Here is a 72,089-nt window from a genome sequence, read left to right as displayed (position 1 = left end):
ATAGACAGAGATATTTTTAGTATATCCTATCTTATATTTAATCACTCATTGCCATTGTCTAAGTTTAGGACTGTAAATCTAAACTAACTAATCTTTAATCTCATCATACACAGAGCCACTGGTAGAGATAGTCTTCTGACATCTTTTAATAGCAATTGTTATGCTCGAATTTGGGACCCCCAAAGACCACCAGAGACCCAAGATCGATGTAAACAACAAAGAGGTGTTTATTGCAAGCTAGCTTGGTCCTCCGTGCACACACACAGCAACTGGTGATGCTGAGGGGCCCCGAGCCCAGGGTTTGCAGCAGTTTTATACATTCTTTGGGGAGGGCAGGGACTTCACTTACATCATAGCAAATCATCACACATGACAGGAAAATCAAATAACAACTCTAAAACATGATTATCACATTCACTGGCGGGAACAAGTTGGGTAGGGGTGATTGATCAGTAAAAAAGGGGTATTTATTTGAACTGATTGGTTTGAGCCAAGAGGAGTGTATGTGCTGAATTACATGGTTTTCCAACTTGTTATCAACCACCATAAACCACTGGGAGGGTTATCTGGCATCCCAGGTATTTCCCTGTCTCATGCTGATTGGTGGCTGCTAGGGGGCTGCTATGAATCCCCACCTAGCCTGACTGAGTCAGGGACACCTGGTGCAACAGATCTTTCCTGTTATTTGTAGATAAACAACTTAGCAGGGTGGGAATGTGCTTGGGAGTGCTCTGTGGGTTTTTTCCAAGGACTAAGGTCATGTCCCTTCCTTGGACAGGCTTTGCTCTGAGGTAGAGGCTGGTTTTCCACAACAAACCTGCAGTTGATAATCATCTGGATCTGTTCATTAAAACATTCACTGCCTGCCCATTGCTTAGAGAATAAAATTTAAAGTCTTATCTTATTCTTCAAAGAATCACAGTTTACTTCCAGAATATCTTTCTTTACTTTCTAAAGGACCACAATTTTCTTTGCACTTGACAATTTCCCACTGTTTCTTCTACCTAGATCCTCTCCTGAATGTCTGTCACTGTCTTATCATTTTTCATATCTTCTAAATACGGCTTTAACCACTACATTTAGGCAAATTATCTGTGAGCTCACCATCAGAAAGTAGTTGCTACTATTTAAATTCTGTAAATTCTATATATTTAATAAAAACAATTATTTTTATAATGCCTTTCCCATTAAGCTCTGAGTCTTTTAAGTCCTTTAGTTCATCTTATTAGTTTTTGGGTCTCCCATGTCCCTCATATATTAATTTGCTATTAAGTGATCAAAATATGTGTTAAATTGAACTTTTTTATAATTAGGAGAACAAAAGTGAACACTGTTAAAAAGACTTACAGAAACTTAGGCTTGGCATTATCCAGTGCTTCCAAGAATAGAAACTGGGGCTCACCCATGATTGCAATCTGGCGATTTTACCATTAGAGAATGTTCATCCCCAGTTAACCTAATTATTTTTTGACAGTAGGCAATGCTCTGCAACTGTAGTACAAAAAAATAAAAACTTAATAGCAAAGCTATGTGAGACTTGTTTATTGAGATAATGTCTTTAACTTTAGTTTTTATATATATTACCTAATAAAGTAAAAGGTAAACATTGATAGTTTACCATGGAAGTTTTTGATTCAGTAACTTAATCATACATTCTTCTTGGAGTATGAATTCAGACAATCTTTTGGGTTGTAGAGATTCAAAATAGTTGAATATATTATATAATATTTATTTTTGATTGCTATTTCAGAGTCTATATCACACCATGAGTTTGGCTTTACTAATTATTCTTTTTGAAACCATGATACAATGATTAAGAAAATGTCCATCTTTGTCATATTAAATGCTTGCTAAAAAAAATAAAACTGTACATAGAGAATTTTAAAACCATTTGACAGTAATGACAATTTCTATGAGGTTGCCAAGAATGTATGAGAACAAAATTTAGATGAATACTCTGACCTCCATCTCTATATTCATGTGTCAATAAGCAAGAAGATAAACTTCTATGTGTCTAATCACTAAAAAAGGGGATAGTGATTATTTTCTTCAGAGGGAAGTGATTAAAAATCATTATTATGTATAAAGTACTTTAAATTTGAAAAATATATTTTGGACATGTATAAAGATTTTGGACATGTATAAAAGTATTCCATAACTAACAATAATTTATAATTTTATCATATAGTAGTTAATAAGAACCTCAGAGATGCTATATCTACAAAGAACAATCATTCTTTTCCTTTAATGAAAAAATATCACCATAGTTTAAACTTACAATTATTATGAAGCTAGTCATACTTAAAATTCTTTCTCCACTCAGTATTACTATTTCAATAATGTTTGTTGGTTTATTTTTACCACATTATGGTATTTCAATCAAAAATTCTAAAGTATAAATCACCTACTATGACTGTTGAGCCTCAATCAAGACACTCATTGAATACAGAATAAGAAAAAAGCCATAATTTTGTCAGAAAGATAACACTTGTAAATTCAGGTATTATCTATAGTTAATGGCTTGGTTAGGTATCTAATAGTTACTATCTATAGAAATAAATCAGTTGAACAAAAGTGTCAGGCAATTAATACCTGAGTAAAATAGTGCTTTTGTTTATATAGTAATACTAAGTGTATGTATCTTTGTTTTCTACCAAGCTGAACATAGTATCAAAACCCCAATCTCTTAACATACAGAAAGTTAACCAAGACTTTTTACTGAACAACCAATTTTTTTCAGTTAAATGAGCTTAGTGATTGCTGTCTGAGCCAAAATTTTTTTTCTCTGCATGCAAATCTGGGTCAGCTTCATCTAACATAAGGTCAAATGAATATAGGAATCCTCAACGTTCATCACTGCAGAGAAACAGCATGAATAATTTTCCTTCAAAAATGTTAAAAACTGATGTTACTGAAAAACCCAGCCTCTAACTTAGAGCAAAGACTGTCCAAGGAAGGGACATGACCTTAGTCCTTGGAAAGACCCACAGAGCACTCCTAAGCACATTCCCACCCTGCTGAGTTGTTTATCTACAAATAACAGGAAAGATCTGCTGCTCCAGGTGTCCTTGACTCAGTCAGGCTAGGTGGGGATCCATATCAGGCCCCTAGCAGCCACCAATCAGCATGAGACAGGGAAATACCTGGGATGCCAGTGTTTTATGGTAGTTGATAACAAGTTGGGAAACCATGTAGTTCAGCACATACACCCCTCTTGGCTCAAACCAATCAGTTCATACAAATACCCCTTTTGTACTGACCAATCACTCCTACCCTACTTGTTCCCGCCAGTGAATGTGCTAATCATGTTTTAGAGTTGTTATTTGATTTTCCCATGGTGTGTGAAGATTTTTTTTTAATCTTTATTTTGTATATTTATTTGTTTATTTATTTTTAGTGTTACTTTTTTTTATTGGTGGTTCAAAACATTACAAAGCTCATGACATATCATCTTTCATACATTTGATTCAAGTGAGTTATGAACTCCCATTTTTACCCCAAATACAAATTGCAGAATCACATCAGTTACACATTCACAATTTTTGCATAATGCCATATTAGTGACTGTTTTATTCTGTTGCCTTTCCTATCCCCTACTATCCCCCCTCCCCTTCCCTCCCATCTTCCCTCTCTACCTCATCTGCTGTTGTTCGATTCTCTCCCTTGTTTCCCCTCCTTTCCCCTCACAACCTCTTATATGTAATTTTGTGTAACATTGAGGGTCTCCTACCATTTCCATATTTCCCCTTCTCTCTCCTTTTCTCTCCCCCCACTCGTCTCTGTTTAATGTTAATCTTTTCCTCATGCTCTTCCTCCCTTTTCTGTTCTTAGTTACTCTCTTTATATCAAAGAAGACATTTGGCATTTGATTTTTAAGGATTGGCTAGCTTCACTTAGCATAATCTGTTCTAATGCCATTCATTTTCCTGCAAATTCTATAATTTTGTCATTTTTTAGTGCTGCATAATACTTCATTGGGCATAGGTGCCACATTTTTTTATCCATTCATCTATCTAGGTTGGTTCCACAGTCTAGCTATTGTGAATTGTGCCGCTATGGTCATTGATGTGGCAGTATCCCTATAGTACGCTCTTTTAAGATCCTCAGGGAATAGTCCGAGAAGGGCAATAGCTGGGTCAAATGGTGGATCCATTCCCAGCTTTCCCAGGAATCTCCATAATGCTTTCCAAGATGGCCTCACCAGTTTGCAGTCCCACCAGCAGTGTACAAGTGTACCCTTTTTCCCACATCCTTGCCAACACTTATTGTTGTTTGACTTCATAATGGCTGCCAATCTTACTGGAGTGAGATGGTATCTTAGGGTGGTTTTGATTTGCATTTCTCTGACTGCTAGAGATGGTGAGCATTTTTTCACATACTTGCTGATTGATTGTATGTCCTCCTCTGTGAAGTGTCTGTTCAGGTCCTTGGTCCATTTGTTGATTGGGTTATTTATTATCTTATTGTTTAATTTTTTGAGTTCTTTGTATATTCTGAATATTAGGGTTCTATCTGAAGTGTGAGGGGTAAAAATTTGTTCCCAGGATGTAGGCTCTCTATTTACCTCTCTTATTGTTTCTCTTGCTGAGAAAAATTTTTTAGTTTAAGTAAGTCCTATTTGTTTATTCTTGTTATTAACTCTTGGGCTATGGGCATCCTATTAAGGAATTTGGAGCCCGACCACACAGTATGTAGATCGTAGCCAACTTTTCCTTCTATCAGATGCAGTGTCTCTGATTTGATATCTAACTCCTTGATCCATTTTGAGTTAACTTTTGTGCATGGCGAGAGAAAGGGATTCAGTTTCATTTTGTTGCATATGGATTTCCAATTTTCCCAGCACCATTTGTTGAAGATGCTATCCTTCCTCCATTGCATGCTTTTTAGCCCCTTTATCAAATATAAGATAGTTGTAGTTTTGTGAATTGGTTTCTGTGTCCTCTATTCTGTACCATTGGTCCACCTGCCTGTTTCGGTACCAGTGCCACACTGTTTTTGTTACTATTGCTTTGTAGTACAGTTTGAACTCTGGAATCGCTATACCTCCAGATTCACACTTCCTGCTTAGAATTGCTTTTGCTGGGCTGGGGATGTGGCTCAAGCGGTAGCGCACTCTCCTGGCATGCATGTGGCCTGGGTTTGATCCTCAGGACCACATACAGACGAAGATGTTGTGTCCGCCAAATACTAAAAAATAAATATTAAAATTCTCTCTCCCTCTCTCTCCTCTCTCTCACTCTTTCTTAAAAAAAAAAGAATTGCTTTTGCTATTCTGGGTCTTTTGTTTTTCCATATGAATTTCATGATTGCTTTATTTATTTCTACAAGAAATGCCATTGGGGTTTTGATCGTTGATTTGCTAAGGGATGCTATGATGTATGTGAAGTCCTTGCCTTCTCCAAAGAATGTATAAAACTGCTGCAAACCCTGGGCTGGGGGCCTCTCAGTGTCACCAGTTGCTGTGTGTGTGCATGGAGGACTGAACTAGCTCGCAATAATCACCTCTTTGCTGCTTACATCGATCTTGGGTCTCTGGTGATCTTTGGGGGTCCCGAATTCGAGCATAACAGTTACCAATATACCATTGGATTCATTAAAAAATCACAATGTTTTACCCAGCAGACATCTAATATTCTGCCCCACAACTCACTTTAAAAGGCTTCAGTGTAAATTCATTGCAAAATGTATTTCCATGTAAATAAATAATTTGACCCATGTATGGAATTTTTGGATAGATGCCAATTAAATAGGAGAGAAGAGCTGAAAAAAATAAGTTGTCATTTTAATTTTGAAGTAGTTGATCTTGAGCTATTATCTTTGACAGTAGTTAGAGAGTCGGGCCATTTCTTTATTGAGGGCTCTTAATTTGTGAAAATAACATCATACTATCAGCACAGGAGAAAACATGTTTTGAATTCTCTAAGGCAAAAACTGTATTATATTCTCAAGTTTCTGTGAGTGAATAATTGTGTCAAAAAAGTTTCTACTCTAAAATAGTGCTATTATATAGTCTTGTTCAATTCACTGTTTTCTCAATATTCTGAAAATCATTGCACATTGTTAGCAGTCTTACTTCAAAATTCCTTTCGTGGTATTCCTGAAACATATGAATACTGAGACATTTTACTTCCTACAAGGAAATCCTCTTTCAACATCTTATAATCCTTATGAAGAGTGAAAAGAAGTTGCTTGTTTTTCAAGTTATATATAATTATATATGTTTGTATACAATTATATATAAAATTATTTAAAGTAATACACACACACACACACACACACACACACTCATTACCTACATAAAAATTACTTTAAGAATAATATGTTTAATATACCTGGAGAATTGAACTGCAATGTGGGCTCTTAAAATGAAATCATTTAGCTGGTTGTAATGGTACATACCTGTAACGCCAGAGCCTTGGGAGGTTGAGGCAGGATGATTGTGAGTTCAAAGCCAGCCTCAGCAATTTAGTGAGTCCCTCAGCAACTCAACTCAGTGAGATCCTGTTTCTAAATAAAATACAAAAAAGGGCTGTTGGGCTGGGGATGTGGCTCAAGCGGTAGCGCCCTCGCCTGGCATGCGTGCGACCCGGGTTCGATCCTCAGCACCACGTACAAACAAAGATGTTGCGTCCACCAAAAATTAAAAAAAATAATAAATATTAAAAATTCTGTCTGTCTCTCTCTCTCTCTCTCTCTCTCTCTCTCTCTCTCTCTCTCACCTCTCTTTAAAAAAAAAAGGACTGTGTATGTGGCTCAGTGGTTAAGCATCACTGGGTCCAATCCTTGGTACAAAAAAAAAAAAAGAAATGCAATCCTGCAATCATGTAGGCATGCATAATGCATAAGTACATGGATTCAAGTTTAAAGAAAAATAAACATGGTAAAATTTCACTAAAATCCAATAGTTGGTAAAAAAAATTAAAGAAAATAAGTGTTAAAATACTTACATATTTACTGGAATGCCATGAACTATCATGAATAATGTTGTAAACATTGACAACATGGACATTTAATAAAGTAAAATGTTATCAGAAAAAAATAATTTTTAAACATTACAGTTAACATTATCACTTGCTATATAATAACAGGGAGGCATCATTTAATCCTAATGCCTTCAATCTTTAGGGTCTAAGTTTTAGATGGAAGGAGACCATCACTAGTCTGTGGCTATGTGGGCCTACAGATACCTAACGTGAAAAAATCCACAGAATTTACAGTTAGTGAATGAATTAATTTGGGAGTATTATGACTATGGGTAATTAATTTTTTTATTTTATTTAACTTTTATTTTTTTATAGACTTCACAGGATGTGCTACTTTTGTAATAAGAAAATTCACTTTCAAAAAAAATTTAATACAATTAGAAGTAAATTAAGATTTCGAATGGATTTAGTTTTGAGTTATCAAAAAAAAAAAAAACAACTCTAGCGCTCAGAAGGGAATATAGCACATGGGTTGAAGGTTTGCATATTAGAGTTATGGTTTTCCAAGTCTGAATTCTATCTCTGCCTCTCCTTCTTAACAAGGAAGACAGCTCTCTAGACAATGGTGTTGTAAACCTCAAATACAATAGTTCTTGCAAGGTGCTTGGCACTCATAGTTAATTTCAAAGGATAGGTGCTTTTATTATTACCATAAAATCTACTTTTAATAAAATGGAAAACTTACAAATTATTAGATATTTCACACTTTGTACTCTTTTTGACAATAAAATATTTCTAAACCTTTAACTCATACTTGGACATGGGCAAATACTCACTCAAATTTATATTGTATTTTCCACTTAACATATTTTTCTAGGGTAGTGAAAAAGGCATGGCAACTACAAACATGTCTACCTGGAATTCATCTTTGATACTGGAAACTTGAAGTTACTCATTCCTTTAAATAAGAAACACAACGCTTCATTTGAAATACAAGTTATTTTACATTCACAAACATATTGACAAAAGTGTTAGGGAATAATTGGTTGTGGTTGTTTTTCCTTTTCTGTGGAGTTGAGGATTAAACCCAGGGCCTTACAAATGCTAGGGAAGTGCTCTACTACTGAGGTATACTCCCAGTCCCAAATATATATATATATATATATTGCATACAATCTCTTTAAAAAATCTGTTATGTACATCATTAGTAACAAAATATGCTTATTACTAGATAAATTTTTTCTTAGTTCAATATTTATTTCCAGATAATCATGAATAAATGAATCTATGCTAATTTTATAATATGCAATGTAAATAAATTGAATCATCTTCCAGAAAAATTAAGATAAATTCCCTTTGCATAATAGCAATTTTTACCATCCAAATATCTAAAATAATGGCTTTCTTCATTTTCATAACTCTTAGTTTATAAGTAAGCTCATGTGTTTAAAATAATGCTTAACCTTACTGATTGAATATAAGTCAAGGAAAAGTAGGATCTTTTGATTTGGCAATAGAAGGAAATATTTGAAAGTTAAAGGAAATTAAGCTTTTTAAAGTATTTCTTCAAAATTTACCAAAATCAATATTACATAAGATAAAATTTTTATCTTTCTATTTTCCAAAATCATACTATTTCATCCTTAGTTACATTATGCCCTAAAACAAAATTCTGATTCAATGAAATATGTATTTTTATCTTTAAGAGTTTTAAAATGGTAAGATATTTCTTACTGGAAATATAATAATTATGCTTAAACATTTTTACTTTAGATTCTAGATTATAATATCTTATATTTTTCTAAATTCTCCTAGTAAATTAATTTCTACATTTATCTCAGTTTTAAAATACACATATTATTTAGTAATTCATACTTTAATATGTAGCATGTTATAATGAATTAAATGCTTAAAAATTAGAAGACAATGATAGCGAGGGTATTTTAAATGTTCCCAGTAGTTTATGGTGTTGGTAAACCATGTTGTTCAGCATGAATACCCCTCTTGGCTTAAACCAATCAGTTCAAATGAATATCCCAATCAGTTCAAAGGAATCACGCCTACCCAACACGTTTCCGCCAGTGAATGTGCTAATCATGTTTTAGAGTTGTTATTTGATTTTCCCGAGATGTGTGATGATTTGCTAAAAGATGCTATGATGTATATGGGGGTCCCTGCCTTCTCCAAAGAGTGTATAAAACTGCTGCAATCCCTGGGATCAGGGCCTCTCAGCGTCACCAGTTGCTGTGTGAGCAAAGAGGACTGAGCTAGCTCGAAATAAACACCTCTTTGCTGCTTACATCGATCTTGGGTCTCTGGTGGTCTTTGGGGGTCCCGAATTTGAGCATAACACCCTACATATTCTGGACCCTTTATCCTGTAGTTTTTGTACTTTGGACTTTTCAGATATTTTCTATTCCATTTGATGGTTCAGACGAATGTGAACCTTGTTTGAAATTCAAGGTATTGCATGATTTCTTCTATATAAAATATTTTCTTGAGAAAATTTTACATACCCTTATCAAGTCTGAAACCAAGATTGTAATTTAAAAATGGAAATGAATACTTTATGTAGAATTTATAATCCTACAAAAATAATAATGCATAAATATCATGTTTAAACAAGTGATGGATAAACCTTCTATAAAGGCAAATCTTAATGTGTCTATTCATTAGGAGCATATTCTCTCTCTTATAAGAAATGATAGAGCAAATGCAGAGATTTGCCTATAGAAATTGAGACATGCCTGATTGCACTGTGAGCAAGTCTCAGGAGATGTCTTCCTAAAATATCGTCTGTCAAGAAACTTTAGCTTTAAAGCCTGGAATTTAGCTTTAAAGCCATGAGGAACTGATGTTTACATAGATCTATGCCTGACAGTTGGCTGGGGGTAAGAGCCAGAATTCAAGATAGGCCCAAAGAGGAGCAGATTCATATTTCTGAAATCTCCTCTCTCCTTGACAGAAAAATATTTAACTGTAGCTTGATATCATGTATAATGTCATTTCCATATACCTTTTGAAAAAGACACCACCAGGAAGCAACTAAACATTCTATAATACCATTTCTCTGTTTTTTTGCAACAAGGTGAATTCACTTTCCCATGACTTTCTCAAGATCATAAATAAAAAGCACTGCATGAGAATACACAAAGAAAGCAAAGTAAACTAAGGACAAGATGAATCTCCTGTCTATTTTCTTCATGGTGGTAATTTCTTAAAATATAATAATGGAATTATCTAGTTTCAATTTTAAATATTGAAATTGATGCAAAGATTTTGACAACATATAAAAAATATGTAAGCTAGTATGTGACTAGAGATTGCCATGTAAACTAATGAAATGATTAAATGTAAAAGTGAAAATGTATCAGGACTTTTATAGTTTTTGTGTTTTAACAAATTACAATTTTCATTTTGGGTATATGTGGATATTATTGTACGTGTTCCTTAAAAACACATTTATTTTCTGAGGGCAGACCATTAATTGGGTCCAATTCACTCTTAATATGAATTGTAAACTCTCTATTATTCAATCTGCCCTCAGCCTGATATCTGTAAACCCCAGGTTATCATTTGTATGACTAAGATGCACTGTGCAGTGCTCATTCATCAATTTGCTGCTTTGGTGCTTGAGTTCCTGTGATTCTTGATGCCTGAGGTAGTTTTTTTCTTTTGCCCAGCTTGCATTCCACACTCTTATCAAAGTTTTAGAGATGTATCTCAATGCCACCTAGAAAATATCTATTTTCTTAGTAATGGACCCCAACAACACAGTGAGTAACACGTTCAATTTATAAAACCCTTCAAAGCCTTTAATAAGTCTTTTTAACAAGAACAGGAGATTTGTGCACTCACAGAAATGCAATAATGTATTATTGATTTTTGTTAATGATATGCTCATATTAATTAAAAATTTTATAGTGTTATAATTGAATATGACATGTAGTAACATGACTGTTACTTACAAAATGACAAGTAAATTAGTATTATGTATAACTATGTCTAATTTACATGGCAAGTTTGAGGCTAATTTTATTTGAATTTCCATTTGTCTATCCAATAGATAACCAAATTATTTTTTCAAGCTTTGTGTATATGTTTTTTTTGTGTGTATATATATATATATAGTGTGTGTGTGTGTGTGTGTGTGTGTTATTCAAAATATTTCTATATTCTTTCACACTCTAAATAATATTACATAATATTATTGTGATAATATTTGCTTACTAATGAATAATTAACAACACACATGATTTATATCAGAATATATTTTTGATAATGTTCTGTAAAATATTTTAGCTGGATAATTTAAGTGTATAAACAAAGCTAAAATTTAAAATTTAAATTCCAGGTAAAATTATGATACAGTAATTTAAAAAAATATATACTATGTTAATAAAAAATTATAAAATGGCCAAGGAATTCTTAATGATTTGTGTGCAGACCTTTCTAGTTAACTTCAGAAACACAAATCTGAGCTAGTTGTTTTTAAATAGTAGATGATTATTAACCAACTTAAAAGTCTAATGGAAATTTGTTCATACTTGTCTATTATTTCAAAGCAATGCTGTTTACAGTTTGAATCTGGTGCTACCAGAATTATTACACTAGGGAAAATACTAACAAGAATAAGCTTATTCTAACCTATAGATATTTTATGACATGTTGCTAGTATAAACATGGCCATTACTCATTGCATGAAGATTAGAAAAAATTGGCAAGCACTTTACATTAACTCTTATTATTATTATTTGCAAAAAGTCAAATACATATGTCAATACACACACATATATTCTGTGATAAAATTTCTTTGATCTTACATTTATTTTTCTCTTATTTATAATGACATTTATTTTAACATCTTCTATAAATCAGGAAACTGTAAGAACCACTTACACCCTTGCAAGGATGAAAAAACTTGCCTGTTAATTGCTAAATACCTGGCACTTAGAATGTACATCATTCATTTATTGAGCTCAAAAATAACCTTTGCAAGAAATAACTGGTGGGGCTGGGGTTTTCAGTGATAGGGTTTCAATCCTCAGCACCACATTAAAATAAATAAATAAATATAAGGTATTGTGCACATCTCTAACTAAAAATATTTTTTAAATAACTGATGATTATATTATAACACTACTTTTGAATTTTATTCTGTTCAACAACCTGAGTTAGCATGCCCTTATCAAGCTTCCTGCCTATATCAGTATAGTGTTTCACAGATAAACTTCAACTTATCACATGAAGATCCCTTTCAGAAGGAAAATGCATCCTATTCCCACGTTTCTACACTCATTGACTTTTTTTTCCTTCACTAAATCTAAAATTACTGCCAATATAAGTTTTAGAAAGCCACATGAACCCTGAGAACTGAAATTGTAGCAGCCCTGAACTCAGACAGCATGAAAACCAAAGAAGGTACTGACCTCCTTGTGGACTCTCCAGAAGCACTCAGTCAGGAAAAATGAGCTCTGCTTGACATCACTGCTCATTCAATGTTCCTAGCTAAGTTCTTGAAACCTTCTATTCAATGCCTTTTCCTTCAGTTCTAAAGCAAACATTCAAAACTTGAATAAATTAAAATTTACCTCAGCAAAATGATTCAATGACTTCCATGATATAAAATGTTTTCTTGTTTAACTAAAGTGATCAATATCAGAAAACGGGAGGGAGAGTATAGTGTGCATGACAGAATGAAGAAATATAGAATGAATATGTTCTATCTATATTATATTTGACAGATCTAAGATTTTTTTTCAAAAAATGGTTTTATCATGACAGATCTGTCCTGAAGCTATACAAGCTCACTTTGCCACTAAGATAGCCCTAGTCCACAGAGAAGGAAAACTGTCTAATAATTTAAGGTGCATGTCAGAGATGGGGTATAAATTACTCCATCATTTTCACTTTAAATTCAGGACAAAAGTAATATTTATTTTCTCTGTGTCCCATAGATGCAATACTCTTGCAATTATTAAGTTCCTTAGCTGATTATATAATTCCTCAGAGTCTCATTCCTACATGGGAAGACTAATTATTGCATAAATGTTAAATATTTGAGAATTAAATTTTAAGAATTGTGCAAGATTGGAGAAAATAACAATTGAGAATTTTTTAGGTTTTATTTCTGATTGATATAATAGAATGTTTAAACATTTGTATACATTGTATAATCATAGATTCAGGGTAATCAACAAATCCTTCTTAAATATTTATCATTTCTTAAAGTTAGAACCTTCAGAATTCTCCCTTCAATTCTTTATACATTATTGCTAAGTCACTCTACTTTACAATAATACTCCAGAAATTATTTCTTTTAACTATATAACTATTCCCATTGACAACTTCCCTATCCCTTCTAAACCTTGCCTAACTAGTATTCTACTCTCAACTTTTATGGGATCAACAGGTTTAGAGTTTATTTTTTTTCACTGAGTCTTTTTACTGAAAATAATGCTTTTAAAATTCATTTGAAATAGAGAAAATAGATAATAAATCATGAGGGCTTCTGAATTAGATCATTTAATTAAATAACTAATGTTAAAAACCTAAAAAATGGGCAACAAACAAATTATCTTAGAGAAGATATTACTGTAGATGTGGATACAAATGTGCATGTCCAAGTGTGGACACATGTTCATATACAGAGTAAAAAAAAAAAAAGAATTGCAGGGGCTGGGGTTGTGGCCAGTGGTAGTATGCATGCCTATCACATATGAGGCACTGGGTTCAAACCTCAGAACCACACAAAAATAAATAAAACAAAGGCATTTTGTCCAACTACAACTAAAAATATATTTAAAATAAATACATGAATAAATACATAAATAAATAAAGAGAATTGCAATTCAATACAAAGAAGAGGATTTTTTTCAATGAACAAATCTGCTTCATTTGAAAATCAAATTGGATCTTTATAACATACCATAATTAATCACAGATGGATTCAACTTTTTGGGGGGGTCACCCCACCATCTGTGATTACAAGTGTGTGTCACTACATCTGGCAGGCTCAACACTTAGATGAGAAAATTAGAATCAAAGAAGCGAAATCAAAGAAAAAGATGTGGATGACTAACTTTGGAATAACTAATTTTGCAACTGAGAAGAAGGTTGTAAGACTAGGAGTAGAGGAGAAATTCACAAGTTTATTATATTTGGCAATATAAATAATAAAACATTGAAATCACTGAACATATTCATTTGTAATAAAAGAAATAAAAATTATAGATAATGACATATATATATGAAACATTATCTATAACTTTTTCATATATATATATAAAACCTATAAATAAATAAATATTTTATATGAATAAATAGATACAAGTATGTGTGTGTGTGTGTGCGTGTGTGTGTGTGTGTGTATTATATATGTCTTGCAGAGTTTCTTAGGGCCTTACTAAGTCGCTGAGCCTGGCTTTGAACTTGTGATCATTCTGCTTCAGCCTCCTGAGCCACTGAGTAAAACAAGATTTTGATGCCATTTTCAGCTATCAACTTTCTGTTCTTTATATATGCATATAAATATATGTTTATATGCATACCTATATAACCATCATTAAAGAAAATGAAAATAAAGTTAAACTGACATAAGAATTTTCACTTATTAAACTTTCTGAAAAAAAAATTTGCCAAAATTTTGGAGTATGTTTGTATTTTTATTAAAGTGTATACTTTTGATCTAATAATTCCAATTTCAATCATTCTTGATATTCAGGTTAAATATTTATATAAAAATGTGTTCTATAATTTAAGTTGTATGAATTATAAATAATAATCTATTAGTTAATGTCTTATTCCGTATTACTATGATAGTATACGGCGAAATAGTTTCAAATTATTTTTGAAGATTATTGATCTGGAGAGACATTAGTTTACAAATGCTCAAGTTTAAAAAGTATAAAATATGTTCATTGGGTGTTTGGTCATATATAGACACATAAACATATAAGTTTATATTTACACTATTTTGCATTAAAAAAGAAGTCTTCATAAACACACCTTACTTACAGATTATGATAAAACACTAAAATAAAATCCAGTGTTATACTTAAAATACAGGTGAATTTATTATCATATTTATGGTTTTTGTTTTTCAAAATGCTATTTGAAGGATATTTAAAAACTTCTCCATTTTTTAATAAAATTATTGTTGGAAGACTTATGACAGAGGTTAGCTAAGTAATTCTTTCATGATGAATTGAACACATGGGAGGCTATATATGAAAATGGGTTGTCTCTCTGAACTCAGGAAGGAATTTAATCACAAAAATCTTATGTCAATCGTATTAGAAAAGGTAGAAATTAATTGAACTATGGTGTTTAGAGGTAGGGCCCTTGAAAATGATTAGGTTTGATTACTTCATTAGGATGGAGCCCCTTTGATGGAGTCCTGGTGGTTTTATAAGGAGAAGGAGATAGGATTTAGATTTGAGAGATACACAACATGGCGCCTGCCATGTTGTGAAGCATCCGAGAGGGACTCCTCTCAGAGCCTTAAACCTGTAAAGATCTGAAATATCTCAAAGATGGGATAAATGGCCATGACAAGAATGCTAATAGAAATACGGACAGTAAGGACCATGCTGATGAGGACTCAGATGTAAATGAAGACTATTTTACTGAAAATTGGAATCAACAATTGTCACACCTCTGTTGTGAATGTGGCTGAACTGTGTCCATGCTCTGAAGCTTATGGAGGGCCAAATCTAGAAGTGATGGACTATAATATCTAATGGATAAAATATGTAGTCAAAACAGCATTCAAACTCATTCCTGGTTATTTTCAATTGTATTCTTTTGAAATAGGAACCGATGGGATAATCTAAAACTGAAATGTATAATTTAAAAGCAAAATATGGAGAATTCACAGCCTGGTTAGAGAAAGAGTGAGAAAAAGCACACTTAGGACAGAAGGGTAGAGTGGAAAAACCACTTTCTAAATAACATGTGCTAATTAGTATGATAATTGGGAAAAAGCCTAATTTCATAAATCTTTGTGGCTACCACTACCATCACAGGCTCAGAATTCTGAAAGAGCAGACATGTTTCACAGAAACTGAGGTGCTCTCTGCAGGTTCCTATTTAGGGATTTGTTTCCCTGAATTTGGTCAGCAAAGCACTCAAGAGCTGCAGCCACTGTTTATGTGGACTCAAATATACCACATGAAGGTAGCACACCTTTGTGACATACATATGAGGTTGGTTTTGCAGGGACATAGAATGCAAAACGAGGGGGTAATGGAAATTTCATAGAGACTTCACAAGAAGCCTTGGAAGAGCAGGCAGAAGTGCAGTTCAGGGCTGAGATTCTTGCATGGAGCCTTTGATGGCAGCAATGCCTTGTGGAACTGTCAGAAAGAAACTATAGAGGAGACCCCAGAGAGGAGGCTGAAACAGCACTGGGATACACCCCTCAAGGAGGGCTGCAGGCAGCATGCAGAACAAGCCCCAAAGAGTGGCCATGTGGCTTGTAACAAGCAAAGCCAGCAGGGCCAGACTTCCACCCTCTATGGACTGCTGGGTTTCAGTCTTATTTTGGCTCAATTACTCTTTTCTAATTACTCATTCCTTCCTTTTAAAACAGAAATGTATACCCAACACCTGTTCTACCACTGGGTTTTTTTTTTCTATTAGGGCATTACATTTATACATAGTATTTGTGTTCCTTTCGACAGAAGTATACATATAAGAAATTTGATTTCAATACCCTCCTGCTCCCCTACTCTACTGATCTTCCTTCCATTCCTTTATTTAATCTTAATTGGTACCTTCTATATATACATCAAGGAGATAGATCATCAAAGTTTGTAACTTGTGTTTGGTTTTAGAAGGATTTATAGCTAAAAGTCTATGGTCTCACATAAGAATCTGCCCTTTTGGATTAGTGCTGAGATGAATTAAGCATCTAGGACTTATTGAGCATGGAATAATCCTATGTTGTATAAGAAGACATGAATTTCAGGGCCTAAATGAAAAACAAAATCTTGAATATGGTTTGTTTTCCAGAACTCAGGAAGCATTTTAATCACTAAAGTCTTGTTAATGGTATGAAGAGGTAGAAAACTTTAATTTGACTAAGGAATTTAGAGGTGGAGCCTTCAGTAAGTAATTGAATTCAATTAGATCATTAGGTGAAGATTCACTTAGATTATTAGAGTATTGCACTAATTCAATCCACAATTGAATTACTGATGGCTTTTTAAGGAGAGGTAGAAATACCAGGGAACCCAGAAAGATACATATTTGATGTGGTGAAGCCAAGGGCGGGGACAGAAATTCAGCCATACTCTTTGGACTTGCCTCAAAAACGATTAGCTAAATAAATACTTTTATTTGTCAATTAATCTGCCTTATTTATTAGCTATAGTTGTAAAAAGCTGACTAATACAAAGGATATAAGAAGGAATTTTGTGGCTTAGGGGAAGATATGACCTAAAAACTGCACAGTCTGTAAGAAATTATACATAAACTTGCTCTGAGGAACAAGATGAGACATTTCAAGCAAATGTAGCGTAGGAATATGAAATTGCCTCAGTCCCCACAGATACAATCCAAAGCATAGTGATGGAGTAGGATAATGAGCCCACATGGAGGTTACTCTAACTACAGTCCCTTTTGGCCAGAAATCTTTGCATATGCATATATCCACTGGCCTGGCACACTCATACTTAAGCACAGGCACAGGCAACTGTCAAAAGTAATTAAGAATATGGAAAATAGGTATGAAAGTAGACTAGCATTAAATAATACAAAATAGGAGTAGCCTAGACTGGTATTAAAATCTTGACAGGTGAAGTATTATACAGATAACAGTCACTATGTGATCTGTCCTTAGGGGAAGACAGTAAATAAGAAATAGGACACACATAAATTAAATATTTAAGTCTATAAAAATGTAGATGGTAAAGAACTTGTTAAATATTAAAATTATCAGTAACAAACATTTGAAAATAAAAATTTCAAAACATAATATTTAATAATCTAAAACCTCTTTATACACTCTACTCATTTTTCTTAGTGTTGATTGGGTGTTGCATAAACAAAATTTTAAGTACTAGAAAAACTGGCTTCAATTAATGTGTTCTAACTTATAAACCTGCAACAAGTAAGCCAGTCTGCTTTCTTGAATTCATTTAAAGCATATTAGATTGTAGTACCCTTATGTAGAAAATGAAGAGAAAACAGTTGTTAAGTTTACAGAAAAAAATTAATTAGAATAAAAATTGGTTACTTTTCCAATATTTCCTTTTTTATTACTATGCAAAACAAGAAAGAGATTCTTCCATAGGAAAAATATATTTGCTTCTTTCTAAGCTATCCTTACTAAATCCTATGCTTCCATAAAAAAATACCAACATTCTAATACTATTACTGATACCAAAGTATGCTACTTCAAGCAGTTGAATCCTGTAAGTTAATAATGCATGACATAAAATATTAAACATTACCCAGAAACTATAGGAAGACCCATAGTATCTAAAAATTAGTGTTGAGGTCTGAGAGAGATTTTTATTTCATCTGCCTAAAGGGGTAAATTACAATTTTGTATGTACAAAGCTATTAGTACTTTTAGATATCTCAAGGTAATTCTGATTCCAGGATGGCTGAAATCCACTAGGCTATGAAATCTGTAGGCATTTTCTAGTACCTTAGGCTAGTTCTTAACCTCTCTCAGATGTTTTCCGATATGAAATAGGGATTTATTAGAAACTGATAAAATTATTATTTGGGAGAAATGAAATCCTGTTTGTGAAGAAATTATCCAGGATCTGGTATAGAAAGCAAGTTTTCTCTATTGGGTATGTGTTTATATGCCTTATGAAACACAACTACATAGTAATATAGAACTACCTAGTGTCTAAACTTATTACTTCTATGCAAAAACCTTTTCTGGTAAGATCCAATAGTTTGCCAGTTCTTGTTTCAACCAGATTTGATTGTTTCTCTTTTAAATTTTTTCTTCTGGTTACTCTGATGGCCTTTTCTATGATATTTAATAGTGAGCTTCATTTAAAAGCAGTAGTTTATGTGAAAAGTGGATACTAAGGGAAATAACTATCTGGAACAAATTCATAGTACTCAAAATGTTTCTCTTGATTATATACAGTTTCCTCCCACCATTCTGGGATTGCAATTCATAGAGCTTTCAATGACTTCCATTCCTCAATATATTTCACTATGAGCACATGCAAAAATAATTTTCAACAAATTTATATTAAATAAGTAGCAATTTAGAGAAAACCAGGTATAATTTACACCTGTGAAATTTAAACAATATATGTGGAAGTTTGCCAAAGAATACTTGGCATATTCAAAGAATAAAATGAAGAAGTTTACCAGAATTGTTGCTTTCCTTTATGTGATAGGGCACAGTATATTGTCATGTTGTTTCAAATAGATATTAATATTTTCCTTAAAAAAAATAGTTGTTATTCTTTAACATAAATTTTACTTGATTTTTTTTTAATTTATACCCTTTTATCTTGCACACTGAGAAGGCATTTGCTGGGGTCAGTGAGATACTGATCAATCAATTGTATTTTCAGCTAATGATGTAAAATGCATCTCTGACACATTTGCTTGTTTCATTTTATATAATAGCATCATGAACAATCAGCATGAGAAGAGTTTGCTCATTAATTTTGGTATCAATAGTGGGTTAGGTACATTGAAAAAATGTTGACAAAATTACATCTATAATGGTGGAATCTCCCAATTCTTTGTTTTTATCTTTCCTATGGTGCTTCTGCTCTTGATATTAGTATGTCAACTTTAATTTGCATTGTCCATACAGGTTCTTAAAACATAAGACACTTTGAATTGAGGAAATCACATATAGTAAGTTGATTTCATAAACTAATATAAAACTCAATAAAAGACATTATTAATGAACACTTTATCAAAATTCCATTATATCACAATGGTACATATAGTATTAAAATATTATATAGCTAAAGGTTTTTTAACAATGAATGATAGGCACCCTAAGCAAGTATGTAGTTCCAATTATTCATTTACTGAGCTTCATTCATTCATAATATAATAATTGACAAAAATCACACATCAGAGTGTCTGTTTTTTTAAAAAAATTGTTTGGTGAATTACTAACAATGCAGCATGCAATTTTTATTTATTATTGGTTAGTCATACCCACATCTTACTCACATAGTAAGATTGTTATAATATTCAATAATTTGTAGCTAAAATCATGAAATACCACATACCTTTTGTACAGATTATATAAGTGCTCTTATTATTTCTTCATCCTTTTCACAAATATTTATCAGGCACTTACTATATGCTAATTAGAAATAAGTTCATTATAATTATTTCAGATGTTTTTTTTAAAAAACTGCAAGACCTCATTTGAAAAGAGCAATATAGATTTCAGAAGTAACTGCTATTTCTCTAGTGAATAATGTATAGAAATCTGCTAAGTTCTTGGGGTATGCAAATATATTTGAGATGCACCAGAGAGTACATATGAAAAAATCAGTACTATTTATTATGTTATTTAAATAAAATGAAATATCATACCAAAGGTTAAAAAAATTACTTTTGAGAAATAAAATGCAAAAGGTACACTAGTATTTGAAATAAGGTAATAATATTTTTTACTATAATTAGTTGTTTCTGAGTCTCATTTAACTCTTTACATTAATTATCTATCCATTGTGTTAAGAATCCCTATAGGTGTTAAACTCTATAATATACATATATTGTGGTGTGAGGTGTTATTGGAAAATATTGGCATTCAGTGAATAATCCCATCAATTTTATGTTTTGCAATATTAAAGAACTATTTCAGATTTATTGCAATGGATAGTTTTGTTTAAAGGTAACAGTAGTTTTTCAATGTAGAAATTACTAAGAAAAATTTAGGTGTTCTCAAAAAGTCTTTAACAACCATATTTGTTGAACTTTGTATCATAATGTATAAGAAAAGTTGCTTCCCTAACCCAAACCAGACATCATTGGTATAACCTTGTGTAGTATCAGCACATACAAGTTTAGCTGAGGACTTTTGCATCTTTTCTCCTTTTACTTCCCACCTACAACATGGCTTATTTTTCATAAGCAAATTTCTATGCTTGTTCAACCTCTCACACATCTCAGAATTCACTATGAGGTATCCCTGACAATCTAGAAACATAAATATCTGAGATAGTGTATATATTAATATGTGAAGAAGTTCAAGAAAATATTGATCTGGCCATGAGATGGTGTGGTAACTATATAGAAAGTTAAAAATTAAAATTAAAAGCAATATAATACTCCTGAGAATTACTATGAACCATGTAGTCCTTGGAAGCAGATATTTTAAGTAGGAAGCTCTTGAGACTGATGTCCGCTGCATCTTTTATATGAATATTTGCTCTGGTTTTGAGGGCCACCAGATTATAGCCAGTAAACTTTTGGCTTGATATAGCATAATCAGAAAGTCCAGCATTCTCTTTTTATACCTAGGCATGGTTTACTATACATTCATTGAGTTTTTGCACAGACTTTTCCCTGATTTTAATATACATAGCCCATTAGTCTTGTCACATTCAAATTCATTCATTCTTCAAAATGTAATTTAATTAAATTCCCTATTGTCTTTAAAATAAAATATCAACCTAAAATAATTTCTATACTCTAAAGCATTTTATTGTATTACCTAGAATCTTTATAACTACTAAGAAATGACATTCTATGTTTCATTTTTACCATTTTCTCTCTCGTATTACTTTCATTATGATTTGAGTATGTCCCGCCAAATGCTCATGTGTTTGGAACTTAGTTTCAAAGGGAGAGAGTTGGAAAATAGTGGAATGTTTAAGAAGTGAGATCTGGTAAATTGTGGTTAGATCATTGGGGGAGATGCTCTTGGAAAAGGCTAATGTAACTTTCATGGGGCACAATATAGTTCTTATTAAAGCCGGTTGTTACAAAAGAGCAAGTCTTTTTTTCTGAATTTCTCTGACTTCCTGTATGATTATGTTCTCTCTACCTCTCCATGAACCCTCACCATAATGCCACCTCATGTGTAATGCAGGTGAAGGAGCTGTCACAGAAGCTGAGAAGATTCTGGTACTGTGCACTTAAATCTTAAGAACTAAGTACTCAAAAATATTTTTATTTATTTATAAGTTGCAGTTGGACACAATACCTTTATTTTATTTAATTATTCATTTTTATGTGGTGTTGAGTATTGAACCCAGCTTCTTTCATGTGACAGGTGATCACTCTATTACTGAGCCACAACCCCTGTCTCTCAGAAAATATTTTTATGCATTTATATCTCTTTTTTATACAGTGGCCTGTTTCTGGTATTTTTCTATAACATTATAAAACAGACTAAAACAACCTCTGTGTCTTATTTCTAAAAAAGACAGGTGAGACTTTGCAATATATTATCAAAAAATTCTGTAAAAGCTTTAGAATAAAAACTATTATGCATTCACTGAGTGACCTTTAGTGAGTGATTAAATATCTTTGAGTCTAAGGCATCTTACTATGAGAGTGAGTAGAACATCTAAGTTTACATTTTAAAAGCTCTGGTACATTTTAGATATCTTGTATTTCTTATATTCCTCATGGTGCTTAGGTTAGTGTATTGCCATTTACTTTGGGACTCAAATATGTGGAATTTATTTTGTTTAGTAAAGCAAAAGCAAGTGTGGTTCCTTAGAATATAGCAAGACCCTATAGGAATGTTTTTATTTTTAATGGGAAGAATTGTCTCATTGCTAATGATTATAGAGGAAATTTACATCTTGATGACACCCATTTATCAGAAATGGTCTGAACTGACTAGATCAAAACCATTAGAAAATCATGACTAAAAAAGCAGATTAAAAAAAAAGTTTTTTCTAACACCATTTTGAGTCTCCTATTAAATTACAAATTATAGTATTTTTACCAATGAAAGGACTCAAACACACATTTTAAGCCTCCTGTAACCACACAAATCACCATCAATCGTAATACTATTGTAGGAAAAGAAATGTAGATCTTCACAGGCAGAAAAATCAAATACAAAAAGTGCAATTTGCCTTATGCAAAAAAAATACCTAATTATTTATGTCATACTTATTTTAGTTCCCAGGTAACATATCTTTGAGCTCAAGATATTCAACCAGAAGAAAGTGGATTTGTTTTATGCTAGATGAGTTAAGAACTGATATAATTAGAATGTAGAGTAAACATATTTTGATTTGGGGTTCACTTGTTTCAAGTATGATGGATTGCCCAGGAAAACAATGCAGGAGATTTTGTCCTCCACTTCACCCAAATTATATGGAAAAATCATTATTTTTTTTAAATTAAAAGTGGAAGCCACAGGCAATCTACAGCAGGTATTGAAATTTCATGATGAGACATCAAACTGCAGTTGTTTTTCTCATATTTTTGTATCATTGATTGCTGTGGAATATTTGAAATAAAAACTATATTTAAAAATATACATTAATATTCTTTTGTATTTTAAGGTAATTTTAAGGTTCACAACCTAAGGTCATAATACGCAGTATAATTACCTCATATTTTTCTAATGTAATCCCAAGACAAAGGAGTTGGGATATATTTTTCATGAAAAAAAAATATTTTTACTAAGTTATATTATGTTGTTCCATGTATCATACTTTTCTATGCAGTATATGTTTGGCATTAAAATTAATAGAAGTGAATGCCTTGATGGGGCTGCCAAAAGGTTTATATTATCTTGTCCTGGTGAATATTTTGGTAGAATATATGGAGGATGAACTAGAAGATTTCTGAAATTGTGTGTTTTTGTGGCTGGAAACTGTTGAAAGGTACATCATTGTTATTAACGAGAAAGACTGACTAAAAACAGCAATGTTCTTTAAGCGTACATACGTGAACAAAATCTTTGTTAAGCAAAAATGCCCTGTGAAGCCAGAGATGGCTGAAATACATTATACATAGACTCTGGTAATCTCAGTTCTTTTTTTTAAACTCTAACTAGTAAATTTTTCTAGCTCAATAAATCTCTCTCTATTCCTTTTCTTGCTTTTAAAACCAGAGGAGCAATACTCGTCTTTATTAACTTTCTGGATTGTTTCCCAATTTGACTGCATTAAAATATGCAGAAAACTTTTGGAAAATATTACAAAGCATAAAAATGGAAGTGAATAATCTTTGCTTACTTTGTGACTCTTTTTCTTTCAAATGCTGTTGTAGCTCCAAGTGAGTAACTTATCTTTCTTCAATTACCTTTAACTGATTATATGTCCATTTTTCCCCTAGCATTTGGAAACCACACTTCATTCACTATTGATCTATTGCTTAAGTCTTTACAAGTTTTTATTTCTATATTGTTGTGTGTTGATCCAATTGATTTTTCTTCTCATTTATTGTAGTTTCAGTTATAATTAAATTGGTATAAATATGTCTATATTGGAGAGTGTACAATGTCCCCAGACTTGTTCTTAGGCATATGTTGCTGTAAACTCAGTTCTTCATGAATTCTATGTAATGTTAATAAAATTGTGAATGATATTCAATATGATTTTTGTATGGATTCTGTGTATAAGAAGTTTTACCCTATTGTAGCTGAAAAGCCAACATTTTATGATAAGAAACGTAATCTTTACATACAACCTTCTCAGTTTACCTCTTACTACTTGGTCCTCAGAAAATGGGACTATAAAACATAGCTCATTGATTATTTTGTCATAAGTATAAGGCCTCACTCAACCTTGACTCCACATTTATTTCTCTAATTTCTGCCCTGAAGTAACACTACCTATAGAATAACAAGGATGTCAGAATTTACTAATGTACATGAAAACACTGATCATTGACCTCATTCACAGAAAAATGAAATGTCTCCAATGAGGATGAAGTCTAGAAGGCCATTATGCACACAAGAAAGTTAAAGCTCTTCTCTCCTGAAGAGCTACCTTTAAGTTTGTGGAAATTCAGTCTATTAAAATCACTAGGAAATGTTAAAATGTTAAAATTTTAAAATTTATAAATCAAGATATGAAAATCTGGGGCTTATTTTCCTATATCTATATCGTTCTTGTAATTCTTAATTTCACCGTAAATACAACCAGAAAAAAATAATGATTTGACTATGCAAATTGTATTCCACATTAAGTTTGATTAAAATGTGTAAAAGTATTAACAGATGCTAAAGTATTATTTACTCAACAGTATGTTTTACTGTTACATAGAACATTTAGTCAAGTGGAACACTATTATGTCTGTCATTTAACAACAGGATGCAATACATGAGTGTTAACATATAAACAAATATTCAGTTATAAAGACATATTGCATACATAAGGTAAATATAGGTAAAATAAATGCACTGTAAACCTGGCATGATGGTCCATGCTTGTAATCCAAGCAAATTGGGAAGCTGAGTAGTTTCAGAAGTTTAAATTCATCCTCAGCAACTTAGTGTGGTTTCAAGCAACTTAGCGAGACAGTCTCAAAATATGAAAAAGTGGAGAGAGGGCTTAAGGATAACATAAACTGAAATACAAAAAAAATTAAAGTTTAAAATATTACACTTCAGTGTTAAACATCAAATATAGATTTCATATAATTCTTTTCTCAGTATTCAAAAGTGAAAATAGCAATTTTTGATTTAGAAAAACAATTATATTCTTTCAAAGATGAGGTTTCTTCACTATGCATGTATGATTTTTATGACTGATATTTCTACAAAATAACTTGATAATGCTTAATAAATTTAAGCAAAAGTTAAAGACAACTACTTGTTTTTTAAACTTAAATGAGTTCTGTATTTTACTGATACTCATATACATCAAATTTTAATATATAGATAATAACTTTACTCTCACATTTATTATAAATGTTTCATTGTTATATAAGGCATTTAATTGGACAAAATCCGTTCAATTTTTACTACTAGTATAAGTTTTCAGATGTTCAATGAATTTAAAATTTAAATACATTTGGGATATATTATTTAACTTTTTAGGGTTCCTGGGCACAATGAATTCTCCAAAAATAAGCAGTGTTTAAGAAACATGTAGCTACAATTTCTTTTTCCATTTGTATTTTCTCTAACCAGTATGTATCCACAGGTTCTGAGTATTGGTGAATAAATTTTGGAGGCATTGTCACATTGTCAATTTTCACATTTCAAAACTTTCTCTATACTATGCTATTGTGGTGAGGATTAAATGTTGTCCCTTTCTTAGAGTAATGGTACAATGGTCTCATTTGTAGAGCTTCTCTCCAGTGTGTTTTCTCTGATTTCTAGTAATATATGATATATAATTTAAAATGTTTCTACATTCTCTACATTTATATGTCTTCTTTCCGGAATAAGTAGCCTAGTGGTGAAAATAATTAATTTCTTATTAAAAGCTTTGCTGCATTGTTTCAATTTTTACAGGTTCTTTTCTGTATAAATTTTGTTGTTAATAAGGTTTAGTCTTTCTTTTTTTAATGTTTATTTTTTAGTTGTAGTTTGACACAATACCTTTATTTCACTTATTTATTTTTATGTGGTGCTGAGGATCAAACCCAGGGTCTTACATACATGAGGCTAGCACTCTACCACTGAACCACAGTCCCAGCCCCAAGGTTTAGTCTTTATTTAAAAGTATTATAACTTTATTCACATTTCATATTCACCAGGAAGTCTTTTGCTGTGGTGAATAACATTTTATTTTTTATTAAAAGCTTTTCCACATTATTCACATTTGTAGGGCTATTCTCCAGTGTGAGTTTTATTGTGGCAAATAAGGGCTATTTTATTGCTAAAAGCTTTGGCACATTCCTTATATTTGTAAGGCTTCTCTCCAGTTTAAATTCTGCTGTGGCAAATATGGTGTAATATTTGAGTAAAAACTTTGTCACATACTTTGCATTTGTGAGGCTTCTCTCCAGTGTGACTTCTGTTGTGGCAAATAAGGTGTGATTTTTGACCGAATGCTTTCTACATTCTTTACATTTGTAAGGCTTCTCTCTAGTGTGAGTTTTCTGTGGCAAAAAAGCCTGTTTTTGAGTAAAAGCTTTGCCACATTCTTTACATTTGTAGAGCCTCTCTCCAGTGAGTTCTGCTGTGATGAATAAGGTCTATTTTTGGACCAAATCTTTGCCACAATCTTTACATTTTTAGGGCTTCTCTACAAGGTGATTTCTTCTGTGGAAAATAAGTTTTGATTTGTCATAAAAAGCTTTGCCACATTCTGTACATTTGTAGGGCTTCTCTCCAGTGTGAGTTCTTCTGTGGTAAATAAGGTCTGATTTTCAACCAAAAGCTTTGCCACAATCTTTACATTTGTAAGGCTTCTCTCCAGTGTGAGTTATCCTGTGGCGAATAAGGTTTGATTTTAGACCAAAATCTTTGCCACAATCTTTACAGTTGTAGGGCTTCTCTCCAGTGTGAGTTCTGTTGTGGAAAATAAGGTTTGATTTGAAACCAAAAGCTTTCCCACAATCTTTAAATTTGTAGGGCTTCTCTCCAGTGTGAGTTGTGCTGTGGTGAATAAGGCTTGATTTTAGACCAAAATCTTTGCCACATTCTTTACATTTGTAGGGCTTCTCTCCAGTGTGAGTTCTGCTGTGGTAAATAAGGTCTGATTTTCGACCAAAAGCTTTGCCACAATCTTTACATTTGTAAGGCTTCTCTCCAGTGTGAGTTCTTCTGTGGCAAATAAGGTTTGATTTTTGACCAAAAGTTTTGCCACAATCTTTACGTTTGTAGGGCTTCTCTCCAGTGTGAGTTCTTCTGTGGCGAATAAGGTGTGATTTTTGACCAAAAGCTTTGCCACATTCTTTATATTTGTAGGGCTTTTCTCCACTGTGGTTTCCTCTGTGGTAAATAAGACCTTTTTTTTTTTTTTTTTTTTTACTAAACGCCTTGCAACATTCTTTATATTTGTAGGGCTTCTCGCCAGTATAAATTCTCTGGTGGTGAACAAGGCCTGATTTTTTATATAATTTCTGGTGTTCACTCTCACTTGAAGTTTTCCATATTTTCTTTTGTGGTGAACAGTCAAGATCACAACTTCTATATTTTGCACTTATCACTTTATGAAATATATGTTTTAGGCCCTTTTCTGGTGCATATTCTTGGGTATGATTAGGAATCATGGCTGAAATAAACAAACAAAAAAATACCTATTAGACTGGGATAAATATATTTTGCATACATAACATGAAATTAAGGTAAAATAAGTACATCAGGAGTGTAGCAGATTAGTAAGTCCAAAGTCACCATAAATCCAAAAAAACATATTAGTTGAATAAAAATGTACAGAAAAAATTACCATGAGAATATTACCAAAATTCTTGTAGAGATCACAGTATCCAAGAGGAGTACATCATTAAGAAGAGTAATATAATGAAGTGTAGAAAAGTATCATTAACAGCCGTTTGTCCTTCATAAAATAGTATTGTGTATTTAGGAAATATCTACCAGGTGCCTTCACTGTCAGTAGAATAAGAGAAATGTAAAACATATACAAACATTTCTGGCTTTTTCAAAGAGTGTCCAAAAAATGTTTTTTGTCTACCATGACATAGAGACATGAAAATAACTAGTAGATTTTGAGTGATAACACCATAAATATTCAACAAGTGTAAAGAGGCAATGAACTCTTAAAAAGAAGTATGAACAAAAATATTTACTAAGTAATATACACATATATGTCTATAAAATTTATCATAAAAACATTTTTTAAAAGACTATAAAAACCTTGCATAGCCTATGGCCATAATACTTGGATGAATTCAACACATGACAGTCAAGTATAATAAATTGATTTTTATATTTTTACATTCATGTCATATGAGAATTTCCTTTATTTTCAAATACAATTTCATTTATTTATAAATATATCATGGTATTTTATACTATATATACAAGGTAAAAGGACTAAATAGAATGAATTAACATGATCTTCATTTCATATAATTATCAATTTTGTACTTACACAGTATTGTATTCCTTCTACTAGTATTTATGAAGAACATAATACACTCACCATGTGGTAAAATAAAACTCTTGACCCTATTATGCTCAATAAAATAAAAATATGGAGACTTTTACTATAATATCAATCCTACACAAAACACAGTGCCTGGTGAGCAAAATTTTGCTCACTAAATTTCTGACTTCCACATGTGAATCAAATGCTCCTGCAACTTAATATCTGCCTGCCACCTTTCACTTAATTCAAAGTCCTGCATATATTTCCAATAACACTTTAAGAGACAAAATATTTTGTAACTAAATAATAATAATATATAAGTACATATTTTTACACATTTGACATTGATGGGGACACACTTTGAGTCCCTAGCTTTAATACTGAGAAAAATGTTTGCACTAAAAACAAAAGCATAAATATCTCTTCAATTTTCTGATTTAATTGTTCATGGATACATATTTAGTACTGGCAATTCTGAATCTTTAGGTCATCCAACTTTTAATGTTTCATGTGTAATGCTTGAGATTACCTCAAAAATTCTATATCAAGAACTACAACACAAGTCTTTTTAAAATTGTTTGAGTCATGGTTTTTCTAAATTTCTGTGAATTCTCTCTAATGAAGTACTTTTCCATGGCCTCCCAATTAGCAAATATTACAAGGATGCAGCACTGTTCTTGCCTATTTTTATTTATTTAAACTTTTTATACTTTTTTTCCTGAAAATGGACTATATAATCTACTGATGGCTCCTTTAATGAACCAATAAAAAATAGTACAGAAAATGTAAACAAAGATAAGCATGGCTAAATCCAAGTGACAAAAAAAGAAACAAAAAACATTAAGAAATTAACATAAGGATACTGAGAGTTATGAATTACTCAAAGAACACTAAATAACTATTTTTTAAAAAGTTTAGAGAGTGAAATTGAAAAATATTAACATCAATGAGCACAATGTTGATGTGAATGATTCTTTAAGAATAAATGAGAGGGACATTCCTAGTGTGCAAATCTGAAATTCTACCAATATGGGAGAGGCTTATCAAGCAGTACCAAGTTTAAGACAAGTCTAAGCAACTTGTAAAATACTGTAAAAATTAAAAATCTATATGATATATAAAGAGAAGTGGTATACACACACACACACACACACACACACACACACACTCTGTTTTGTGTAGGGTTGATATTATAGTCAAAGACTCCATATATATTTTCACATTTCCTATATATATAGGAAATGTGAAAATAATCCAAGCATACCACAATAAAAAACAATGATCCAGAAATTAAATCACTAATCAAAATTTTTAAAAATTAAAAAATATAAAAAATTACACAGTAGAAGTATAATGATTTATTCACTTCAAAATATTTATGATTACTAATGCATTATTGCAAAGCACAAAACAAAAGAAAAATATTTACTAACAGAATTGAATCTATAAAAAGAAAATGTCAAGTAAGTTCCAGCAGAGAGCATGGAAAGAAACCAAGCATGATCTGCTCCTAGAGGCACTATTTGTTTAATGATGGATAATGCTCCTGCCTTTACATCTCATCCTTTTGCACAATTTTTAATCAATGAGATATAGTTTTAAACCATGAAATTTCTCATAATTCTTTTGGACAAACTTTTGTTGAGTGAGCAAATTGTATCCTAATACATTCCTTTTAAAACGTTTTATATGGAGATAAGTAATATTATTTATTCAAAAGACCTTTAAAAAGAGGGGAGGAATTAGGTATTCTGACCTTGGAATAGACAGGAAAGTGTGGGAGTGATTGTAAATGGCACCCCGAGTCCCAAAATTGTAATGCCCAGCAGTTTCTCCCTGAAGCTATTAAGACAACTCTACAGGTGCACTATCTAGTTTCTGTCGTAATGTCCTTAGGGAAAAGGGGCTCTATATTTGTATTAACTGTACCTAATCTTGGTTAGCTAGCACTTGGTGTTAAAGAAACTCTGGGTTAGAATGTAGTCATGGTATCAGAAGGTATGTAATTTTGGAGTATTATATGTGTAGCTGTTAAGAGGGGTGGCCAATAATTTTGTTGTTGTTGTTTTTTTCTTTTCACTCTGTGTGTCTCTCTCTCTTCTATTTGCTTCTTTAAAGGTTTTCTCACAAGAATATTTGAAACAGATGATGCTGGCCCTCACAACAAAAGGTAAGTTTTGATGGTTAATCTGAATAAACTGAGACATCACTAAAGAAGAAAACAGAGAATAACAAGGAATTTGAAAATGTGATAAATCTAGGGCAATATGTTTTCAATAATTACAATCAAAATAAATAAACCTAAGCTTCTGAAATTTTCTTCTGCTGGATAACTACTCTTTCAACATTTTTCAGTTTGGTTTTCTCCTTGACATTTGAATTACTCAACCATGTCCCCTGCTATGTGTAGTCTACAATAGTTTACATCACTAAATTATACTAGGTACTACTTATCTAAAGTGAAGGATGTGTACCACAAATCAAGAGACAGATTAAAGAGTATATATATATATATATATATATATATATATATATATATAGAGAGAGAGAGAGAGAGAGAGAGAGAGAGAGAGAGAGAGAAATATCTGTACTAAAAATGCCCTTTTTCTTTGAAACGCAAATCGGAAACTCATTCTTATAGAGAAGTTTCCAGAAGATACTCTGCAACAAAAGTAAATTAAATAATAATTAGTACCTAATAATTTTAAAGGGAAATTAAACTTACCCAGAAAGGCAAAGTTTCTATAATTCTCTAGCATCACATCTCTATATAAATTTTTCTGAGCAGGTTGAAGGCATTCCCACTCCTCTTCAGTGAAATCAATGGCGATATCCATAAATGTTAACAGTTCCAAAAATAAGAATAGGTAAATAAATAACACATTGACCACATGAACATTTGAACAGTCTGTAATGTAATTAAAGTTGAAATGAGAGTTAGTAGACTATCATGTAGGTAGTGTTTTGGAACACAATGATACTATTATCTACTTGTGCAGAAAAAGTGATTGAAGTACAAAAAAGTATACATGCTCCACATTTATGAAACACAATATAAAACTCAGGCATTATCACAAAAAATATATTTTGTAATTTTGTATATCTTGATCTAAATTATACATATCTTTCAGATGAGAAAATTATGGTAATTAAGAAAGGGAATCCTCAAATTTTAATTGTACAATCACTAATCAGAGATTTACTAATGTGTAGAATCTTATGTTATTTCTCTGATAGAGCTGGCTCTTCTGAATGTGTAGTGAGATCTCTAGTAATTCCAACATCAGTGGTATAAGAGGAATTTTGAAATGTAACAAGGTAGACAGACCACTTAAAGGAGATATTTAACAGTTTATTTAAGTTCAAACATTTTATGGTTTTTATGTATGTTATTAATATAAAAAATAGCAACAACAGTCCTGTTTTAATTTTCCTTTTTATAATTTTAACATTTTTAATTATATATATATATATATATATATATATATATATACAAACTTTGATTGATGTTTTTATTGTATGATATTTATAATAGAATATACATATAGCTCTTCAAACAAATATAATTTGTTTTTTTTTAAATTTTGATGGCTCTTTCTAGTTCTACCTGACAGTAAAATTGATTTTTATGGTATTATTCAAGCATGGGATATATTTTATCCTAATTAAAATTCTGTTCTTTTTGGTGGCTATGATGGTAGGATTCACTTACAGATATATATCTTTTATATTTCTATCCTTGTCCCTTTTCCTTATTTATTTATTCATTTATTTATTTTTTGTTTACCATTGTGTAATCTATTGAAATTCTTTTCTTACCCTTCCCCACTTTATGAGCTTTAGATTTTACATATCAGCAATAACTTTCAACTTTTGGTTTTAAAGAAATTGTTTGTTTTACTTAGCATAAAATCTCCAGATTCATCCATTTCCTGGCAAATGTCATAAAGTCATTCTTCTTTATGGCCGATTTATAGTTTATTGTGTACATAAGCAACAGTTTTTTATCCTGTCATCATTGAATGGACCCATTCATCATTGAATGGTTGGTTTTATAGCTTAGCTATTGTGAATTGTGCTGCTATAAACATTAATGTGGCTGTGTCAATGTAGTATGCTGATTTTATGTCGTTTGGGCATATACAGTGCAGTCAAAAAACTGGGTAAAATTGTGGTTCCATTTCTTTAACAATATCCATACAGGTTATTATGTTTCACTTAGACCTCCATATAGCTGGAAAAATTGGAATTCATCTATACCTGAGGTGGAAATAAAACATACAAAAAAATTAGTAAGCCATAAAATGACTAGAATTTGTTATCAAATTATACATCCCAATAAAAAGTAATATTTAAAAACTAAAAGTAAAGAAAGTCTTAAGCAAAAGAGCAAAATTAGAAGCTATTAAAGATAAACATAACACAGAGTTACCAGTATCAATGTTGGTGCTTTTAAAAAGCAAATGAGCCCATTCTAGCGATGGACAACTATGGTTCCAGTGACTGAGGAGAATTAGAAAAAAGGATCATAAATTCTAAGACAATATTATATATATATATATATATATATATATATATATATATATATATATATATATATATAATATTGTCTTATATATTGTATTGAGCAACTTAGTGAGGCATGTAGCAATCTAGCAATACACTGTCTCTAAATAAAATACAAAAAAAGGACTGAAGATGTGGCTTTATTTTTAAGCACCCCTGGGTTCAATCTTCAGTACAAATAAAAAAAGCAGATACAATTGAAAAAGCACTAGCAAATTTGAAAATTCAACAAATAAAAATTATATCAATTATACAGTATGTAACATCAAATATAGGCATATATAATGATTTCTCACTTTATGGAAATACACTCTGGAAAATTTATCCTAAAAATCTTCTGCAATTTTCTAATTCTCTGAGTGCAATGACAGAATCTAGATGGTTTAGTCTAGTACATGGCTAAGATATTTGCTAGATCCACGGTTGTATATAAATTCTACTGCAGACCAAAATACCATGATGCCACATGATTGATGCTATGAAGTAAAATCATTCAGGGTAAACCTCATAATAAAATAAATGGTGGAACTACAGAAAACACCCACAACAAAACTCTTAAAACATGCTAGGATATTGGGAAAAGAGGGTGATAATAAAATGCTATTTTATTCCTTCACTCATAAAACATAACAACATATTTTGACACATTAAATGCTGAATATAAGTTATTAATAAATAATACTGAAATATATAAGAAAGTAGAAAGCTCAAAAGTTTACATACGAAAGATAGGGTTCATATGGTGGTGTACACCTGAAATATCTACTATTCTGGAGTCTAAGGCATGAAGTTCAAAATTTAAGGCCAACTAAAAAATTGGGCAAACTCCATCTGAAAATAAAATTTAAAACAGAGCTGAGAACAAGCTCAGCATCAAGACACTTTGGTTGAATTCCTAATATCACAAAAGAAAAAAAAATAGTGTTTTTTTTTCAAAATTATACAATATAGTAGACTTAAACTTATGAATTACAAAATATTAATACAAAAAAATCTATTCATCAAATGATTACATTAAAAGCTGAAAAACTGACAAGGTAAAAAAAACTCTAATTTCCTCACATATAATCAAATGCTTATAAGAAGAATAAATACAACAGATTACAAAAGAAAAACAAAAAAATTCTTGAACAGTCACTTTAAAAAGGATATATCTAAGTGTTCAATAATCATAAAACTAAAAATCATTAGAAATTAGGTAACATTGGAAAAATCACATAATATAGATGAATTAAATAGTATTGATGAATATGTGAAATAAATGCATTTACAAAAAAAGGAAAATAATAATTTAAGCTTTTATTATCCATTTGTAGAAGCTGTTTTGTACCATATGTATATGATACACCCACAAGGGAAAGATGGACTAAAATTACAGCAACTGTACATGAGAATACAGCCACAATTTTCCAGAGTTGAAACCAAGGAGCATGGCTAAAGAGGAAGAAACAATTATTAAATTTTGTAAAATGTAAATTCTAGGAGCTAGAATTTTTTTTGATGTATTATATCCAGTTTGACAAATACTATAAAATACCATGTATGTTTTATGCTGATGTCACATGAATGTTGCATTTCATATGCAAGTATGTTTACAAAAAGAATATGCAATGTTTGAGAAAATAAAAATACAGAAAAGAACACAAAAGTCTCAAATATTCAACATATTTACAAAGAATAAAACTATTATAAAAATGATCATTTTTCCCAAGGAACTCTTTAATAATAACTGGTCATAATTTTACCATTCTTTACTTTTTGTTAAAGAATAAATCAAAGCAAAAACTACTAAAATTTTCCTGGAAAGTTGAAAGTATATAAAATTAGACAAGAACTCTCTCATATATAAGAGCAAATATACTAGTGATCATTACCTGACACTAATGCATGTTATAATGTTACAACAGTGTAGTAATTTTAAGATAAAGAAATCACAATACAGAAAACTACATAGGACAATTCATATGTATGCAAATATCTTTTTATTGTTAATTATTATAAGTATATAAATCAAAATATATCAATAAAATATTTAATGTGAGTGAATGCTACAATCCAACCTCAAGGTAGATTTAGAATAAAAGACATAGATTGTTAGAGTCTGTAAACATGTCAGGATGGCACCTGGTATTTTGCCAGAGAAATGTTAGAGTCAGTAAAGATGGCGCCTGGCCAAATGCCAGAGGGACTGGTTTGTAAAGTAACAAAAGCGAGCCATTAAGCATGGAGATTCCTGATTGGTTGACTGCTGTATCTAGTTTATGCTAATTAAGATAAGCTGTGCAAAATGTATAAATACCTCTGTTATCCTACACTAAACGGCTCTCATTCCTGCTGCATCAACATACACAAGTCATTCGTCACCCCCCGGTTATTCTGCTGCAGCCGTACTACGGCAATAGTTTACAAAAGTGACTGGTGTGCAGAATGTGTGTGACACTGGAATTATACACAAGCATCCACCAAATAGCAGATATAAAGAGAGATAATTTTAAAAAATAAAATAAAAATAAATAAAAGCAGAATATAAACCTCCCTCCATTTATGGATACACCAAATAAATATGTCGTCCTGTTTTGAGTCCTTCCAAAAACTGTAAAGGAATTAGAGGCACACAAATTAGAAAACTGAAAAATAAATATTGAGCAAGAGATAAGTAGAATGCACTTGAGGATTTTCCTGATTTGAGCAATATGCAAAATTACTGGAACAAAATGCCCAAATCCAGTGTTAATATAAATAAAGGAAGATTGATTTGGCTTTGAAATATATTATTTTACTCTAATTTGCCTGTAGTTCAAATGCTAATTTATCTTTACACACAGAGGAAGGAATAAGATATACATGAGTATTTACTCCAGGGGGGAAAATAAATGGTTTTCTATGGCCATGCAATATCCATGGGCTTTATTCCATTAGACCAGAGTGGAAGAGGTATTAAATCTTAAGGTAACCCCTTAATCCCTTAGAGGGATTTGCCAACATTCTCTAAAAAATGCAAATAGCTGTTGCTGACAGTTGAACTTTTATCTACACATTACCAAAAAATTAACAGGGAAATACAGACCACCACTGAAAGCCAAAGTGGCAATTTAGCATTTCCTGATCTCTCTCACCCAGCTCACTTTACTAATAACAACAGACCTAACCAATTCTTTCTATAAGTAATTTGTCCTGGTATTAACTTTTTCCATTCAATGGTCTACATCTGACACCTCAAAGCATTGAAATCACTGGTCACTGTGCATATGCAAATCTCCCTAGAACAAAAAGGAATGTTTTCACATTGGTGTGCAAACATTGTAATGAGCTAAAATCTCGAATAATAGTGAAGAAAAATGGTTACAATCACAAATCCCTCTTCATTTCTTAAATAGGTGCACATCATTTTTTTTTCCAGTGAGCATAAGGCACAATGGATTTTAAAAAGCTTGCATCAGAATTTTAGTGCACCATCCAACTATAAGATCTTCTGCATGAGCACAGCTGTTAGAATGACTATTCTCAAAAAGTGGAATAGTAAGTAGTACTCCAATTATATGAATATGGAAGAAAGAAACACTGTGCTTGACTATAAAATTAGTGAAGACATTTAAAGAAATGGAAGTTGAGAGTTCTCTCAGTTATTTCTTTGAGAAACTAAGCTCTCTACATTTATACTGCTCTTGAACAAGAAAAGCCCCAAGTACTGGTCTGGACTTATGAGAGGTGTTAGATGTGCCAGCCGTGGGATCCTCATATTACATAGTTTTGAAACACAGTTCCAGGAAAATACAAGAGTGGGGAATGAGAATGTGCTCATATACATTCCACAAAAGGAAATCTGAGCATAAAGACACTCTGACAGGTTGTCTGCCTTTGGAAACACAAAGGAAGTATAGAAACACATGATTTTTCCAAGGTCATGTGATTCTTCTTTACTTTTCAATCCTGTAAAATGCTCATAAACACCAACAACAAAAATTTTGCTTTTGATTTTTTCTATGGTATTGGGGATTTGAAACAGCAGCATATTAATTCTGGGCTACATACCCAGCCATGTTTTAAAATTTTGAGACAGGTTTTTCTAATTTACTACTTAGTCTACCTAAGTTCCTGATGTTTACCTTGAAATTGCATTCTTACTGACATAGCCACTTGAGTCTCTGGAATTAATATGCATGTATCATTGCACCCAGAGAGAAAAAAAATACTTTAAAGTCTCATTCAGTTTTTGGTATAACAATTGAAAATACCATGTTCATTTGAAATATAATATGGGTAAAGTAACTGATAATACTGCAAAAAAATGTAACTGATAATACTGGGAAAGGGGGAAGTTGTCATTGAACAGGAAGCTAAAATTTTTAAATAAATACAACTCACAATACTGGGGCATATATTTAAAATCACACTCAGCAACTGTCTGAAAATAAAAAAAAAAATTAAAAAAGTACCAGATATATAGCTAAGTGGAACAGTACCTCTGGCTCAATCCACAATACCAAAATCTACAAAAAGAAGGAAAATGAATTCAGGAGAAAAGAAAAACTGAGATTCCTATAGAGTATTTCACCCCCCCTCCTGGAGGAAAAAATACATGGAGTTGCGATTATGATGATCTCCTCACTCCAGAATCCTCAACACAATCTGAGAAGATTCGGAAATATTGCCACAAATGTTCTCACATAGAATTTAAGGTAGGGGCTTAAGATGTTCTATAGGATACTATACGACTTTCAGTGTCTACTGTTAATATATGGTCCAGTTGACTGGCCCATGGAAATTCATGGCTGAGCTTTCTCAGAAGAAGACACAGGACTGCAGGAACCAAAGATTACACCAGGGATTCTAGCCAACCATTGCTAGTTCCCACCATAGTTAGTGCAGCCAGTTTCAACCAGACTCACCATCCAATCTCAGGATTTCATTGCACACTCATCATTTACTCTATTTTTAGGAACCACGTGTCCTCTCTAGAAATCAAAAAGTACTTATACAGGAGAAAAAAATCAGGTTCACTGAACATAAGTGAGGAAGCCTAGAAGTGGATACCCACTGGGGCAGACTTCACACCAGATGATCAAAACTTGCTTCTCTTTACTGAATATGTGTAGATTGGACAATGCTTATATGAGGGGTCCTGATTGGACACAACTTGTGTCTTCATATGCTCAATCTGAACCTCAGTGAGTTTTTTGAGAGTCAGGAAATAACCTCAAATCCAAAAATAAATGATGTCACAATTGTAGGGTCTTGTCTGTACGTTTATTAATTTATTTATTTTCTTTTGAGGATCTTGGAATTGAAATCCAGATCCTCAGGCTGCAGCGAATTTAAGGCAAGGTATCCTTGGAGAAGTAAAATCCAGCCAACCCAGAAAAACATTTGCATTTAAACTTGTATATGAGGCCTTTTGAATTTGTAGATTATATATGTTAATATATTATTTATGGATGGAAATAATACAGTGACAATCCTGTAAACTTTCAATTAACTTATCTTGTATGGAAACAGATTGAACATTAAAATTATATGAGGTGGAAAGATAATTATTTTTTTAGAATTTATATAAAAATAGTAAAACTGAATTTTATAGTATAACCCTTAATTTCCACTATGTGAAAATTACCATTATGTATTTAAAATATTACTAATAAAGTATATGTATTTTTGTAACAGCACCCTCAAAACTATGTCAAGACTCCAGAAAATCTAAGTTCACAGAACCATACTTGAGAGTTATGCTTGTCCTGAGTTCAGGAAGATGAAGGACATGATTACTTCTTTTTAAGCTACAGGTGAAAGAGACATTTACTTTTTTAACAATATTTCTCCTGACATATAAAAAACTAGAGGGAAACTGCCCTGAGTCAGGGCAAGGAGATTTAACCAGAAAGTGTATGGTGTGTGTGTGTGTGTGTGTGTGTGTGTGTGTGTGTGTGTGTATGCTTTTCCCCAGATCCAAAGATTTGAGTCTATTATTTAAATTGATTAATGGTATATTCCTTATTTTATGACATGGACTTAGACCCAATGACCTGTCTATAACATTTTCTTTTGCTTCCTAGGATGAAAGCCCCTTAAGAAAGTGGGCTTGAAATAAAGATGAATTGTGGTGCTATCATAATCTCATACACCTGTAATCCCTACCTATCTGTAAATCTGGCTTCATTACCAAGGATATGGCTAAGTAGTACAGTATCCCTGAGTTTACCTAACTTTAACAAAATAATAATAATTTCGAAAGTAAAAATAAAAGAATGTCAAAATGAAAATTAGCTAGCTCAAAAGAAAATTAGATACCAAAATGACAAAATGACAGCTCCTCTCCTGCAGGAAAATGGACCTTGGAGATTTGATTTTGATGATTATCCCACTTGTTAATCTCCAGCCTCTGGTAAGACACTGGGCTGCAGGAACACACCTGCCACATAGTATTTTATGCAGATTCTGAGGATGCCCTTTGAGCTTAAGGAAGGCAGCAAAGAGTCTCAGCCACTGACATGTCCCCCACCTGGTTGGCCACTTAGGACATAGTGGCCCAGTGGAGGACTTAAGCCTGCAGACTCCAGAGACTGCCCAGAGTCCCAATCTGCTAGCTCCCATTTTCAACACAGCCAGTCTTGTTGTTCCAATAGTCTTCCTCCCCCAGCCTCCTTGCTAGGCCAATGCACACTCACCATTGCCTGGTTCTCAGGAGTAGGGCTACTTGGGATCCTCAGTTCCTGCACAGCAGAACAACATATGACTCTGAAGTGTGAGACTAAAGATGGCAAAAATGGAGGACTCAGGAGATAAGAAGTGAAAGCCCACCCTTCTACTCCCTGATGACACACATGATTGGACAGTTCCCAGAAAATGCTCTTGATTAGAAGGGGCTTCAGATCATGAACATTGAATTTGAGAGAAGTGAGCCCTTTTTTTGAGTGACAGGGAATATTATCCAATCCAGACATGAATAAGGGCTAGAATCTCAGGTTGTTGAGTTCGTTTTTTTTTTTTTGTTGTTGTTGTTGTTGTTGTTTTTTTAATCTGAGAAATTTACCCCAGAGTCTCAGGCTGCTGTTATTTTAAGGCAAGGTTGTTTTCCCATAAGTGGGAACTAACCCAACCAACAGAACATTTTCATTTAAACTTACATATTAATTCATTTCAGTTTATGGATTATATATGCTTGTATATTATTCAGGAATTAATATAAAATAATGACAATTATTATCAAAATTTATTTATTTATTTATTGATCTCTGTTCTTTTTAGGTGACAGATTCAACTTTGAACTGGGAAGTAAAAATGCCCAATAAAAACAACACATAAGGGGCTGGGATTGTGGCTCAGCAGTACAGTGCTCACCTCCCATGTGCAAGATCCTGGGTTCAATCCTCAGTACCACATAAAAATAAATAAGTGAAATAAATGTATTGTGTCCAGCTACAGCTAAAAAAATACATAAAAAAACATAAAGTATAAGGTGAGAAACCAGCCTCTACCTCAGAGCAAAGACTGCTCAAGGAAGGGGGCATGACTCTTGTCCTTGGAAAGACACACAGAGCACTCCTAGGGTCATACCCACCCTGCTGAGTTGTTTATCTACAAATAACAGGAGAGATCTGCTGAGCCTGGTGTCCCAGACTCAGTCAGCCTAGGTGGGGATCCATAGAAACCCTTTAGCAGCCACCAATCCGCATGAGACAGGGAAAATTCCTGGGATTCCCAATGACCCTTCCAGTAGTTTATGGTGGTTGATAACATTTTGGGAAACCATATAGTTCAGGATATACTCCCCTCATGGCCTAAGCCAATCTGTTCAAATGAATCCCCATCTTGTACTAACCAATCACGTTTACCCAACTTGTTCCCACCAGTGAATGTGCTAATCATGTTTTAGAGTTGTTTATGATTTTCCCAAGGTTTGTGATGATTTGCTAAGAGATGCTATGATGTATGTGGGGTACCTGCCTTCCCCAAAGAGTGTACAAAACTGCTGCAAACCCTGGGATCAGGGCCTCTAAGCCACCAGTTGCTGTGTGTGTGGAGGACTGAGATAGCTTGCAATAATCACCTCTTTGGTGCTTACATCCATCTTGGTCTCTGGTGGTCTTTTGGGGGTCCCACATTTGAGCCTAACAGTCTCTCTTGAAACCCATGCGAAAAGAAGACACCACTCCAGTTCTCTAGGACTGTAGTTTTATAGCACAAAATGTTGCAAAAGGGGGGTGTCTTGAGAACTTACACGAATAACAGGATTTTCACAAGCATAATACAAAGGCAGGTAGTAGGTTAATGGTCTAAATGGTTCAGCACTTAGGGAGTAAATTTAGATCTCAACATCAGAATTTATGATGCACCACTAAAGTTTCAGAGTGAGTTGTCATTTGGTCAGGGAAAACCAGACATGGGTGAGTTCAAGGCACTGGCAGGCATTGTAAACAAGATTACAAATCACAGTAATTTATAATAAAGCAGAAATTAACTTTTCATGCCTTTGTGATGAGATGGCTTCCAATCTTAAAAGGAAATTAGACTGGATTTTTCACTTGCTATAGCCATAGCTTTTAAAGTATATGTTTTATACTTTAACAAGCATGAGAATTAGATTATTAATATTAATTACTACTATTTTTTTAAAAGATTGAATAAAATAGGAAATTAGGTACTTGTTATTAAATGCATAAAAATTTTGATTAATATATTGATAATATAAATATGGAAAATTTTGACAATGATAAAAAGACATTTAATATAAGGGATTTAATATTATAAGTCCCTCATGTTCAGAGTATCAGTCCTTCAATGATTTTTTCATTTTTGGGGGTCATTTTGAATTACACTTCTTCAAATGTTTGTTAAGCATACAAATTTAAGATTTTGTATTCTGTAAAGTTAGAAAAATGGCAGATTTGAGCTCCTGCCAGGCTTTTAAACTTCTAAGCCATTTGGAGCATCTTAGCACTTTTTTTTCTTATTTGCACACAGTCCAATTCTAGAGAGGGATGAGTTGAAGACATAGTCTACTCTCCTGAGAGAAGAGAAATTGCCTTAGGCTAATTCTAAAGCTTTCAACTTTTCTAACTTTTCAGAATTTTTGGTGATTTGAAAAAATTATTTATTTTAAGAAATGAATTGTTTGAAATTAATTATTTATCTTTCCTGCATTATTTTTCACTTTCATTGATTTTTTCAGAACTAACAGAACAGAATTCCAAAAGTGTTCCATGTAAATTTAAAGGTATGTTTCTAATTATCAATATAGAAAGTAGAAGCAAAACATCATCTAGTTTGGTCTGCCTCACATTGGAGAGTTACTTATTTATTTCTGCCATTATTCACTAGGTTCCTGAGGTTGCAGAAATCACCAACCAACAAAAAGAAAAGTTTTTTTAGTTTGTTTCTCACAACCAATTCAAGCTAAAATACACTAGTATCATTGTAGTTTCAGACCAAAGTGTGTTTCTAAATTATAAAAATATGTATACATAAATATATAAATAAATATAAATATAAAATAAAATATAATATTAGATAGATTTTTTCCTTGATAATCATTTTGTAAATATTTCCCTTTCGACACAGTTCTGGGAACAAAGTGTCATAAATAAGACATAAATCCTACATTGATACGCAGAGTAATTAAGGCACATACTAAGAGCTTGGTATAAAACATAGAGACATAAATAACTAGAGAACACCATAGAGAATTATACCTAAGTGCTAAGCAGCAAATTTATAGTCTTTAAGTACATGAAGAGACAAGTTATCACAGCAAATTTTATAACTCAGTTGCTGCTAATATACAGAGATAATATTTTTCTGCATTTAGTACCTTTTTTGCAGATATTTGAATTACAATTAATTCCAACCAGTAAAATGCAGAAATAGTGTAAAGGTTATTCACCATGAGTAAAACTACTTAAAGAGAGCACCAGAACTTCCATTCCTGCCCAAATGTTTATTCCTGACAAAAAGACTGCTTCTTTTGAACCATTTCTGTGGATATGATTTTTTATAATAAATATTTTGGTGATTTTTTTGCATATTACTTAATATATTTATTCTTCACATTTTCTCTTTTGTCCTATTTTACTACCTATATTCTGAAAGAAAAAAATTCTAACTCCTAAACTGACTTGATATTTGAGCTATCTTTTAATTTTTAAGCTTATATCATTTCTATAATGAATACTGTGCTTTCAGTAAAGAATGACTATTTTTATGCACCTGGCTCATTTACAGGAGTTTTGTTGTGTTCTTTCATTTTATTCACAGTGAAATTAAAAAAAAAAGATTAATGTTAAACCAAATCACAAAGAAAAGACCACCAACTAAAATTTTAAATCAAATTAAATCAAGATTGTATTCTGTACACAAAAGCTGGCCAGGACTGTCTCTTACAAGATTCCATGCTAGAGATCATCCCGCTGATCTTCAGGAAAAAGTTTTTAAAGCACAAAAAGTTACAAAGGAGGTGGGTGTCTAGGGTACTTACAGCTAACAAGATTTTGACAATCATAATACAAAGGCAGATAGCAGGTTAAGGATCTACATGGCTAACATTTCAAGGGAGGGAATGAATTCAGCTCCAGACATTAGAATTTATGAGTGGCCACTGAGATTTAGAGAGAATTGTTATTTGGTCAGCGGGAGCCAGGATTTATGAGGCACCAGTAAGGTTTTAGAGAGGGATGTTATCTGGTAAGGGATAGTCAGGCATAGGTGATTTCAAAATACAGGTAGAAATTGCAAGCAAGTTTAAAACTTCAAAATATGTCAGGCCAAAGAGAAATTTTAGTTTTCTTACAGAAAACAGAAATAAACTTTTTACCTCTGAAATCTCTAAGAGAAGACTTTATTTTTTGAATTTTCTCACATATAATGGCTTCTTGCATTCCTTTGTTTGTGAGCATAAATGCTTCCCTTTTGTGTTTATGGGGCTTCCAAAACAAACAAAGAAAAAAAAATTAGGGAAGCCCTTCTCATAGGGAAGATGTTTTGAACATAGCAAGTAACTACCCTTTAACCCACAGGGTCTGACAACCATATTATAGGATATGTAAGACCCTCCAATATGCTTGTTCTTCCAACCATTGTTGGCAAAGATTGACAAAAGTCAATTCAGTGCACAGAATGAGTGAGATGGGTCTCTGCTCTGCAGTCCAGAACAGAAGGTAAAAGAGCCCCCCAAAGTGACTTTAGACAGGGCTTTACATGACATAGCTGACAAAATCCTAAAAACAAAAGAAAACATAAATTCAGAGAGAAACATACCCACATAACCTCATTTGACATAATCAAATTCATAAGAGGAACAGAGGACAGAGGCAAATCTAAAGGGATTTAACTATATTTTCTTTTTCTAAATTGCTATTAATGTCTCCCACAATTATAGAGTTCTGGATCTCCTCAGTTCTACTTTATCATTACCTTCAACCTACAATACATGAGGCACACTGAATTTACCCTATTCATGTACTTATTACTTATTTTTTTCTATAGAAATGCATATGAATATGAATATATTTTTCCCACATTTCCAAGATTCTACCCTGAAAATTTCTGTGATATCACTTCCCTGAAATGCATTTTCATTATTTCATGTCAGTTCATCTAAGTATTCCATATCATGAGTTGGAAAAGATGAGACAACTCTAAGGCCCTTCTTATTTGACTATTTATAAACTATAATTAAATGTCAACCTCAGTACCTCCACAGAACTTAAGTCTCATTCACCTTTCTCATTCATAGTGCTCTATTTTTTAAGTAGGTAGCAGAAATTTTATTTTGAAGAAGAGTAAGTCATTTTTAGCCATTCAGTGTACTTTAGAAGATCCCAAAAACCTATGGTTGTGGTTCTTAAACAACATTACCACTGAAAGATCTGGATTACACTCCAGGTTGGACACTGATACTATGCTTCCATGGGAAATGGCTTCTTGGTTTTGAATATTGTCTTTACCTTTCCCCTACAGTCTTGGAAATGTGTGGATTGTGTGAACTTTTAGAATCACTATTTTCAACACACTTAGCATGGACCCATTTGATAATAGAAGACATCTAAATTCTGAAAAAAGAAAAAGATTCTTCACCAAGCCCTAAAGAAGTGATGAAATAATCTCTGAAAAAATAACAGTCATCCATTAGATTATTTTAAAAAATACTAAGAATAAGTTTAGTTAGTAATACATTACTGTACTAGGAAAAGTGATATAAATGCAATTTTAATTTTTAAAGTTGTTTCTGATTACTACAAAGAGAGTATAATAAGCTGGGTACATGAGCTAGAGTTGTGTCTCAGTGGTAGACTACTTTGCTAGCATGTGCAAAGCACTGAGTTTGATTCTCAGCAATACAAATACAGATTTTTTTGTTTTATTTTTTAAATAAATGATAGCGGAATGCATCACAATTCTTGTTGCACATATAGAACAATTTTTCATACCTCTGTTTGTATATAAAGCATGTTCACATCAATTCCTGACTTCATAAATGTACTTTATTTTTTTAAAGAGAGAGAGAGAGAGAGAGAGAGAGAGAGAGAGAGAGAGAGAATTTTAATATTTTTACTTTTTAGTGTTTGGCGGATACAACATCTTTGTTTGTATGTGGTGCTGAGGATCAAACCCCATCTGCACGCATGCCAGGTGAGCACACTACCACTTGAGCCACATCCCCAGCCCCATACATGTACTTTAGATAATAATGTCTATCACATTCCACAATCCTTGCTAATCTTTACTCAACACTCCTACACTGACTACTTCACATAAACTGCCTCAGGGATTTAAAGCAGTAATCAAATAGATTTTCTGCAGCCTATGCAGTGCTGTTGGAATAGCTATTATAAAAATATGAAATTGTCATGTATGGTGGCAGATGCCTGAAATTCTAGAAGCTATGGAAAATGACACAGGACAATTGTTAGTTCAAAGACAGCCTCATTAACATAACAAGGCTACAAACAACTTAATGAGTTCCTATCTCAAAATATAACATAAAAAAGAATGTGGATGTATCTCAGTGGTATGCACTCCTGGGTTCAATACTCATCACCAAACCATACAAAACCAAGTAAATATCTCATAATTAATAGGGATTCCAGGGTACACAAATATGTAAAAATGTTGGTGACATTTTTTAAATAAATTTAATAAATATATTTTAAATAAATTTAATAAATATATTTTACAAAAGGGTTAAGGTTCTTTTAAAGCCCGAAATAAAAATGCCACATAATCCACTAGTAATAATTTGGGATAGCAGTGCAAGATTGTACATGCTTGTACTCCCAGTAGCTTAGGAGGATGAGAGGTAGAAAACTAGGGGTTTATTCTCAAATTAAAGACCAGCCTCAAGAACTTGGCAAGGTCCTAAGAAACTCAGTAAAACTCTCTCTCAAAAATAAATAAATAAATAAAAGTGTTGGAGACTGGGTATGTAGCACACTGATAAAGTGCTCTGGGGTTAATTTCCATTATTTAAATAAATAAAAATATATTAATAATAATTCTTTGTAGAAAAAATATCATACAATCCAATAATAATAACTCTGGGTATATATGTAAAAAATTTGGAATCCTTTTGCTAAATATATTGCCACACATTTGTTTTTATTGTACCTTTATTCACAGTATCTAATAAAAGGAAACAAATGAAGTACATTTTAAATAGAAAGTATATCAGAAAATGCCTTCCAGCTTCAAAGCATCTAATTAGTCCATCCCTTCAGAAGCTACACACTTAAAATTCAAACTGGTCCCTAGAAGGCAAGACTCAGAGAGTGGTGTTTTTTCTAAATACTCAAAAAAATTTGGAATCTCTGGCAACCTTGTTTCAGATATTCTAAAACTCAGAACTAGGTCATATGGGGTGTCAGAATGAGAACACAACACACAGTAAACTCTTTAATGGGGAATCTGAACTCAGACACTGTCATAACCAAAAGCAGTGTTGGAGATAAAAAAAAATAGATTCTGTTTCACTGATTTCTGGGTTATGGATTCAAATCAAATATATATTAGAAAAAAAAGTTAAAGCTACTGGTTAAAATCTACATAGAACAGGTATTAAAATGTACCAGGGGCTGGGTGTGTTGGTGCAAGCCTGTAATCCCAGTTGTTGAAGAGGCTGAGGAAGAAGTATCAAAAGTTCAAAGCCAGCCTTATTCGAAGTAGGGTGCTAAGAAACTCAGTGAGATCCTGTCTCTAAATAAAGGGAAAAAAAATCCTGGGGATTTGTCTTAGTAGTCAAATGTTCATGAGTTCAATTGCCAATATCCCCCATAAAAATGTACCAGGGGGCTAGGGCTGGAGCTCAGTGGAGCTCAATTGTCTGACACATGTGAGGCACTGGAATCAACTCTCAGCTCCACATATAAGTAAATAAAATATAAGGTCTATCAACAAATTTTATATATAGTACCAAGATATTGACATGGACTTTGATCTAATTTGCTATGTACTTTAGCCCTTAAGATTGAAGTTGGCCAGGTATGGTGGTGCATGCCTGTAATATCACCTGTTTACAAGACTGAGACATAAGGATCATGAATTCAAAACCAGTTTCATCATTGGTGAGGCACTAAGCAACTCAGTGAAACCCTGTCTCTAAGTAAATTACAAAATAGAGGTAGGGATATGGCTCCATGGTAGAGTGCCACTGACTTCAATCCCTGGTCTCCCCCCCAAAAAATAAATGAATAAATAGCTCAGGTTGTATAGTGTTTGCCTTCTAAGCGTGAGGCCCTGGGGTCAATCCCCAGTACACACACACACACACACACACACACACAGAGAGAGAGAGAGAGAGAGAGAGAGAGAGAGAGATTTAACTTGCATGTAATTTAAATTCAAGTTAGTCCCACTTTTATTTTTTCCTGCCACACCAGAATAAAAGAGTTTCCTGAAATGTTTGGAATGTTTCTGTTGGTTATTTATTTATTTATTTATTTATTATTTACTTATTTTTATGTGGTGCTGAGGATGGAACCCAGGACCCTGCACATGCTAGGTGAGTGCTGTATCACTGAGCCACAACCCCAGCCCCTTCTGTGAGTTATTTTAATGAAATGATCTGACAGTAAATAAGTAAATAAACCAATTAATTAATAAATGAATAAATCCTCAATTGATGACCCATTACACTTTTTAAAAATCCTTAAATGGGACACATAAACCTAATTTAGGAGAGATTCATTCTTTTTAATGTCACCTAATTTTATTCTGCTTTTTTCTCGTGTGAAAATCTCAGATGATAAATTAAAATCTTTTAAAAATGCCCTCCAGTTCTTGAAGAAAAACATTATAAATGATGCATACATTTGAAATAAAACATGGGAAAATAATGATTAATAATGCTGAAAGTGCAGTTTTGAGATGAACCAAAATTTCTCAGTTTGCCAATTGAATCTGGGTGCTTGTCTCATAAATTCTGAAAAAAAAAATCTATTTAAGCAAGAAGAAATAGAATGACCACCATGTGGTATGAGTAATGATACCAGAAAAAAAAATTCATTTCTGTGTGCCATCTTAGAAGTTTACTGATGGTTTTGGGCAGAACAAGGAGCATAATGCATTTAGAATAGCCTTTAAAGAAGGCATCCTGACTAACATATGGGTTCACTTTTATTCTTTCTGTGACCCATCCTTTTTTCCTCAAATTCAATCAGGAATCACCCCTGGGAGAAAGGACTTTGTAGAAGGTGTTCCCACAAGTGGGCTTCAAGTTCTTTTACATTTCAAAAAGGCCTTAATGGTGCTCATTAACATATCTTTCAGTTAGCCACCAGGTGTGTTTGAGTGAGGCCCATTATTCGCATTACACGGTCATTATATTATCTATTCTATTTTATACTCATTCTCTGTGAACAGAGAACCCTAGTTTTGGATATGTGAACAGAGAGCTAGAAAACTAGGAATTTATTCTGAGACGTATGGAGAGCTGAGCTGAAGTTCTGGATTTCAGATTTTTGTTCTGGATTTGAGATACTGCTTCTGCTACATTTAAAAATCTCAGAACTCATGAAGAGAATGAGTTAAAAGCCAGCATCATCAAATTTGTGAGGCCCTAAGAAATTCAAAGGGACCCTGTCTCTAAATAAAAACATTTCTAAAAAAGGGGGTGGGAATGTCAATCAGTGGATGAACACCTCTGGGTTGAATTTCTGGTACCAAAAAGAAAACAACATACACACACACACACACACACACACACACACACAGAGAGAGACACACACTCACACACACAAAATAAATAATTAATAAATAAACAAACAAAACCCTCATGAGTAACAAGCCCTAAAATCAGCAGCCTCTCTCATGCATGAATACAATAAATGGATTTGGTGTTTTCTCCTGGTAATTATCTCAGTCTTCACTATGCAATCTGGAGACATGCTGGACTCATGGGACATGGAATCCCACAAAGGGCTTTAGAAAGAAGCTGAAAACATCATACAGTTATGTAACAAAATGCCCAGGTTTTCAACTGCTGATCTAAGCCTCACTAGACTAGTCAGAGGGAGGTGAAGGCTAAGCTGCCATAGAGTGACCCTCTGGCCACAAGAGTCTGGAGAGGACCATGAGGAGTCCCCAGCTATGACTCCCAGTTTCCACCCTTGCCACTCCTGTCAGCCTTAAGCCACCTTCCTAAGCAGTCTCAAGATAACAAGGCACACTTACCATTTTCTGGCTCTCAGGGTTCTCAGGGTTCTGCATAGCACAGACACCTGGGCTCCAGATTCAGAACAGAAAGCCTACAAAAAGATTGAAAAATGGCGGGCTTCATACGCAAAAGGAACGGAAGATTGTGGAAGCCCGCCCCCTCATCACCGGCTGCTTGAGGATTGGACTGTTCTCCCCTAAGAGACTGATTGGTCAAGGATTCAGGCATTGCCTCCAACCTGAGCCAAGTGGGCACACAATCAAAGTCTGAATGACAGGCTGCTCCATTGTCATTGTTAACCAACTACAGATCAGGGCTGAGAATATAGCTTAGTCAGTAGAGTGCTTGTTTTGCTTGTATAAGGCCATGGATTCAATCCCCTGCACTACACACACACACTCCCTCCAAAAAAATAAATTAAGTAAAGAACTTTGGGGACTACGGTTATGGTTCAGTGGTAGAGTTCTTCCCTAGCATGTGTGAGGTACTGGGTTGAACACCCAGCATCACATTAAAAAGCAAACCAACAAAAAAACTACTAATGGTATTGTGTCCATCTACAACAAAAATATTCAAGAAAAAGACTGTGAAAAAAAATACTACACAACCCATAAACACTTTTTATAAATAATATTCACATATATGTCTTCAGAGAGTGTATAAAATTTTCCTGTGATGGCTTTCCAAGTAAATTATATTACAGGTATGCTTTACAACCCTGAAATCCTCCACACCTCACTTATTATTATTATTATTATTATTATTATTATTATTATTATTATTATTTGATGGCCTCTTAATTGCATTAAATACCTCTGTATGGGGTTATTTTAAGGCAAAGTTTTCTTCCAATAATAGGACCGAGCCCAGAGACAAGTGTATTGACACTTATAACTGTTTATAAGGTTAAAGCAATTTGTGAATAAATATGTATATATTTTTATTTATTAAAATGATATCTCAATTACTTTAATATTTTTTAACTTTTCTGTTCTTTGTCTCATAAAAAAAACAGTTTGAGCTTTAAACTCATTAGCAATGTCCTTATATTCTATCCCCCCAAAAAAGTGACTCACAAGTATAATTCAAATTTTTGAGACTCATAAATTTTGGATCCTTTATTTTAACTAGTGAAGTCTAAAGATTTTCTTTTATTTTCATCTTTAAATGAAGCCCACATTTTATAGCTTTCTTGTTGTGTAACTGACCTTTAATATTCTGCAAATTTTACGCCCAATTCTGATCACTTTGGACTATTGACGTTTTGATGGAGGGGATCTCAAAGTGGTCATGCACAAGGTAGGAAATGGATATAGTAAGATATAAGACTGGTGATTGCTGAGTATGTAGATTTTCCTATACAAAATAAGTATTGGTGGATGATATGGGGGTAGGGAGAAAAAGAGCAATGAAAAAAAAGAAGAAAAACTTGAACAGTAGAGGGGTTCAGATGCTACAAGTCTACAATGATAGTGTGAATATAGAGGGTAGTGTTCTTGGAAGCAGCAATAAAATTTGAGGAGAAAGAAAATGGTAATTTTTTGCACAGTTCCCAAGTGAGAGAGCCAGGTGAATGGGTCCTGTGTTCAACTCTTCCCACCTAGGAGTGGAATTTATAGTTCATAGGGTATGTCTCAGTACGTAGTAAAATACCATTTCTATGTACCTTTACACTTTTTCATGGCTACGAGCTGACTTTGACAATTCCAGTCACATTACATCTTTGTACTTGTTAGTTATTCATTAATTAATTGATCATTACATTATTTATTTGATCATTACATTATTTATTTGTTTTTATTAATTCACTTTTTCTTTAGTTGTCATTGTTCTTACATTACTAGTCATTACATAATTGCATAAATATTCTGAATGTTTACTTTTTGTTCAATATTGTTTTATGTGTTTATTCATACATTTACTTTTCATTGAAATGTTTTTCCTTAGCCAAGCCTGATTTATATTAGACCTCAACCTTTGTTTATGAAGACTAGATAAAATCACATTATTTCAAATAACTCAAGAATTTATCATCTTGGCAGAACCCTAATCATCCACTAAAGTTGACCCAGTCTGGGTCAACTAAAAGCGGTGTCAAAACTCCCCTTTTTTCTTATACACACCCTAATAAAGAATTCCTCTCTCACTTTTATATGTTGTAGAGCAGACTAACTTTCCAAAGCATCAGTTAACAACCTAGATGTGTTTTCCAACTATCTCAGTATTACTTTTAAATTATTTACATACTTGACACTAAGAGTGTCACTGATTATTTTTTTTATTTTTGCAAGATCTCTCTCTCTCTCTCTCTCTCTCTCTCTCTCTCTCTCTCTCTCTCGTATTACAAATTGAAATCAGATATGCTTTTTTGCCAAGAAACACTCTCAGTCTTTAATAAAATATTCTATAAAGAAAAAGGGTTTTGTTGATTTTCTTACAGCTTCACAAAGTTGCTGAGGCTGCTGACTTTAATGTTTTAGAATATAATGTTATAGTAGTTAGCATTATATATATATATATATATATATATATATATATATATATATATATATATCCTTCTTCTTTTGCTTCTACCTTATTTTTGCCTCCAAAGAAATTTCCCCTTATCCTCATGCTACTATTGATCCACCACTAGACTTTTTAGATCTGAACCCTTGAGCTTGTCATTTTTTTCTTCTCTCCTTCACAGCACTTTTTTTTCTCTTTCCCTATCTACTCCACAAATACTTTTTCATGAATACTCACTACTACATACTCAGCATACACCAATCTCACATCCTGACTCATCCGGATCCTGCCTTTTCCATGGATCACTTTGAGATCCCCTCCACTCAGATATCAATAGTCCAGAGTAAGGTCAGGTTAGGGTGTTATATATGCAGGTTTTTAGAATTCATTTACATAACAATAAGCCTATAAAAAGTGAAATGTATTTTAGCTGAGGTTAAAAAAAAATCTACTGACTGCATTGTTAAACTGAAGTGCCTAAAATTCACTAATCTCAATAATTTGGAAAAAGAAATTCTATAAAAAGGAGAGTAAAGAGAAGAACATAATACATAAAGTGACAAATTTGAAGACACACCAAGTATACATATCCAAAGAGTGTCATATATTGGTGCTTTCAAAGGACAAATTAATTTGAAATCAATTTGGTTAATGTGAGATGTAGTAATCATGTATTAATTATACATATTGGTAGTATATATGTATATGTACCAAAGGCATCTCATATAATTATGAGTATATGTTGCAAGAAATGAACTCTATGGTATTTTTTAAAAAATTTTACTGAAACACTATAAATACCTAAATCTGGGTTTATGTATTACCAAATATTCAGGATATATTTTATACTTTACAAAATGTATCACTGACCAATAGACCTTTTTCTTCAATTTTTAAAAGGAGTAGTATTTATTTCCAATTAGAACATAATGCCATCTTTTATTTTTTATTTTTAATTACTTTTTAATTATATATGACATCAGAATTCATTACAATTCTTATTAAACATATAGAGCACAATTTTTCATTTGTCTGGTTTGATGCAAAGTATATTTACACAAATTCACTTCTTTATATATGTACTTTAAATAATAAAATACATCATAATGTACCATCATTTATTTTTAATACAGTTTTTTTAAAGAGAGAGAGAGAGAGAGAGAGAGAGAGAGAGAGAATCTTTTTTGTAGGTGGACACAACACAATGCCTTTATTTGTATGTGGTGCTGAGAATTAAACCCAAGTCCCACCCATGCTAAGTGAGCACTCTACCACTAAAATACAATCAAAGCCCTCCACTATCATTTCTAACCCCATGAGCACTTCCCTTCCCTCCCAACCCCTAACAGGTCATTTTGATACACACTGACGTATGCTATGAAGTTTTAGAAAACAGTATATACCTTATAATAATATGAACAGATAAACATTTGTAACTAATACATAGCATACTACTACTACTACTACTACTAATAATAATAATAATAATAATAATAAACTTTGCATTTAGAAAACAATAAAGTATACATCTGGTACTACTGACATCATTTCCCCAAAAAAGTGACATGTTTTCCAAAAAAGGGGTGTTGTTTGTGGGAAAAATGATATTCTATGCTTTTTTAATATCAAGAATAAATTATTATGAGAAGTAATATATATTTCAATATAAAAATAAATAGAACAAGGTTCCATGGCACACTTCTAATCCCATTGGATTAGGAGGCTAAGGCAAGATAATCCTGAGTTCAAAACCAGCCTCAGAAACTTAGCAAAGCCCTAAGCTTCTATGTGTGACCTGTCTCTGTGTGCCACTGATTTAAATTTTCAGTAAGAAACAAGAGCAACCAAAATAATACAGAATACTGATGAGAACAGAAAACAAATTCTCATGAAGTAAAGATGCAGTAGAAATTGCTGTTATTTTGTCATAAATAGTGTTTACGTATATATGAAGTACTCCTCACCAAGCAGCATAGACCTGTAGAAAGTGTAGCATGTGTGTACCATGAAAGTGTACAGTTACATGATAGCATAAGGCTAGAGCAATACTTGTCAATACAGTGAAAATCTATGGACTAGGTGGAAAGAGGAGGTGCATTCAAAAAAAAATTAAAATAATGAAGTTTGAGAAAAATTGGTTTCTAGAGCACAGAAAGATTTTTGGTTTAATTAGAGTACAAAATACCCCATAAGTTTTATACTGGAGGTACATCTGTTAAATACATTACATGTATAATGGCTTTCAAAGAAAATATATAGAACTTATCAAAAACAAAATAAATTTTTACAAAAACACATAAAATACCATGTGTGTAAATAAAACTAATCATTACAAAGACAACTATTTTAACTAAATTTAATATACAATATTTTTCCATCAAAATTTTAGCATGTTTTTCTTTAAATAAAAGAAGAGAGCTGGATGTGCTGGTGCACAATTGTAATCCTAGCACCTTGGGAGGCTGGGACAGGTGTATTGTGAGCTCAAAGCCAGCATCAGCTAAAGTGAGGCCCTAAGCATCTCAGTGAGACACTATCTCTAAATGTCATACAAAATAGGTCTGGGATGTGGCTCAATGACTATGTTCCCCTGAGTTTAATTCCTAGTACCAAATAAAAGAAAAGAAAAGAAGGGACCAAAAAATTATCTTGGAAATAAAATATGTAAAATACCACAAAACCTTAAAAAAACAAATAATATAGTTATTGTTATGTGACACATTTAACTATATTGCAATAATACAGAAGAATAAATCATAAGATGAATCAAGTCTGAAACCATATATATGTCAATAGTATTGTTAAGAGTAAAAGAAAGGAATATGTAAAACCAACCATATAAAAAATAACATTAGATTGAATGAATGAATCTATACAACCTAAAGTTAAAATTAGGACCTAGTGGCAAAGTTCACTGTTAGAGTGTATGTGCAGAATGTGCAAGGTAGTCAGTTCCAACCTTAGCAACAGTATAAAAGGCAAATGTTAAGAGGGAATGATGTTAAAAATAAAGCAGAATATTAAAATGAGACACACTCTCTCTCCATCTATAGATATATTTAAGAAAAAACTACTATGAGTGCCTCTTTGGCAAAATTATAAGGAGTAGAGAGATTTAGATACAGTGGATGTTAGTCCTGTCTTGGGCAATGTGCCACATTTGAGACAAAGTACCCAATTACCATCATCACCTATAGTAAATGGAAATGTGAGAGAGGGGCTGAGGATGTTGCTCAGTTTTTAGAGTGCTTGCCTTTTATGCACAAGGCCCCTGGGTTCAATCTCTATCACCACAAAAAAAAAGAAAGAAGAAAATATGGGAGAAGTGATACAAAAAAATTGTGGTGATATCTAGGAGCCATAAAATCCTTTTTAAGCGTTTCATCAGCTGTGACCAAGACACATAAATACCCAAATATCAAAACTGTCAATTTATCTCAAAAAAACATTTGTCAGCATATTTTACCAACTGCTGATGCTGACAGATGAAGTTCACACTAGCTTGCATTTTAGGGGAAATAGGTAGAAATCCAGTAATCTACTCTTAGCTTGAGTGAGATCTTAGCACTCCCTGAATCCTGTCCCAAAACTGACCCACTAGTAATAATGTCAGAACTACCAATTGCTCCTAGAAAAAGTTGTGTGTGTATGTGTGTACTGAATGTCTCAACTTTAACATGTTGTTTATGTTACTATGTCCCTGATACACTAGTAATTATTCCAGAATTACCAATTGCTCCTAGAAAAAGTGTTTTTTTGGTGTGTGTGTGTGTGTGTGTGTGTGTGTGTGTGTGTCTGTCTGTCTGTCTGTCTGTCTGTCTATGTGTGTACTGAATGTCTCAACTTTAACATATTTTGTTTACATTATTATGTCCTGAAGTTGCAAGCTCTGGAACAAAAGGTGACTGAGCTTATGTAAATCTCTGTAGATTTCAAACAAATGAATTTACATCCTTTCCCAGCACTTTTATGAACTATGATACCAAACAGTAGTTCAGAAAGGAGGTTGAAAACTAATGATTCATGTTTATTCCAACAAATCTTTACAGAATAGTCCTACATTGGCTACTTCATATAAACTTTCCTCAGGGATAAATTGCATCAGTCAAAGAGATTTTCTGTAGCCTGAGCAGTGTTGTTGAAAAGGTAATTATCATAATCTGAAAGAGCTAGGTGTAGTGGCAAATATACTAGCTGCTGGAGAGGCTGAGTCAGGAGGATTGCAATTTGAAAGACAGCCTTAACAACATAGCAAGGCTATAAGCAACTTAGTGATATATTAGTGATATATCACCTGTCTCAAAGAAAAAAATGTCTGGGGACATAACTCAGTGGTTAGCACCCCTGGAGTTCAATTTCTAGCACCAAACCACACCAAACCAAACAAATACATGAAAGATAGTAGGGACTCCAGAGTATATGTGTATATAAATAGATAAAAATTTTGGTTAAAATATAAAGTTAATAAAGATACTTTTGAAAAAACTATCATGGTTCTTAAAAGCTCAAAATAAAAATGCCATATATACTGATAGACCCAACCTGATCTTTTCTTAAAATTGGGAGCCATCTCCCCACAAAGCCATTAAAAGATAATTTTGGCTTTACTATAAATTACTGCAAATCCTGAACCTGCTTGGAATGTCTACCCGTGCCTTAAACTCACCCATGCCTGGCTCTCTGTCCAGATAACAGTCCTCTCTGAAACTTTAGTGACACCTCATAAATATTGGCCTTTGCTGGCCAGACAATGACCCTCTCTGAGGCTCTAATGACCTTCATAAATTCTGATGATGGGCCAGCAAAAAAATGTAAACTACCATTTGTGTTATGCTCGTTGGAGTTCTGTTATCTGTAACCCCCCTTTGTGGAACTTTCTGGGCTATAAAGCTGGGCTGCAGGAAAGATGCAGTTGCTGTCTTGTTCCCGTGGTTTTGAGTGGGAGAGGCAGCCTGGCTGCTCAAAATAATAAGCTTGCTTTAATTTGATTTTCATTGGAGTCAGTGGTCTTCTCTTGCATCCTGGTCTAACAAATCCACTAATAGTAATTTTTTTGAAGCAGAGTGTTATTGTGAAAGTCTGTACTCCCAGTGGCTTTGGAGGATGAAACAGGAGGAAATTAAGTGCAAGACCAGCCTCAGAAACTTGGCAATGGCTTAAGTGACTCAATGATACACTGTCTGATTAAAAAAATATAGGGATGTAACACAGTAGTAAAGTGCCTAAATAAATAAAAATAAATAACAATTCTTGGTTAAAAAATGCCCTATAACCAAGTAATTATAATTCTGGATGTATATCTAAAGAAATTGGAACACCTATGTTATTGAAATTACTTCATTTCCATTTTCATTGTAGGTTTATTTACAGTATCTAATAAAAGGATAGAAATGAAGTGCATTTTAGATACAAGGTATTGATTAAAAGCTTACTTCCATCTACTTGCCTTAAAGGTGGCATACTTATAATTCAAACTGCTCCCCAAAAGGCAAGAATGTGATACTGATTTTTCTGAATACTACAAGAAATTTTGGTATCTCTGGGCAAATTGTGTAAGTCTTTTCTAAAAGTAAGGAGTAGGTAAATATTGGGTTTAGAATGTGGACAACATACAATAAATTACTCAAGGAGGAAACTTAGATACTGTGATAAGGTGTCTGAGTCTGGGGAAGAAAGAGGAAGTAAAATCAGAGTTTGAGATAAAACCAGACTCTCTGCTTCATTGATTTCTAGATTATTGATTTAATCAAAACAGATATTGAAAAAGGGTTAAGGCTACTAATTAAAATTTATCTAAAACAGGTATTTAAAATATACCAGGAAAGAGATGAAGGTGTGGATCAGTGGGCTAGTGCTCACCTAGCATATATGAGGCCTTTAGCTTAATTCTTAGTACAACATATAAATAAATAAAATATAAGTAAATATTTAAAAAAATACCAGGTAAGGGTACAGGGTTGTGGCTCAGTGGTAGAGTGCTTGGCTAGTATGCGTGAGGCAGTGTGTTTGATACTGAATAACAATAAAGATATTGTGTTCATCTACAAATAAGAAAAAAATTATTTTAAAAAATTACAATAGTGCTATGGCATGTGACCTTCTAATTAACTATGTTCTAATTAAGCCTTTCCAATTGAACTTGCTTGTAATTTAAATTAAAGTCCAGCTCCACATTTATTTCCTGCCACACCAGGACAAAGGAGTTTGCTTGAATGTTAGGAATGGTTCTAAATGTCATTTTAATAAACTTTTCTTACATATTTAAAAACTCACTTGAAAGCAAACTTGGTGGCACAGGCCATAACCTCTGTGGCTCAGGAAAATTATACATGGGTATCATGAATTCAAAGCCACCCTCAGCAAAAGCAAGGCACTAAGCAACTAACTGACACCTTCTTTCTAAATAAATACAAAAAATAAATGGGCTGGGGTTGTGTCCCTGTGCCCCTGAGTTAAATACCTGGTATTAAAAAAAAAGAAAAAGAAAAAGAAAAAAGAAGAAAAAAACTCAATTGAGGACAAATACATTAAATAAACAAACAAACAAAATAAAACAAAACAAAAATCTTAATTTTGAACAAATTCACTACACTTTTTTGAGGATGTACTTAGGCCTGGCCTAAACAACTCCATTTTAAAAATTTCAGTTTGAAACCTGCAGTCTCACTTCTTTAGGCATGCTTAAAGAAGCCCTGCAGTATTGCCCTCAGACATAAACAAATCAATTCCCCTCAACCTGAGAAACAGAGTGTGGCCTCTGGCAAGTTGTCTTTATGTAGTAAGAGGGAAGGGTGAGAAGGCCAGGGTATAGACCACCAGACCAGATGTTTCTGGCTCTAGAGTAAATGACGTCATGGAAAAATCTGGTGGTAACTAATAAGAATTGAAAAGGGTGTTAAAAAGCCTCAAAATTTAGTATAAATAATAGAGCAAATGAACAGATGTTAAGCCAGCTCAATAAAAAATGCACTTGAGCTCCAGAGGCTAATAAGGACTTGCAATGACATCTCATTACTTCTCATCATTTGCATTATCCTCACCACTCTTAAACTCTACAGCCACATAATGACTTTAGTGAGAGGGGGAAGGGTAAAAGATTACGTGATGTTCTTCTCAGGTGATGAAAACTTAATTTCCGTGGGGAGAAACCCAATGGGGAGAATAAAACCAAGAGGCAAGGTCTCTCACACACCCAACATATATATTTTTATGAATTAAAAATTTCATCACAATTACTTTAAAATTTCATTTAACTTTACTGCTGTCTGGTCTTATGAAAAAGCAAATTGTATTTTAAACATTGAAGCAATGTCCTAAGGCAGTAATATTTCTCCAGAGAGAAAAACAATATAACACAGGAGTATAATTTTAAAATTTCTATTAAAAATTAAGAAGGACAGCTTAAATCAATTGCAATAACTTTAACCACTATATCCAAAAGATTATTATTTTTGACAATATAAATTGACTAATAAATAAATGTATTTTTTAAGCTTCATCCTAAACTTCACTCTTGACCTCTCAGAGATATCTATGTTCACCACAGCTGTATTCCGTGTTTGAGATCTATGAATACCCTGACCTAAGGAAGGTGAAAAAACTGGACAACTTAGTTCTGTGTCATAGGTTGTGAAACAAACATACCAAACAACATTCTCTCAGGGCCAAAGAATAGGAGAGACTGTGAACTTTGAGAGCGTTGCCATCTACAACTCAGAAAAAGTGTACAAAAGTGGACACTCTTTCTCACAGGACTCTGGGCACAGATCCATTTTCATTTTAGATATCATACCATAACCAAAAGAGATGGGCATCACTGGAGAGAAAACTCTAGGTTATCAGATAATCAGTAACCCAGAAAATAGAGTCTAAACATTTTAAAGAAAAACTTATTTTGCACTTGTGTCTTTAGCCTAATGCACGGTTGTGGTTTAAATTTTCTTCTTTTGTATGGGGTACTGTAAGAATATCATCAAATATTAAAGCATAGAAGTCTACATACATTTCTATATAATTCAATAAAGTCTTTCAAGGGATTAAAGTTAAATTGAGATTAATAAAAATTTAACCACTCCCCAGAAGGCACAATGTGTTTTTCACATAACTTCAGTTCCATGTGTGATGGAATCCTGGCACTCAGTGGATTAGTTATCAATCACTGAATAAGAAGAAACTATATAAAAATTATTGTCTCATGTGTGGAATTATCATTAATTAAGGCTGGTTTCATATGGGAACTTTTTAGTGCATGTAATTAGGTGATAGTTGATAAGGTTACTGAACTTCAGAGGGAGATATGGTTGCCTAAAAAAGCATCCTTCATCTCAAAATCAAATAAATTAAGGTGGACTCATTCTCATGGAGGTGACGGTGTTGTGAAAGTAAAAACAAAGTATTCAAAATGTTTCCTGACTAATAGACTTTCATAGTCACAGCTTTACTTAAGTCACACACAGAAAAAATAAGAGCTCAGATCCAAAGTTTGGGAAACATACTCTGCACTTTGGCTAGAAGAGGAGTAAAAACACATTGTCAAATTTAGGTGTACAGATAAGGCTAAATATTGCTAATATGTTGACAACTCAGTATCATTTTGCATATTCTAATAGATGAGGTTTACATAGCTGTTCAGTGTGAAAGAATATTTGAAAGGTCTCACAAATATTAAGCAACTTTACAGGAATTCAGGATCAACTCTATGTGGCACTCTAGATTACATGAATTATCAATTATTCATTATTGTCTTATAAGTTAGATGGTGCCACAAACAAAAAAAAAATAGGATTTTTTTTGGTACCACAGACTAGACTCAGGGCACTTTATCACAAGTCACATCTCCAGCCCATTATTTTAAGACAAGCCATGTTCTCACTAAGATGCTTTAGGATCCACTGAGTTGTTGATTCTAGCTTGAATTTAAAATCTTCCTTCCTCAACCTCTTGAGTCACAAAAATTACAGACATGCATTAAAATATTGGCTCTTGTTCTCAGGTTTATGAACAGGCACAATTGAAATGCTATTCAGAGAAACAGTTGTTATATTCACCCCTTTGTTAATTCTGGCTTATTTTCTAAGGTTTAAATATTGAAACCAATATTTCAATGTATATTGAAGGTAACTTTATCTATTATAGTCAACAGTCTGTTGATCGCCATTCTATCCAGACAATTTTTTACTGACTAAACTTTGATTTAATTTGAAAATGTTACTCAATATGTTTGAACTCCTGGTTTTTCTGCTGGCATTATTAGGATACTAGGTTCAAAACTTACAGCCTATGGAAAATTATGGTGTGGTAATAGTTAAAGAAAAGACTATATGATAAATAAATTTTTAAACTCACAAAGATGAAGTATTTTCTTTGTTATTTTTATACGCATTCTTGGTGAATAAGATACAGAGTACCCAGTCAAATCTTAAATCATACAAAGCAGGCTCTATCTCTAGTTAATAAAGAAAAATATCAAATACAAAAAGTTTTGTTGCAAAATCACATAGCACTTCATTTGTTAACAGCAGCACCAGAATGGATTTCTGCCATATTCAGTTGTATGTATATTCTAGATCACCAAAATAATATCAGTATTACATCAATACATATTACATCTTTAGTTGCAGCCACACATCAGTTGATCAATGATAAGTTGAAAGGATGATGAGCTTGTCAGGATACCATATGGAGATGGCTTTTAGTAATCCTAGGCAGGGGGATTGTGTTCTAGTCATATCACAATGCAGTTTATTTTCATCGTCTGTTTATGCAGAGCTCTTACTTCTTTGCTAATAGATCATTGCAGAAGACTTCAGGTGTGTAGATTTTTTGATGATGAATCCTAAAAGGGTGGATCATTGGAAAGGCCAAACATGGCTATAGCTACTCTCTTGTTGATGCTTTCAACAGGTTATAATTATAATTATAATTATTATTATTTTTATTTATTCAAGTAATAAATACCCTGATTTAGTGTATGCATTTATTGTCATAAACTTTTTCTTTTGAGCATGTGTTCACTATGTAAAATATTAAGCATTCACCTTTGTTTTCTGTCCTGTATATGAAAAGGCCTATGGAATGATGCAGGAATCTAAGGTTTGAAGGTTTTGGGCTGTCTGGAAGCTTTTTTTTTTTTTTTGCATAAACATGACTAAACTGCCAACTCTGCCTAACATCTCTCAATTGCTAGAGATCCAAATTTTACTTCCTGGGTCTCAACACCCACACAGCAACTGGCGTAGTCTTTAGGATATTTGCATGTGAGAGATATCTGAGTCCTGATAGATTAGTAGATGTTGTTAGGGGAGTGGTGGCACCTATAGACACCAAGAAGCATACAACACTTAGTTGCCTCAGTCCTATTACAGTGGACTCCTATGGAGAGTTATGATATAATAGGATTTGTTCCTTGTAAGCAGAAATAAGGATTCTGACTGCACTGTGGGCAAACATGAACCCTGCAAGTTAAAGTGTCAATGAAGTGTTGAAGCCCAAGCCCCAGCCCCTGGCCAAAGAAAAAAGTGGCAGCAGTCACATACATGATTTGGAGAAGTAGTCAAAGGAGTCATGTGCAGTTGCTCTGGCCATGAGATGAATGGTTTCAATAGATCTGACAGCAAAAACTGATGCAAGTTTATGAGAGACTAGCAGAAGGAGGAATTGCAAGATAATCAAGAGGTCTAGGAATCCAAAATACATCCAGTAGAGTAAGATTTCTGTATTTTGAAAATACCTATCAACCTTCTCCATTGTGATGTTGAGTCTGTAGAGAAGAAGAAGGACAAAGGCCTTAAACTCCAGTCAATGGATGATGCATAAAATGAAACAACAGCAGCGAATGGCTCCAGTGAACAGTATCCAAATTTAACCCATATTACCTGTTAAGCAGAACTGATTGACTTAAAAAATAATTTACCCAGGTGTCAAGAGAGTAAGATTATTATTTTTTGTCTGTAAGAATTAGAGATAAACAGCATTCTGTGTTGCACCCTAAAAATTGAGAGGTTAGCATTGCTCCTTACAATAGAAGTTGTAAAATGCCCAATACCATGAGGCATTTAGGACCAAAAAAGACAAAAAAGACCAAGTGTGTTAGTACAGCTGCCAGAAGGCTACCTTTTTAGCAAGTAGCCTAGGTAACAAACACTCAGATTCAATGTATGTACTCAAGGTCAGAAACATTTGTTTGTGAGCATGCTTTTACATCAGTCAATTGTTGTTGATGTGCCTACTTTGTCTGACCTACATAAAAAATTATATTTAATAACTTTGGGGGCTGAGGTATAGAAGCTAGAGTCTGCTTATGAGCTATTGCTGCCTTCAGAAGTAGCATGCCTACCTTTCCAAAAGTTCCTCACATCTTATTTCAACTGCTTGAGCCGCAAACATTGCTTTTTTGATATGAGCTCCTTCACAGCAGCCAAATATGTGAAACTATATTTAATTTGAGACTGTCACAAATCCTCTGCTTTATGCAAGGAGTATTGTGTTGTTTTGTAGACATGCTCCCAGATAATATTTGTATGGTGGATATTTAGTGTATTATTTATTTTAGATTACATATATTACCTTAATATTGTCTCTCCTTTATTTTTTACATAGTGTTTCATGTTTCATATTCTCCATTTATAAAACATTTGTGAAATACAGTGTTTTTGTTGCAGTTTCCATACCATCCTGCATTTTTATCATGACAGTAATGAAATATATCTGTTTTAAGTTCATACTGATAAGAAATTTAAAAAATATTGCTTGTCCTTGATTTTTCAGTTCTCAGTTCTCAGCCATTTCCCATATTTACTTTAAATCCTTGCTATAAGCTTCAGAAGTTTTTCTCAAACATATTATCCCCATTGAATAAAACATTCACCAGATATAATTTTTTTTTATTCTTTTCTTTTTTTTTGAGGGAAGAGGAATGAGTACTTAACCCAGGATAGTTCTCCTAAACCACTGTATCACCAGCCCTTTTTAATTGTATTTTATTTTATTTTTAGTTTTCAGACAAAATGTTGCTTAGTTGCTTATGGCCCTCTTATATTATTTAGGCTGAATTAGAAATTGTGATTCTCTTGATTACATCTACTAAATTATTATGATTGCTGACATGAGCCACCATATGTGTGTAACCCTCCCTTTTGAAAAAATATCACTACTTAACTTTTAAGAGAATTTAAAAATATTGATGAATCATGGCTCCTAAAGGAGATAAGATTTGCCTTTGGATCAGGCATATTTTATCTTTATATGTACTTAAAAATTGTGGGCACACAAGAAAGCATTTTGTAAGATCCTGTCTCAAAATAAAAAAAAAAAAGAAAAAATTGAAGATAAAGCTCAGGAATAATATTCCCTCAGTTTAACCACCAGTACTACACTCATATAAACATACACACACACACACAAACACACACACACACACACACACACACACACACACACACAGTACTTGTGGGATTTTGAAAATATTTTTTGACAGCTGTAAAAACAGCTGTAAAAACCTCATCTATTACAAAAGGCAGAATTAGTGCCATAATATCAGTAGTCCCTTAGCCTTATTTGTGTACGGAAATTTGGTTATGTGATTTTACTCCTATGCTAGTCAAAGGCCGAGTGTATTCTCCAAACTTTGGATCAGGGCTCTTATTATTTTTTATGGCTTATATAAATTTGTGGCTATGAAAGAGTACTTGTCAGGTACCTAGTCAGAAAATATTTTTTAATGTTTTTGCTTTTGCTTTTAGAACACTGTCCCTTGATGAGAAGAAGTCCACCTTAATTTATTTGATTCTGAGATATCATGTGAAGAAGATTCAGGGTGCTTTTCTTTGGCTGCCAGATCACCCTCTGAAGTTCAGTAATCTTAACAGCTAAACACATGCTGCAAAAATATTGCAGATGAATGCAATTCAATCCAAATGTGAACTAGTAAGTTTTAGAGTGACTTCTTATACAGTTATAGAAGACAATATACCCATTGTAGGGAAAATGTCAGGATTTAATCACATGTGGTACAGTGAATATGTGGAAAACAGCAGATACCTTATAAGTAGTATTTTAATTTCTCTTATTTAAGTTTATATCCCCATCCCCGATCCTTAGTATTTTAACAATGAAAATGGAACAACCTGACTTTTGGACTTGATTCTTGGCCCACTTGGCTTAGGTTGGAGGCAGTGCAGAAAGACTTGTCCAATCAGTCTCTTAGGTGAGAACTTTCCAATCATGCAGCCAGTGATGAGGGGGAGGGCTTTGACAATATTCTGTTCCTTTTTTCTCTGGAACTGCCATTCTTTTAATCATTTTGTAGGCTTTCTGTCCTGGACCAGGAGCCCACGTTTCTGTGCTAATCACAGGGAGAACGCTGAAAACCCTGAAAGCAAGAAAATGGTAAGTGTGCATTGTTTTCCTGAGACTGGATAAGTAGGTTGTTTGAAGCTGGCAAGAGTGGCAATGGAGGAAACTGGAAATTGTTGCTAGGGACATGTTTTGAGGGAGCAACAATTGTGACATATGCAGTACAGGAGAGAAATAAAGAATGTCCATGCACTTTTGCCCCTTTCAATGCTCTATTCATTCAATTACTCAATACAATTTCATTCTATAGGTTTTTAAGAAAACAATAATTCTTAATTCTGGGTACTGCAAAAGACATAATCAATTCACAGAAACACTTTTAAATTAATTCTAAGCACTGCAAAACACACTTAATCATAATAGGCTAATTACAGACATTCCCTCTGCATGCTAAGTTCAGAAGTCTCCTGCCTTAGGCTTTATGTCCAGCATATGCACACTCACTCAGACCAGGGTGATCAAGTCAAAAACAAAGGCAGGCCTTTCCTGGTGTGGACCAGATGACTGGTTGAGAAGAGGATTATAGGGAGAAGTTGCAGCTCTCACCAGCGTCCACAATAGGGGGTAGAGTTTGAGAGTGGTGAGAATCATGCAGAGGATCAGAAAATGAAGACAATTGATGGAATGTCAGGTCCTTATCAGGCTCTCTGGCTCAAGTGCATCCTTGTTTTGGCTGGCTGAATTCCTGTTCATTATTGCTATTATTTACATTAAATTTTGGGCTTTTTGACCCCCCCCACAATCTTCTTCAGCTACTACTAGATTTCTACTTATCATTTACCCTGGGGTCAGAAACATCTGGTCTGGTGGTCTCCACCCTGATCTTTTCGCATTTCTCTCTTATCAGGCTAGGACAGCCTGCCAGGCTGTTTATAGGTTGAGGGGAAGTAACTTGTTTGAGGCCACACTGGAGTGTTCTGTGTGTGTGCCTGGTGAGACCACAGGTTTGAAACTGGAGTTTTTAAAATAGAGTTGTGTAGGCTCAGGCCTGAGGCCATCTTCACAGGACTCCTCAGAGGGTCTCTGTGGCAGCTCAACCTTCACCTCCCCCTCTTACTAGTCTAGTGAAGCTTAGATCAGCAGTTAAAAACCTAGGCATTTTGTTTCATAATTGTATGGTGTTTTCAGATTGCCTCTAAAGTCCTTTGTGGACATCCATGTCCCATGAGTCCAGCATGTCCCCACAGTTCTTTTCAGGTGCATACACAGGCAGAACTGGGAAGTCAAACAGAAAAGGAGCTATTATAATCACCCCATTTTAAATGGTGTCTTATTTTCTAAGGTTTAAACATTGGACTTGTTTTGACATATAATGAGGAAATATTATCTATTTTAAAAAGGAGTCTGTTGATTCACATTTTATCTACACAATTTGTAACAGTGTAAAACTTGATTTAATTTGAAAATATAATTCATCCTGTTAAATTTCTGTGCTTTCACTGTACTCTGTTAGAACACTGGTTTCAATGCCCATTCAAAATTATGTTGAATTTACAGCTAAAGTGAAGTCCATATAATAAATAAAATATACATAATATTGATTTTAATAAATTTTTTGTTTCACAATTCTAACTTAGTAAGCAATATGAGGAATTTAACTCATAAGTGCTTTATCACTGAGTTCCATTCCTAGTTCTTTGTCTTCTTTGTTTTATGACAGGATGTTTCTCAGTTGTCAAGTCTAATCTCAAACTTTTGATCCTCATGCATTAGAAACCTGTATCACTGGTATTGAAGTGCATGACTCTGCACATGGCTATTTTGTAACATTCTTAAAAGTTGAGTATACAAACTAACTTAGTGGTGCATGCCTTTAAGTCTAGTTACTCCCAAGGATGAGGTACTTTCATTTTTTTTAAAATTTATCCATGGTGAATAAGAGGCAGATATTTGCTTTGAGAGAGCATACAGCACAAGCCTTAAATCATACACTGCAGGGTCTATTTCTAGTAAATGAAAAAAAGAGTATCAGATATATAATATTGTGTTGCATAATTGCATGACATTTTGTTTCTCAATAGCAGCACAGTGATGAGTATGTAAAATATTTAGTTGTATATGTATTCTAGATAATTAAAAGAATATTAGTATGGGTTCAGCACATATGCTTTCTGAAGTTTCAGCCACACAGCAACTGACTGAAGATCATTTTCATAAATGATGAGCTTGTCTAGGTACCACCTGGAGGTGGCTTTTAGGAATCCTAGGCAGGGGTCTTGTGTTCTGGTTACATGACTTTGTAGCATACATTGTTTTGGACTGGAGATTCAGATCTCTGGCCTTCTTGATAAGGGATTATTACAGAAAACTTCAAATGTTTGGATTTTATGATGAGGTATCCTAAAAATTTGGATTGTTGGGCAGGCCCATGATGGCTATAAATATGCTGTCTTGCTGATGCTTCCAGCAGGTTGGTTTTTATTATGTATTCAAGGAAATAAACACCCTGATTGAGTGTATGTATTGAGGGTCATAAATATTTGTTTTTCAGCTTGTATTCACTATGTAAAATTTTTCAAATTGGCCTTCTTTATATATATATATATATATATATATATATATATATATATATATATATATATATATCTCCTATACAATGATGCAGGAGGCTATGGCCACCTCTGCATAAGCATGACTACTATGCCTACTCTGCCTTATATATTTCAGCTACTAAAGACCCAACCATTGCTTCCTGGATCTGATCTGCCACAAAGCAACTGGCATAGTCTTTAGTATATTTTGTAGGTGAGAGATACCTGAGCCCTGGTATATTAGTGTTGTTGGTTTGGAAAGCAGGGAGCACCTATGGCAATCAAGAAACATATAGAACTTAGTTTCCACAATCCTATTATAATGTACCTGTATGAAAAGTCAAGATATGGTGGGATGCATTTCCTGTAAACTTAAGGAAGTCTTCTGATTGCACTGTGTGTTTACAAGAACCCAGCAAATTTAACTGTCAAGGACTACTTTGAGCAAAGGCCTGAGTACCTGGCTATGGAAAAAAATGGCAGGAGTATCACTCATGACTTGTAGAAATAGCCTAAGAACCATGTGTATGTGCTAGGGCCACAGTATGAGTAGTTTCTACTTGTGTGACAGAAAAAAAAAAAACTGACACAAAGTTAGCTGTGGTGGTTCCTCCCTGTAATCCCACCTTCTCAGGAGGCTGAAACAGGAGGAACCTGAATTCAAAGCCATCCTCAATAAAGGTGAAGTGCTAAGAAACTCAGTGAGACCACACCTCTAGCAAGTCTGGGATATGGTATAGGGGTTAAGTGCCTGAATTCAATTCCCATTACCAACAAAACAAAACAAAACAAAACAAATAAACAACAACAACAAGGAAAAAAAACTGATAAAAATGTATGAGAGACTGACAGAATTAGAAAATTGTAAGACAAACAAGAAGCCTATAAAGCCAGAGCACAATCAGTAGAGGAGGATCTCTGTACTTTGAAAATGCCCATCAACTTTCCCCATAGTGTTGAGTGAGTCAGGGAAGGAGAAGGAGGATAAAGTCCAGCAAATCTAGCCAATGGTGATGCATAAAATGAAACAAGAGCAGTCAATGACTCCAGTGAACTACTGGCAGGGCTGGCCCAGGTATCCAATTGCATCACATTTTACTTATCAAGCAGAATCTGTGGTCTTATGACAATAAGTTAAACATGAAGCAAGAGATCCCTGACTGGTTTGTTTTTATGTCTGTATGGTTTAGAGAAGAATAGCATTCTATGTAGTGCCTTGAAAATGGAGAAGTTAGCACTGCTCTTTACAGCAGAAGTTGTAAAATACTCAATGCCATGAGGTTTTTAATAGGGCCAAATGTGACTGAGAGCATTACAAGGTGGCAGAACTTTCAGAGGGCTATGGTTGTAGTAGATAGCCAAGGTTATAAACTCATTGATTCAGTGTATATACTCAAAGTCATAAACATTTGCTTGAGTTTATGTACTTACTTTGGTAAAATATTGGCAATATGCCTTCTTTGTCTGACCTGCAGTTCAAAAATGTTCTATGAAATAATTTAGGGGACTGAGGGCTAGAAGCTGGAGGGTGGCTAGAGACAACTTTTGCCTTCAAATAAAGCAACCCTACTATCACACCTGCTCCTCACATATTCTCTAAACTCCTAGAGCCCTAAACCTTGTTTACTGGGCCTCAGCCCCTGCACAGCAGCCAAAGACCTGAAAACAATTTGTAATTTGAGGCTAATACAAATCCTCTTATTTAAAGCAAGTTCCAAGGAGTATTCTTTTTTTGTATTTGTTGTTGTTGTTGTTGTTGTTGTTATACTCCCAGATGGAATTCTTATAGTGGAGATTTGTGTATCATTTGTTTTATAGATCACAAACATTGCCATATTTACTCGTCTCCTTCAATTTCTTATGTGAAATTTTATATTTTCAATTTGAAAAAGACTTTTTTTTGGACTAGGGATTTAACTCAGGGGCACTTGAACACTGAGTCATATCTGAAGACTAACTTTTTATTTTATTTAGAGACAGATTCTTGGTGAGTTTCTTAGCACTTCACTCTTGGTGAGAAAGGCTTTGAATTCACAATTCTGTTGCCTCAGCCTCCAGAGCCACTGGGATTGCAAGCATGTGCCACTGCAACCAGCTTCAATTTACAAAAAAAAAATGAAATAAAAATAGTCTTCTGATTGCAGTATCCATAGTATGTTGCAATATTAACATGGCTGTAATAAAGCATATCCATTTTAAAATTTCTTCTCTCATGAGAAAATAAAAACATATTTTTGTTTCTTAATTTCTTCAATTCAGTTTTCAGCCTTTTCCTAGTTTACTTCAAGTTCATGCTAGAAGTTTTGTAAGTCTTTGCTCAAACATATTATTCCCATGGCGGGGGGTGGATAAAACAGTATGAGATGAATGGAAATTCTGCTTTTATCTTATTTATTTGTTTTTTAAAATAATATTGAGTATTTAATTCAGGGGTAATTAACTACTGAGCTATATCCCCAAGTTTTATGTGTGTGTGTATGTGTGTGTGTGTGTGACTATGTGCTTTCTTTTGAGTATTGAACCCAGGGCCCCGTGCCCTGTGCAAATGAGGCAAACACTAAACTAATGTAGCTGTATTCCCATCCCTTTTTATTTTTTTCTCTCTTTTTTTCACAAGTTTTTAAATTTCTTTCTTTTTTTATTAATTTTGAGACAGGATCTTGCTGAGGTTCTTAGAGTCTTTCAACATAATTGAGATTAGTTTTGAACTTGTGATCCTCCTACTTCAGGCTCTCAAATTTCTAAGATTATAGCCAAGAGCCACCTCATGTGGCTAATCCTATTTTTAAAAATAAATGTCATCGTTTATCTTCAAATATAATAATAAAAGGTTGAAGAATCATGTGGTGTAGGTAAGGTATGTTCTCCCTGTGGGGTCAGGCATATACAATCCTGAATCCACTTCAAACTTCTTAATAATTGTGAGGCTGCACAATTGTGGTGGCACACACCTAAAATTCCAGTGATTTGTGAGACTGAGGCAGTTAGATTGCAAGTTTGATAAAAGCTTCATCAACTTAGGAAGACCTTATTTCAAAATAAAAATGAAAAGAAAAATAAAAAAGAAAGAATCAGAAATATTAGTCAGGAGTAATAATCTCCTCAGTTAAATTACCAGTACCTGCCCACACACACTACTGTTGGTGTTTTGAAAATGTTCTTTGACACTGAGCAGCTCTATTGGCCACAACTTCTACAAAAGGCAGAATGATACTGACTGCCAAAATACCAACTGTTCTTTCCTTTATCTGTATACAGAAAGTTGGCAGTGTGCTTTTTCTCATATTCTAGCAAAAATGCAGAATGTGTTTCCCAAACTTTGAATCTGGGCTCTTCTTGTTTTTTTTATGGCTTATGTTAATCTGTGGTATGAAAAATTATTTATCAGGTACCCCGTCAGAAACCATTTTGAATGCTTTTGCTTTTACTTTAACAACACTGTCACCTTCATGATAACAATCCCACATAAGTTTGATCATGAGATATTCTGTTGAGGAGAATCAGGGTGATTTTTTTCACAGTAGATCACCTTCTAAAGTTAGATAATATTATCAACCATCAGCTTAACATATGCAGCAAAAATATCCCAGATGAACTCAATCTAACTGGTGAACAAAACAAATATGATTTAGTAAGT

This window comes from Callospermophilus lateralis, unplaced genomic scaffold, assembly GCF_048772815.1.
Source record: "Callospermophilus lateralis isolate mCalLat2 unplaced genomic scaffold, mCalLat2.hap1 Scaffold_93, whole genome shotgun sequence".
Classification (NCBI taxonomy): Eukaryota; Metazoa; Chordata; class Mammalia; order Rodentia; family Sciuridae; genus Callospermophilus; species Callospermophilus lateralis.
This window is presented reverse-complemented; position numbering follows the sequence as displayed.